The sequence below is a fragment of the Hippocampus comes genome, unplaced genomic scaffold (assembly GCF_001891065.2).
Source record: "Hippocampus comes isolate QL1 unplaced genomic scaffold, H_comes_QL1_v1.1 scaffold321, whole genome shotgun sequence".
Lineage (NCBI taxonomy): Eukaryota > Metazoa > Chordata > Actinopteri > Syngnathiformes > Syngnathidae > Hippocampus > Hippocampus comes.
In genome coordinates, this window is record NW_017804845.1 from 160,443 (window position 1) to 217,387 (window position 56,945).

The following is a 56,945-nucleotide window of genomic DNA, read 5'->3' on the forward strand; positions in this document are numbered from 1 at the left end:
GAAGACCTCTGTGTCAACTTCTCCAAGTCCCTTCCTCCTCAGCCTCATCACTCGGGATCAACCCTCAACACATCACAACCACTTTCAACTTGGAAAGTTGAACTGATTTGAAGGAAAAGGAGGAGAAGAGAACGGAGGGAAAAAAAAGTGGCCATGAACGCCACCGGCTTCAACCATACGGAGGGCAGCTTGTTCAACAGGACAGAGGGCATGCTGTGCTGCAACCTGTCGTCGGTGGTGACCGACGAAGGCTTGGCGGCCGCCTCCCCGGACGAGAGGAGCCTGTTCGTCATGCGGGTGGTTCAGATCGCCGTCATGTGCGTGCTGTCCCTCACCGTGGTCTTCGGCATCTTCTTCCTGGGCTGCAACCTGCTCATCAAGTCCGAGGGCATGATCAACTTCTTGGTGACTGACAGGAGGCCGTCCAAAGAGGCCGAGGCCGTCATTGTTGGAGCCTACTGAACCAAAAACCCTGGACCGGGACCGGGAGTTGGGACCTCTGTCCGTGCGCAATGAGATTAACCCAGGAAGAAAAACTGGACACTCCCGTGGGTCCTTTTTCTAAGAGGCCTGTTTGTTTATACAATATTCACTGTTGTAATGTCCCTATAGAAACCGTCCTTGTTATCTATCATTTGATATGTTGATGGCAAAGGAGCATCATGTAAATACGTACTGTATGTGTTTTTTTACATACAGTTAGCACAAGTATGTGTGCGTGTGTGAATGTGCAATGCATCTGCTTCTTTGGAATAAATTCACTCTGCAATTAAAGACTCCCCTCCCGGTTGTATAAGCTCTGTTTTTGTACATTAGATAACTGCTCATTCATTTTTTAAAAATATAATAGGGCTATGTCTCCTGAAAAGCCGTTTTCATTTGGATCGCTCTCAGTATATGAAGAGGCACAATGTACAGGAGCTCATTTCACCTTTGAGCCAAACGGTCGTTCATGTTTGGAATATCTGAAGACTCCAAAATAGGTGAAGTTATTCACATCACTGTTCAGTGAAAAAAAAGACATTAGATAACTGCTCATTCATTTTTTAAAAATATAATAGGGCTATGTCTCCTGAAAAGCCGTTTTCATTTGGATCGCTCTCAGTATATGAAGAGGCACAATGTACAGGAGCTCATTTCACCTTTGAGCCAAACGGTCGTTCATGTTTGGAATATCTGAAGACTCCAAAATAGGTGAAGTTATTCACATCACTGTTCAGTGAAAAAAAAGCATGTATCTCTATCTCTATAGCCGTTTTTTAAGAAAAAAAATAATCATGTGGAAAACACAACATAGGCTTTGATATACGTTAAATCAGCGGTCCCCAATCCCCAGGCCGATACCGGTCCGCGGGTCATTTGGTGGCGGGCCACACAGAAAGAATAAATGACTTACATTCCTTCCGTTTTATTCATTTCAGAATCTGAAAGATGTTTTATTTTGAAAAAATACTGTTATATCCGTCTACGCCCCTTGAGACGGATAAAAACGGATGGATTTTTCTGCTTTATTCATATTCCAAAAACGCAGTATTAATCAGGCTACATAGTTTCCAGTCGTGGGTGAGCATTGAACGCTTGATTGTGAAGAAAATGTTTTACTTGACCTGGCCTGTAAAGGTTTTGAAAACCACAGCTATGGATGCTAACTGCCGGCTCATCAAAGGTGTTTTCTAATCTGTGTCGTCATTACAATAAAGGGCCATTTTTAAGGCAACGTTGTTTGCTAATTTTCACGACATAATGTGCTCTTTTGATGCTGAAATGGACCAAGAGCTGACGTTAGCTAGCAGCCTAGACATTATGTTTTGCTTAAGTACTCAAGGACAACTCAAACAAGCATTTTATACCTACCTGTGAGGAAAAGCGGTTGCCATGGCAAACACAGTGACGCTATTGCCCTCCTCATAAGCAACATGATGTCTACATATTGCCGCCATAATAACACTTTGGGCTTGACTAAGATTAGACTCAAGTGAGGACCAAGCCTTGCCATCATCTTAAGTGGGTAAAATGCAAAGAACTGTGTTTGTGTGTTTGTGTGTTCCGTTTGGCTGGAATTGTTGGTGATGCACGTCGTCTCTGCTGTGGTTCAGCTCCCCTGGGCGAAAGCAGCAGATTCCAAGATGGATTTGACGGCACGGCCTGTCAGCTGCAGGGCAATATGTTGCAGTGTGATGGCGCCCATATTTCGTGTGTCACACTAACACTGAATCAACTTTGTTCACATTGTCGCCTCAGATTTTTCCTTTCTGCCTCTTTTTTTTTTCCTCCCTGCGTCTCCTCTCTTGATGGCAATTGAATAGATTAAGGATGGGTGAGTGACGGCCTCATTTCAACATATCGGGTACTTAGGATGGATGCCGATACCAGCCAGCAATACTTAAAGCAAAAAAAATGACATTGAATATGCCTTCGTGGCTAGTAGTGCTACATTGTGGCAGTTGGACAAATCGGTAAATCATCATGTGAGTTAGAAAGACAGAAAGGTTCAAAATAATCCGTCACTGTATGAATCAAAATTTTATGTATCATGCTATTGGAATCGGTATTTGGTATTGGTGAGTATGTATCTCTATCTCTATAGCCGTTTTTTAAGAAAAAAATAATCATGTGGAAAACACAACATAGGCTTTGATATACGTTAAATCAGCGGTCCCCAATCCCCAGGCCGATACCGGTCCGCGGGTCATTTGGTGGCGGGCCACACAGAAAGAATAAATGACTTACATTCCTTCCGTTTTATTCATTTCAGAATCTGAAAGATGTTTTATTTTGAAAAAATACTGTTATATCCGTCTACGCCCCTTGAGACGGATAAAAACGGATGGATTTTTCTGCTTTATTCATATTCCAAAAACGCAGTATTAATCAGGCTACATAGTTTCCAGTCGTGGGTGAGCATTGAACGCTTGATTGTGAAGAAAATGTTTTACTTGACCTGGCCTGTAAAGGTTTTGAAAACCACAGCTATGGATGCTAACTGCCGGCTCATCAAAGGTGTTTTCTAATCCGTGTCGTCATTACAATAAAGGGCCATTTTTAAGGCAACGTTGTTTGCTAATTTTCACGACATAATGTGCTCTTTTGATGCTGAAATGGACCAAGAGCTGACGTTAGCTAGCAGCCTAGACATTATGTTTTGCTTAAGTACTCAAGGACAACTCAAACAAGCATTTTATACCTACCTGTGAGGAAAAGCGGTTGCCATGGCAAACACAGTGACGCTATTGCCCTCCTCATAAGCAACATGATGTCTACATATTGCCGCCATAATAACACTTTGGGCTTGACTAAGATTAGACTCAAGTGAGGACCAAGCCTTGCCATCATCTTAAGTGGGTAAAATGCAAAGAACTGTGTTTGTGTGTTTGTGTGTTCCGTTTGGCTGGAATTGTTGGTGATGCACGTCGTCTCTGCTGTGGTTCAGCTCCCCTGGGCGAAAGCAGCAGATTCCAAGATGGATTTGACGGCACGGCCTGTCAGCTGCAGGGCAATATGTTGCAGTGTGATGGCGCCCATATTTCGTGTGTCACACTAACACTGAATCAACTTTGTTCACATTGTCGCCTCAGATTTTTCCTTTCTGCCTCTTTTTTTTTTCCTCCCTGCGTCTCCTCTCTTGATGGCAATTGAATAGATTAAGGATGGGTGAGTGACGGCCTCATTTCAACATATCGGGTACTTAGGATGGATGCCGATACCAGCCAGCAATACTTAAAGCAAAAAAAATGACATTGAATATGCCTTCGTGGCTAGTAGTGCTACATTGTGGCAGTTGGACAAATCGGTAAATCATCATGTGAGTTAGAAAGACAGAAAGGTTCAAAATAATCCGTCACTGTATGAATCAAAATTTTATGTATCATGCTATTGGAATCGGTATTTGGTATTGGTGAGTACTCCAGAGTGAATACTTGTACTGTTATTTGTCTGGAAAAAAGTGCCATCGAACATCCCTCGCACAGATCAGTGATTCTCAAAGTGTGGTATGCGTACCACCATTGGTACACGGACTCCCTCTGGTGGTACATGAAAGAATCACAAAAGTAAATGTTAAAACTGTGTTTTAATCTCCACGTCGTCCTTTTTCATACGATTACAATAGAAATTAATGCTTGTATTTATTGCAACTTTTTATTCTCGTCAACATTGAAACTTTTCAACTTTGTCTTCCAAAAACAGCAATTTGAGTCTCATCATTCATACGTTTTTGGGGGGCTAACATGACTATTATGTCATTTTTAAAAAAATAATTTGTGTTAACAACTTTTCCTTGTAATTTTAGGACTTTTACCCCAACAACCCCCCCCCCAAATACCTGTATATTTGTATCTCTCTCTCTCTCTCTCTCTCTCTCTCTCTCTCTCTCTCTCTCATTAAAGTACAGTCATACCTCGGTTTTCGAACGTCTTGGTTCTCGACCAATTTGGTTCTCGACCAAACAGTTCGAGTTTTTTATACCTCGGGTAACGAACAAATGTCGGTTCTTGAACAAACTGAGCGCACTTGAATGCACCATTTGACTCCTCTCGCCTTCCTTACACGAGGAAGTGACGCTTCCTCTGGTAGACGAGGAAGTGATTGCTTCCTCATGTTGCTTTCCATTGTGAGCAGATGTGTTCAGTAAACATTTTTATTTCAAAAAGAGCATAGTTTCGGTTTTCGAACAATTTCGGTTTTTCGAACAGCCTTCTGGAACGGATTATGGACGAAAACCGAGGTTTGACTGTATTCCAATTTGCAGCTGACTGTTAACACTGTTATTCTTTCCCGAGGTGCCGTGTACCTTTTTTTCTTCCCACTGTAGTCTCTGAGGAGGACGGAATGCGGAGATTAGAGTGTGTTTTGTGGACATTTTCCTCATGTCCCAGCGGTCCGTTGCTACCACCAAGCTCACCCAGGACACACACTAAATAGTAAGAGAGATCTCGCAGATAGTGCCAGCGTTCATTCAGTCAGCACACAACAAAGCGATCGCTCCGCAGGACATGTGAGTGATCCCTCCCCAGTTGTTCCGGAATATGTTCCAACGCACAAAACATGTCCGGATGCACAGTTCATGTGTTGTGTGTTTTGCGGCAGTGTGATGTCGCTCGGTGTATTCTCCGCGGGTCGAAAAGCCATGCGGTCAGAGCTGCTCTTCACATCCGCGCTCAGCCACCGCGGGGCGTTGATTGCGGGCTAAAAAGAGGCTTTGGGGTCCTGACTTGGGAGCGCGTGATTGGTTGGTTGACAGAAGAGGCCAGTCGATGGAGCGGATAGCGAAAGCTCCGAATGGCACTCAAACGCCTCCTTTTTTTTTTTCTTCTCACTTTTTCTTCTGCCTTCTTGTTACTTGACACCTGCGGGCATGTGACGAGATGCTTCTGTCGACCAAATTTACTGCACGATTGGTTGTTTGTATTGTTTTCTTGTCTACTGATCCATTCCGTTCCTTTTCTATAGTGCTCGTTCTCATGAATAGGGCTGAAGAATTTTGAAAAATAATCTAACGCCCCCCCCCACCGCAATATTGTGATATAATACACAATTATATTTTTCAAGGTCCTCTTCCATGTATTTTTTTTCACAAATCAGATTATAAAATCAATCCTAACAAATCAGCAGTCATTCCATTCATTTCAGTAGGGAAAGGCTTGGAAAATGATCACTTTTACAGTATATCAAAGTACTTCTATATCAAGCTCTGGAAGAGCTGAATTGATGCCATTGTTAAACAACCTGCCTTGAACAATAGCTAGACAAGAAGAAGAGCAAAGAGGAGGAATTAAGAAATCAATTATGGCTTCATTATAAATTATGGTTCCATGCTGCATGATCATATTTGCATAAGTACAGGCCATGACAATCACATCTGTACCATGAGTGCACGTTGAGTGGTATAATTTATTCGGATAACATACGTGTATCTACATGCATCATGTATATAGTTTGCATGTATGTATTATGGTTGATATTCATAATAAGATAAGATAAGATAAGAAAACCTTTATTAGTCTCGCAATGGAGAAATTCCCAATTCACAGCAGCAAAGTTATGAAAGGAAGAAGTAGAACAACAAAATATAGGAGCTGCTAATACATTTTATATCAAGCCTTTACCTCATATGGTGGAGAGTTGTTAAAAAAAAAACACACACACAGGGCACGCACAGGGACAAACAACCATTTACACTTACATCCGCATGGTCACTGAGCGGGACATTTGCGCTATGATTGTAAGTTCAGGGGGTTGTTGTTTTGTTTTATTTCATGAGATGTTCTTGGAAAATGTTCTTTTAGGGGTGGAACGCAAAAGTGTACAAAGGCACCTCAGCTGCTTGTCAACAAATTTTATGAGTTCAAACAGGTCAAGATCATTCTGGACCGGCGGTCTGGGCATGACCTGCTCATTAGTCATGACCGCCATGCAAATTGGAGGTTGTAAAAGTAATAGCTACGAGGATGCGTTTATCGATCCTCCGAAATCCATTTGCGTGAGCATATGTCCGGCGTTATTGACCCTCTCATCAGGCAGCTCTTTGGCGGTGGAAGAGACAACAACCTCTGGAAAAAGGAAAGTACAGCTCCGCCCTTTGTGGAAGGCTTCGTCATCCGCCATTAGCGGCCAAGGATACGGTCTCTTCAAGAAACTACAATAAACTTTGGTCAAGGGCTATTTAACTCCCCCGCAGAAGACGGGGCGACAACTTATCGCCGGTATGAATCACGTTAGACAAGGTCTGCACACTTTGTCCCAATAGAGTCAGCACACTGGCTGGCTATTCATTTTATCAGTAAAAATCATAAGTGCCTGAAATATTCCTCAACCTGCATGTACATGTATTACACAGCTTGGGTGGGGGGGCCACGCTAGCCGCCGTGTATTGAGCGCTCCCTAAAGCCTTCAGCTTAAAGATGCCATTAGCCATCATTTTATAAATCCAGTCAAATGCACACCAACCATACAGCAGGATGTGAAATGAAACATGCTTTGTCACGTGCGCGTGCTTTTCATACTTTATTTCCCCTTGAGGTCAGCTCAGAGAGATGAATTCATCTAATCCTCCTGATGTGTTGCGAAGGTCCGATTTTTCCACATTTCTGTTCACCAGTGGTCCCCAACCCCCGGGCCGCGACCCGGTACCGGTCCCGGGGTCATTTGGTACCGAGCCGCACAGAAAGAAGAAAGAACTTAAATTACTTCCGTTTCATTTATTTTGGAATCTGAAAGATGTTTTATTTTGAAATATGACCGGATCCTCTGTTACATCCGTCTACAATATGTCACTCTTGACGCAGGTGAAGTTACGCTAAAATGAAACCCAGGAGCTAGCTAAAAGAGTTAAACACAAACGTCTTTCGGAAGGGGAAAAGGCCCAGTCAGGAGACAGAAGAGGAGCCTACAAGGCTTTCAAGAAAAAAGAAGGCTACATTTAATAGAGAGTATCAGGATTTCCTACTTCAAATACGGACTTGTCTCAACGGGAGATTCGCGCACAAAGCCCACTCTTCATAATATGCGGCGATGGTGAGTCGTATTTTTCACGCACTTTGTATTTGCGGTGTATCTTATTTTGAAGGCACGTTTAAACGTTACCTGAACGGCCTGAGAGTGTGACGGCCAGACAAGACGTTTGTCGTGGCATGATTCGTGTCTCGTATTATGCTTCGAAAATAAATGCTGTACACTATTCTCAAACACTCTTTTATTCAATCCACGCGCGTTTGATGTTTCAGAAAATACCACGTACTGTATTGTAATTGTTGAGTTGTTTGGTTCTTCTGCCGTGTGATTGTGATCCATGATGTTTATGCTCGTCTTGAGTCAGCCATATCATCGCTTGACAGCGCGGCTCTTATACCTGCTCAAAATAAATCATATTTTAGACAGAAGACCTGACTGGTGAAACTGTGGTGCATTTTCATCACCCCCCACCTCCACAAAAAAAGCAACCACAGCCGTCCGAATGATTCCATTTCCGATAGCGTCGAAAGCCTTCCGGAGCACTCTTGGCTGAGCAAAGATACGCTGATGAGAAGCGTCCTTCTCAGACGTGACGCTCGCAATCGGCGCTGACACTTTGGACCTGCCTGCCAAGTAGCAGTTCCTGGCCTGCCGATGTGGCGCGCACTTGCCTTGCCCCAGCTGTCACATACTCTCACTTACCGAGCCCGTAATGAATCATACTTTATTTCCCCTTGAGGTCAGCTCAGAGAGATGAATTCATCTAATCCTCCTGATGTGTTGCGAAGGTCCGATTTTTCCACATTTCTGTTCACCAGTGGTCCCCAACCCCCGGGCCGCGACCCGGTACCGGTCCCTGGGTCATTTGGTACCGAGCCGCACAGAAAGAAGAAAGAACTTAAATTACTTCCGTTTCATTTATTTTGGAATCTGAAAGATGTTTTATTTTGAAATATGACCGGATCCTCTGTTACATCCGTCTACAATATGTCACTCTTGACGCAGGTGAAGTTACGCTAAAATGAAACCCAGGAGCTAGCTAAAAGAGTTAAACACAAACGTCTTTCGGAAGGGGAAAAGGCCCAGTCAGGAGACAGAAGAGGAGCCTACAAGGCTTTCAAGAAAAAAGAAGGCTACATTTAATAGAGAGTATCAGGATTTCCTACTTCAAATACGGACTTGTCTCAACGGGAGATTCGCGCACAAAGCCCACTCTTCATAATATGCGGCGATGGTGAGTCGTATTTTTCACGCACTTTGTATTTGCGGTGTATCTTATTTTGAAGGCACGTTTAAACGTTACCTGAACGGCCTGAGAGTGTGACGGCCAGACAAGACGTTTGTCGTGGCATGATTCGTGTCTCGTATTATGCTTCGAAAATAAATGCTGTACACTATTCTCAAACACTCTTTTATTCAATCCACGCGCGTTTGATGTTTCAGAAAATACCACGTACTGTATTGTAATTGTTGAGTTGTTTGGTTCTTCTGCCGTGTGATTGTGATCCATGATGTTTATGCTCGTCTTGAGTCAGCCATATCATCGCTTGACAGCGCGGCTCTTATACCTGCTCAAAATAAATCATATTTTAGACAGAAGACCTGACTGGTGAAACTGTGGTGCATTTTCATCACCCCCCACCTCCACAAAAAAAGCAACCACAGCCGTCCGAATGATTCCATTTCCGATAGCGTCGAAAGCCTTCCGGAGCACTCTTGGCTGAGCAAAGATACGCTGATGAGAAGCGTCCTTCTCAGACGTGACGCTCGCAATCGGCGCTGACACTTTGGACCTGCCTGCCAAGTAGCAGTTCCTGGCCTGCCGATGTGGCGCGCACTTGCCTTGCCCCAGCTGTCACATACTCTCACTTACCGAGCCAGTAATGAAGCACCTTTGGCCGAGGCAGCCTTTACCGCCACGCTGTCGTCAAAGTCACAGCGGTTGCATGTTATTATTCCCCATTAAGTAGGAATCCAAATACTTTGACTGCCAAGTTTAATTTGGTTTAAATCGTCTGGTCGATTAATCGGTCAACCCCTCGTGTGCCTTAGTTTTCCAACGCGTTTGGTTTGTGCAGTTAGCAAACTAGCTCCACCTACTCCCCGAAAATTCTTCTTAACTTTAGATAAAGTAGTCCAGTGGTGATGTCACTTTCGAGCGTCTCGTTGCTGGCTATTAAAATACGACTTGACAGCCAGCAAGTGGACAGGGAGGGCTTGGCACTGGCAAGGCCACTTCAGAGCGCCTCATTATTGCAACTTGGAAAGTGATCCGGTGGTATGCAGTCCGGCCACTGGAAGCATTAAGCGGATTTATTTTCCATGGCATAAGATACATGTCGTAGTGGCATTTGATTGATTTTTCCAGATTTTGAAAACTAATTTTCTATGCTTGGCAATTTGGCAGGGTTGTTAAGAACCACTTCCCTGTGGTGTGGCACAAAAAAATAAAAATAAAAGAACCGAGTGAGGGGAAAATGGTTCGACTGTATTTGAATGGTGTTTGCTCCGACAAGCTGTTAGGAGACGGCGTGAATCGGGACTCCTTGGGGAGCGCGCCATCGCACTCAGCACCTCACCCGCATTAGCGCCAATCTGATTTGCTCGCTGAGCAAAGTGTCCTGAATTTCTTGTCTGACGCCGCACCTTGAGAATTCATGCCTAATGGTGCACCTCCTGCTTCTGTCACAGCTCATGAGCGTAATCCTGGGCCGCCACGTGGTTAAAAACCTCTTCAGGGTCATGACTTATTGAGCTACCTCAAAATGCTTCTCGCGGTGCTGCCAGCTCCTTCTCAACCTCACGTCCGGTTCCGTGATCACCTGCCTTTTGTCTGCAGGTGCGACACGCTCCTGAGACCGGTCTTCCTCTCGTGTGGTGACCCACGGCTGCCGTGCATGCTGCTGATGGAGAGTCACATGAGGAGTCAGTTCCCTCTGTCAATCAATGGAAGTCACAAGCATTAAGTCTTCTAATCCGGTGTCAGCTAATCATTTATTGTACGGTAAGTTTAAGTGGTTCTGTAACCACTAGGGTCCAAGGAACGATTATTTTAATAGTTGATTGATCTGTCGATGATTTTGTCAATTTTCAAAATGTTGAAGTTCCATCCCATTCGAAACCAGGACATTATTTCAAATGAAGACAGCAGATCAACAAATGAGTTCTTGGTTTGGTCTGTGACGTAGGCGAGAAAATGGGCTGAAGTGTTGATTTGTTGTTTTCCAAAGTAAAAGTAGAAGTGTTGACATCGGAAGTCTACGGAGTGGTACTGGAGGAAATGGAGGGATTGGTGGCAGGGTTAAAAATGTGAAAACCTAAAATGTATCACCTTAGTGTTGTGGGACATCGAACTACGGAAGCAATATCTCGCACTGCACTTATTTTTACTTCAAAGTCTGTGGACTGTTCTGCAGTCCATGGATTAGATTTGTGGATGGTTGTTTTTTAAATGATTGAAAATAATATTAAAATTTATAAATAAACAACACCAACATAGTACTTATGTCATGTTTTGAGATACATGAAATCCACAAACAATTTCCAAAACTAAAAGTAATACCAAAACAGTGTTTGTTGGGGTTTTTTTTCCAAAAAATAAGACCGAAAAAAACTCCTCTTTAAAACAAAAAAAAACCCAAATTCAAAATAAAAATTGCCAACAATGAAAATTCCCCAAACTATTATTATCCTTTTTTTTTGTCAAAAGAAATAGCAAGCAATGACTTTGATGTTTGACCCTGCAAAGAAATCATATTTCAGCACAGACGCGGCGGAAGAGTCGATGGGCAAAGATAAGCAGTTTGCACTGACAGGAGGGATCGATCATAAAAACAGATGGCGATAATAGGAGAGGGGAGGGGGGAGAAAATAAAGATTACCGGATGAGGGGCGGGAGGGAGGAGCACTCGAGAAAAATGTCGCCGATGACATTCACGTCACTTACTCTGCGTTTGAATCATTCACGTCGCAAGCTGTGCGACTTAACTTTCCCCGAGCAAGGATGACCTTGTCAAATGTCAATCACAGGCGACACACGCATACGTTCGTACCTGACATCTGCTCACATTTCGAACAACTCGGTGAATCAAGGATGAGAATTTTCTTCGTCTTTGTTGGGTTCACCCTACAGAGTTAGCTAGCGCGGCTTGGCGCGGCGACTCGAGGTTCGCGGGGCTTCGCGAGGCTACATTCAAATGTAGCTTGCGTTTTTAACACTAAAAACTCCCCCTTTGAAGTACAGTCACACAGTAAGAATACTTTGTTACTTCCCACTACTGTGCGTGTGACAACCCACCGAGCAGACCCACACCCGACACAGCAACCGCTGTCTCCCTGGATCCGCATCAGGCCCGACACCGCAGGAGGCAAAGCCACCGCCGCCGTTCGGTTGGTCCCTGCTGCTTTTTTATTTTTATTTAGAGCTGAGTCACTCGTCGGCTTTGCTCTTTTGATTCCTTGTTTCCGCGTCAGTCTGCATTAGCGGGCCCACAACGTTGATTACTTGGAGCTCGATGTTTGTCGTGACGGCGTAAATGTTGAGCGACGGGCGTTCATGCTAACGCGCTTGTGCGCGAAAAGTATGACATTGCGCTGGATGCTGAGATAGACGCGTTAACACAAACATTAATTGTTTATTACCCCACAGAAATCATCCAAGATAGAGAACATTATGCGGCTCTTTCATGACGGCTCGGCTCTTACATTTCTGCCCACTTATCACACATATTGGGCTCTTTCCTTTTCGGAAAGGGCATCAAAGGTAGGATGGCGGCGAGGCGGGCAGTGGCGCATTGGAGAAACTTGAGAATACACAACTTGAGAACATCACGTCGCTTTTGAGCCACAGGCACATGTGAAATTCAAAGTACTAAAATATTATTTGGACTCCTATGACAGTGAAAAATGTCTTGACACCCTAAAAATGACCCTTTGCAGCTTTACACGCGCGCACACAAAATGAATCATAAGGACGCCCCGTCAAGTGTGACATTTACATTTGTCAGCACAGAAAATAGGTAGACTTGTGACTTGCGAACAAGTGAAAACGGTGGAAGTCGACTGGATTCCGCTTGAGGCCAGAGCGTCAGATCCCAGTCACGCTTTGTCGGCTTGGATGTAAAGTGACGAGGAGACAGGTGCACGCAACAATGTCATTCGGCTGTCATTCATGAGTCCGTCCGTCGTATCGGTCGCAGCTGGTGCGACGCTCGGACGGCTGACCTCCTCGTACATCCCTCGACGATGCCTCGGGGCGGTCACCGGACCCGCGCTACCTTTCCATAATCGTCTCATCTGCGAGCTTACCCGCTTCGCCGCCTGACACCGAGCATCTGTTTTCATGTCTGTGTCCTTTTCAAACCTCGAAACAAGTAGCTTTGTCCCTTCACTGGAACACATCAACGTCTTTGGTAGAGCACCGACGGACGAGTCATCGGCAGGTGTTAAGGGCCCCAAAAATAACTTATTTCATCCATTATGTCTATCTTAAATTTGTATCCGATGTCCGATTAATCGGTGATCGCATTTTTGTTTTCTTGCCAGATAGCAACATCGGCTTCAAAAACTCCATATCGGCCGGGGCCAAGTTATTCGCGATTCTTTTAATTCATCCTGAATACAAGATGGCATTTTTTGCTTGCGCGCCAAAGCCCCGCTGCCCTCCCTCATTCTTGCCGATACGAGACCCAATTCCAATCAATGTTATGAATCTATGAGATTTTCCACTGCTGTGATTTCTGGCCCACACAGCAGGTCATGTGTTTCGTAACACATACACAGCACAGCTTCACCGGTGTCTCTCCGATGCGTCACACTGATCACGGCACACGATGGAATACAACTCGGTAGAGCACAAATCTCTGCTAATTAAAAAAAAAAACAAAAAAAAAAACGACAATAGCTGTTGTCTCTGCAGCCGTGTTGTGCCGAGTGACAGTTTCTGCAATCGGCATTGAGCACTCTGATAGGAATGAGGCAGTAGAATTGAAAGAATTGTTTCGGGCCCAGATTAAGGCTAATGAAAGTAATTCAAACAAAAACAGGGAAAAGGAGGGAAGAAAAACAATTCCTCAAATCGATGAAATAATTGTATAGTTTTCAGATGTTCTAGAAGGCTGTCCCTACTTTTTTTTTTCTTTTGGTTACAACTTGGAACTGCTCATCATTCCTTCCACGTTGTTCTAGCTAAACAAACACTTCCAGCCTATATATTTTTTCAATCATCTCCAAACGAGATTTTTAGGGTACAGTTCTAAGATTAGTTTGAAATTGTATTATATCTTGAGTAGTGGGGAATCTGTATACAGTACATAGACTCTATTGGTACTGTATACGAAAGATGATCGGAGAGGCAAACTGGGCTTATTTCGCTATTAATAGTTCAGTGACAATGGCGCCACGTCGGGTTATTTTTACAGGATGGATGCCAGGTGGCCTCGGTTGGGTGTAAGTGAGATGCAAAAGGGTGAGAATACGCTTCACAACACCTCCTTTCATCTCGGCCAGGCTGACATCAGAACACAACGGCACCTGGGGAGGAGGACCACCGCGCTCACACGTCGTCTCAAAGGTGCCAAAAGTAAATACGCTCTGTACAGACACCTGTGGAAAAGACAAAGAAAGATGGAACGTCACTTATATAGCGCTAATTTGTGTGTGTGTGTGTGTGTGTGTGTGTGTATATATATATATGTACATATATACACACAGTACAGTATGGATATGTGCACCAACACACACACACTCACACTCGTGTGTGCCTCTGTAATTGTACCATCTAGTCTCCTGTATGTATGCCTTTTTTTTTCCCCCCATTAATGCCATGTGACAGCAGTCACCCATGAAGCACCCGTGCAGTTGGCATTAGGAAGGCTTCATGGGGTTATTGAACTCCCAAGTATTCCCATAGCAAGGAACGTACACAAGTGCTCGCCCCCCTTTATCACGCACACACACACACACACACACACACACACACACACACACACACACACACACACACACAGCTGTCGAAATAGGTGACGGCGAGGACAAAGACTCGGCGAGAGTGTGACAAGCCGTCCGCCCGCCACTGTGCCGGTCACCTGCAGATGCAGCGATGACATTTGACGACATAATGAAAAACTACTAGGCCATGTCTAATGGGAGCTGGTTCTGACAGACAAATGGTTTAAAACGTCAAAGAAACAGCAGTCGAAAAGCTGTTTTTCCCCGGCAAAGTACGGTGAGGTCGAGGAATGTCCGATACTACTTTTTTTTCCCAGACCGATACCACCAAACTGAGTACCAATACTGTACCACTCGTACTTGTGATACATCCTGTAAAATGAACCCGTGGCAGTTTATTGTGAACAGAGATGTTACTTTCTGTCTTACGGTTATGGTGACACCAGCGGTTAGGTTACTCAGTCAGCACTCTAAGTATGAACATAAACCTAATCAAGATATTTCAACTTTTTGACAATGTGTCTTAACCGGCATGTGAGAGGATGGCAAAGGACACAACTCACACGGAAAAACATGTGAGCCATACATCTCAGTATCGGTTGCTGGGGTCGGCTGGCTTCAAAAGTACCCGATACATTGATATCAGGTCGTACGGATACCTGGTATCAATACTCAGCTGTCTCCAGTGAAATTTGAGGCCTCCACCTTCTACTGCAGTCCTCATTTTTGCAGTGCCGTTCCCTGCTTTTTCGCATTTTTTTCCCCCATCCAAGGCACTCCTCTTAATGTTCTGTAAAACGCAAATGGAAAATGTCCAGACTTCAGACTCAGCCTTCCGTTGGCCCCAAGGCACATTATTAACACCAACGGTGCAAAATCCATTCGTGTCTGTCATCTGGGCTTGACAGATAGAAAGAAGCTGAAGGCAGCGTAAATTGGATCGTAATAATAAGGATAGATGTGTGTGTGTGTGTGTGTTTAGTGAAGAGTGATGATGACTGCAGATTGACGTTGCGGATGGAAGTGACAAACCACACTTGCCCCGTGCTTCAACAAGCAACCTTTTCTTTGAGTGAGCTCGCTTTCTGTTGTGAAACACTCAAGTTCTTGCCCACGAAGCATGTTTGTTGGATTGATTTACTCCTCCTCGTCCTTACATTTTTTTTTCATGGTGTAACAAAATATATGAACACAAACGGCGCAGCAGCACATGTAGACAGACAATATATCAATACTCAGTAATATATTCTGTATCCTCTACAAAAAAAAAATTTGCTTCCTGAGCACTTGTGACCATCTTTATGCTTACATGTATGAATCCCTGTTTGCTTGCCTGTGTCTACGTATCCAAGAAAAGGTGCATCCAGCAGAAGGAACCACTTGTCTTTCCAATCCATTAATTATACGACTACTTTGTTTCTATAAAGTACAACACAGTAGTGTGCTATTTTTCCTCTTAAAAAGACATTACTTTTTTTTTTTCATGATTGTTTTTTTTTTTTTTTTTTAGTGGCTGGACCAGATTAATGGAATTTCCATTCATTTCAGTGACAAAAGTTGATTTAGATACCATTGTTTTGAGTGACAAGCTTGGTCATGAATGAATTAAATTTGTAAATCAAGGCACCACTGTGGGAGACATCCCTGGTTGAGATTCGGGATTTTGTGGCTTCTAGTTTCAGTGGAACTCCAAAATACGCCTTTGTGGCAGTGCTGTGATGGAAGGAGAGAGAAAGAGAGAGAGACGAAATCTCTCACCAGAACTAACAATTGATTGGCATTTGTTTCCCTATTAAAAACAGATAGCAGGATTGTAGACTCCCAAGTAAGTGACTTGGACAAGCACAGTAAATCCCGCGCAATGACACTGCGATTGTCAAAATGAATATTTGTTTCCCTCTTTCTGGTGGATGATCACGTGTCAAATGGGCGTTCACCGTGTCGATGCTGCAGGCAAGACTCCCATTGTCTTTTCATGTCAAATGTCTTTTCATAAGGTTCACTAAATATGAATCTTTACAAAAAAGGTGCAAATGCTAGCTAAATGCTAACATATAACAGGAAACGCTAATAACGGGCTGACGAATGGCATCGGTGTCACGTTATTAGAATCATTTAAGTATATTTGAACCCAAATATTCAAGGAATATGTGTAGATCAGTGGACTAACTTAAGATATAAACTCTAAATTCAGCGAGTCCAAATGTTACAAGCTAGCTCTCAGTATTGTTGTAAAGCTACAACTGACTCAAAGACGGATGACTGCTCGATCTCTCTCGTCTGACCAAAGTTTATGCGACGGCAAGGGACACATTTCCTTTTTTCATTTTCTATAAAACAGAGATGCTATAAAAAGCAGTGAGCACAGAATGAGGTTTCCTAGAAGGGTGTGTGGGCTGACATGCCGCGTGGTTTGACATCTGTCACATCGCATTAGCCTTTGGAGGCGGCTCGGCTCTAATGGTAGGTGTGGCTGATTGAAGTGAAGGTGAACGCCTCGAAGATGCGGGCCCTACTCTACGCTGGAGTTTCTCAGTAAACGACATGGTATTATGATTTTCTTTTTGTAGGCTGCATGGTATTTTCGTGTGTTCACATCTACACTAAACGAACATGTCGGACTCTCTTTTCATGACCAGCGCAGCGTATTCCTGTGCCGAAGCGGGTTATAACCGATATTGGTAACTCCATAGAGGAGCACAGGCCGGCAGAGATCTTTGAGAGGGAGGGCTGCGCCGCTGTGGGCGCGGTCACAGCTAATGATTCCTTGGACCACGGTGAGCAATTTCAGATGTGCACATGGCGGCCAAAACAGTATCACACCTGTCCAAAATGTAAGATCGTAATAAATTAGTTGACGTACAAACAAAAAAACAAAAAAATCAAACAGCCTATACAGTATATAAAAATAGAACATCATTGAAAATTTTAAGAAAAATTAATGAAGTCTCAATACAAACCCTAGAACTATGGTCACACATTGTTGCAATACTGACTTACGTACCAACCAATAAATAAATACTAATATACTGCCACCACTATACATACAGGATATCAATCAATCAAAATTTATTTAGATAGCACCTGCCATTAAAAAAAAAAAATGCAACTCAAATTGCTCCCAAATGACTATGCAAATATTGTTTTAAATTTTTCTTAAATATTTTGGGGACACATTTATCCGCATCTGCATACCCGGCGACCCCTGGTTGTTAATAACATATCACGTGGAGCCGCCACTCGGTGTTTGCTTGACTTTCTTCACTCGCATCATCCCGAGTGTGGCATCTGCAGCAGGCAGATGCCAGTTTGCCAGTCAACTCTGATTTTGGGGCTGCCCTGCGTCTGTGTCATTCCTCAGACGACCCGATAACGCAAGTCTGCCCTGTCACCAAGCAGACAGACATTCCATTAAAAGAGCACGGGCGACTTGTTTCCTCGCGACATTCATCCCCTTTCGGCCACACTTCATTGCGCCCAGACGAGAGAACTTTGGCTTTTTAATCTGCCGTTCATAGGAATTGATAAACATCTCTAGGAGCGGCCGTGCCTTCGGGGTGTCGGCGATTTGGAGATCGGGTGCAGAGAAACTGTTCAATGTAAAATACTTGATTTTGTCCCTCACTCAAATGGGCTGTCCGGGGATGGGTGGGGGCTGGGGGGGGGTTACTTTCTTAGATAAAGCGGCGCTTATCCTCGTGTAATGACGTCTTGCAATCTCCGAGCGCGCACAAAACTTCAGTCACCGCTTTGTTGTGACGGCTGCTGTGAAATGAAGGTGAAAATAATCCCTGAAGATTCCAACGATTGAGGATCAAAGGATTAATTCGAGCGTACATTTCGGTTTTACTTTTTTGTTCCCCAAATAGAAAAAAATAAAAAAATCAGCATCATGGAAGCAGAACCCGGAGTGTGCAAGACAATAAAAACGTTTTAACTCATTGAAGCAGCAGTTCCGACACTCCGCTTGCGTGTGTGCGGCACGTGGACACATCACAAAGCGTTTAGAATCAAACGGTTCGTGCATCACGATCACTCAATATCATTGTGCTGATTTTCCTGGTGTACGTGCCTTGGCCACCAGGAGGCAGTACACTGAATATGACGCAAAGATTTGATGGTGAAACAGAAGAAGAATGTCATCTGTTTTTATGTTTATTTTATTAGATTTTTATTCATTGTTTTTTTTTTGGGGGGGGGGTTTGTTTGGGTTTTTTATTGACCGTGCCTTGGCCACCAGGAGGCAGTACACTGAATATGACGCAAAGATTTGATGATGAAACAGAAGAAGAATGTCATCTCTTTTTATTTTTATTTTATTATATTTTTATTCATTGTTTTTTTTTGTTTGGTTTTGTTTGGGTTTTTTGCAAGGGGGGGTGTAAATCTGAAGAATATACTTCTCAGAGTATTTTTTTTTTTGTCTCTCGACATGCGTGGCAATTGTTTGTGTGGCTCACACGGCACTGTCTCTGTCCCCGCTGTGCACAGCAGTTTGTCTCTTTCTTCGCCGGAGGTTCGTCGCCAAAAACTTCAACTTTTTAATAGCGCAATCACTTCCACTTTTCACTTTCTTGGGAACCATACGGAGGGCTAAATTGCAGCAAACCAACAAAGATACCCGAATGACCTGACACGTAGAGCGAGCGCCATTGACGTTGTGAAAGAGAAAGCGCAAATGAGCACTCCGTACAGAAGTCGGTTTGTGACCGCAAAGAATTATTTTTAGTTTTAAGTCCAGCCCAAACATTTTTTTTTTTGAGCGGCTGTAACAAATTCATAACATGTCCGTTCATTTTAATGTTGAAAGATGATCAGTCAAGGGTCTCTGTGTGAAGAAAACCTTTTCACTCTCCATCTTTGATTGCGCCTCCTCGAATGTGTGCCGTAATAGAAGAAACCGGGAAGCCGCAATATCGTTCTCTGTGACATTTTGTCACTAATTTCGGAGCAACAAGATTCCATCTGCAGCACTGATGCGATTGCACCGTATGAGTTCCCAAAGACCATTTCCTTCACGCGGCACTTTAAATGAGTCGCGCTCTCGTGCGCCGCAGATTCGAAGCACGCAAACGCGTGCATTATGCAGCCCCACGTGAGAGAAGCGCATTCATTAAAACATGAGATCCTCACAGCCATGTGACATAATAGTCATCACATTCAAAACCATATGTGCCGAACACATCAGCTCCATGAATCTTTTTTTTTTTTTTTCCGCAGCTTATCTCCTGCGAATACTGTAAGTATGCGAGCCGCGGTGTAATCTGCAGCTTTTAAAGCAAAAGATTACTTTGAAACCCACTTTGCTCCGGGGGCCCATTTAAAGCCATCTGATTTGAGTTCTCATCTTCAAGGAAGGGGAAAATACACACACAATGGACTCCCGTATTGCTACTCTCTCTCTCTGGTATTATGCCGAAGCAGGAGTCAGTCGACGATGACAACGCTTATTTGTGCGCAGGTAATAACTAGCCTGTCAGTCAGACTATGGTAAGGAGTTTGCGCATTTATTCCGCATCCTTGATATCCAAGGCCCATGTTCTAGTCTGCTCTTTGTTCTCATTAGTAAGATAACTTTAGCATGCTAGTAGATAGTATTGAACAATTCATCGACTTCAAAACGACCTCACAAAGCGTGTGTGTGTGTGTGTGTGTGTGTGTGTGTGTGTATATATGTGTGTATATACATGGCCTATTTTAAAACTGTTTCCATATATATGGCGCACCGCATTATAAGGCACATTGAATAGAAGTTACAATAGTAGCTAGGGTTGCATCGTGCATCCACTAGATGGCACTACGCTAAAGGGCATACAATACAATACAGCTTCATTTATATCGAGCTGTAGCAAAGCACTTTCCAGAGCATTTAAAATGCTACGTCCGAGAAATCAGAATATTAATCCATATATCAGGCGCATCATATTATAAGGCGCACTGGAATGCTTTTAGGTGCGCCTTATGTCTTTTTTATGCAGTTCAGTTTCGCCGCCCTTATTTTTAGCTGTGTGTGTTTTCAATGCACTGCATGTTTGCACTGTGGTTGAATTTCATCTGTGCTGTATGTTGTACATAGAGCATATTTGACAATAAAGCAGACTTGATTTGACTTGATAGTGCGGAAAAAAAAAATCAGCAGTGGTTGCAATCTAAAGGTCAATGGACTTATACGCGCTTCATCTTCACGAGTAGGACAGATTTGGCGTACTCGTAAACACAACATTAAAACAAATATTTTGATCGCAAGCGTTTCACTGAGTCAAGGTGTTGTTTTGGAATGGATGAACATCAGGTGTGGAATAGGACTGACTCCCACCGGAGATCAGAGTGGCCGCTCTGCTGTGGAATAAGGAAACTTGCCGAATCCCCAAACGCCGCGCTCCAAATAAACACACGCCGTTTGACACGGGTTAAGCGAAACGACATGAAAAACGCCTGGCCCATCTGGCAACTGCAATTAGACATGGAAGACTGGCTGCTGCGCTGGCCACTGGAGAGCACAACTGCTTTTTTTTCCCTTTTTTTTTTTTTTTTGCTTTTTAACTTTTGTTACATGAAGTCGAATGGATTATTGGATCCCCGAGTGGATTTATAAGTATTTGGACAGCGGGGGGTTTGGCTGTGTTTGGTGTCGGGCCTCACAAATAGAAAAAAAAGTATATCCTGTGTGTTATGGATGTAACAAAAACTGGTTTGAAATTTGAAAACCATTTCGAATTTTTCAGACGCAAGGGAATCAAATCAAACCAAATGGAATTGGTTCCACTTGAAAATGATCTATGATTTTCAAGATTACAAAATTACGATGATACCTTTGTAGAGTAACATGTCCAAGGCTCTTCGGCAGTTGGCAAGTCTGTAGATGGTGTCGAATGGTTCAAACGAGGAGGGATGCACTTGCTAGCGCATTCAGCTCTTCAGTCTCTCGCGCTGCGGCCACATCGAATTCCTCATCGTCTAAGTTTATTCCTTGCTCAACTCGGACATCTCGACCGTGAGGCAGACGCCGCTCGCCGCGAGGCCACCGTGCTGCCACCCGTGTCGGAAACTCATTTCGGGTCAACCCCATGAGGCGAGTGAATATTTGAGTGACTATTCAAAGCAATTCATTTGATGCCATTTGGACATTTCTGATTGTATTTCCATTTCCAATTTGAAAGCTTCCGCCGCCAGGCTCCCAGCACGTCGGCCAGCCTCATTGTCCTCCCCAGATGTGCTTATTTAGGATTGCCGCTTCTCCGGATGCACCTGCTCCCCAATCTGTAATGAGCATGAGGTGTGCGCACGCATGACCCAAATGGTAAATAAGGAAAAAAAAAAAACCCTCCTTGATAAAGCAAGCTTGAGCCGATAGTCGCACAATTGCAACACCAAGACATTTATAACTTTGACTGTCATTTTGGGCATTTTTAATTAAAGCGCAGCCCCCGCGGCGGCACCTGCAATGTGATGAAGAAGTCTCAAATTGAGTCAAAGCTATTGTTGGGATAAATCTTCCAAAGCCGCAAGGCAAATGCGGGCCCGTTTGTTTCGGTTTAAATGGCGTGCGCTGCATAGTGAATGAAAGCACTTCAATTTTTAATATGAATTGGAACGACATATATGCATATTGAACCTGTACACGCTCACACACCACCGAAATGCTCTCACACAAAAGAAAATTGTGAACAAAAACTTTTCTTTTTGACCCACGTGATAATTCACCGACGTGTCCAACTGACGCAGTGTACAACACACACAAATGTCATTGTTTTCATTCTTTTTTTTTTTTTTTTTTTTTTTTTTTTTTAAACATTAGTGGGTTTTTAGTAGTCACTCTCCTGTTGAATTTATGGACATGACACACTCACACACACACACACACACACACACACACACACACACACACACACACACACTAAAAGAACCACTCTCAAACACAAATTATTTATTTTTTTGCTGTACTCGCACTCACTAATGAAATGCTCTCACTCTCAAAACTGAAATGCTATGAAACATTTAAATTCCTCACACACACACACACACACACACACACACACACACACACACACACACACACACACACACTGCTGAAACACTCACACGAACTGTTGGGGTTTTTTTTCACTCACACACACAACTGAAACATTCTCACATACTACAGAAATGGTGTACTCACAGGGACTACTGATTTTTTTTTTGTGTTTGTTTTCCCACTCACACACTCTTCTGAAGCGCTAACAGAGACACCACTGAATCATTCTCACAATACAGATTTTTTATTTATTTTTTTGTTACCCTTTTATTCACCACTGAAAACCTCACACACAACCGAAAGCCTTTCACACTTCAGCGTTTTTGGCGGTGTGCATGAAAGGAAAATCAGTTAAGTTTGTGTTAAACAGAACACATCCTCCCTCTTGGGCCGATGGCGACAGCGCGTCAACCAGAAGACCGACCACATCGTTTTCTGACAACGTGTCGGGAGACGCTCCCACCAGCGAAACTTATTCAGCTGGCGACATGCGGGACAATCGCGCAAGACAGATCCCACCGACCGTGGCTTATCTCCCGACACGACCATTCTCCAATTCCGCCTGTGTCTGGATATAATGTCTGACATTTATTTTTGACATTCAGCAAGTATCTCTCTCTCTCTCTCTATCTCTCTCTCTCTCTTTATTTATTCAAAATCAAAACTGTACATACATTATAATGAACCAAAAAGGTTCAATTAATGCAACAAGTATAAATTACCCGTGCCATCAACATGTTGCCCAAAGGCCCCGATTCCTACTTTTGCTCCACTACCGTGCTAAATACTCACATAAATATTTATCGGTCCAAATGAGCAGCTCGCAAGATTGACATTTTCTTGCACAACCGCAGTCATGGTCTCATCAGACCAAAGTGTTCCTCATTTCCTTGGCACGGGTCATGAAAGGAATGTGATTGTGTGTTGTTGATGGTTACGGTGAGCACGCTTGACAGGAAGCCGATCGTTAGATGAGAGAAGAGTGCCCCCGAGGCAGGTCAGCCACGCCGGACTCCAAGCGAGGGGGTTGTGCAGGGATGGGGGGCGGGGGGGGATTGAAAGGACTGCGGGCGGGCCAACATTGACAGGCTCATACACTGGCGATCAATCCCGCACACTGCAATCAAGCGCCGCGTGGACAAAAGTGTGCTAGGATAGGAAGCAGAAATAGAACACCAAGTCATCAATGTGCAGACGTCCACGCAAAAGAGCTTCAATAGTGTCGCTTGCGCTTATTTTCTCGCGTCGATTTCCCTTTATGATTCGCATCGGTTGAAATCCATACAATTGGGAAAATGCACTTCAATTCAACCCACTGTAGCCGGAGTTAACATCGTGTCAATACATTGCCACAGTCCAAATGCTGATCGATTGATTGCTGTAGTCGTGTGATTGTTTGTGTGTATAATGTGATCGTACAGAATAATGAACTTTTTTTTTTTTTAATGTAGCACACAGTACATGTCATTTTTTTTTCATGTGATAATCACAAATGAACACAAACATTAGCTACACATGGAGACAGAGCATACAACAATACTCACAGGCATATATTATTTATCCTCTGGACAAAAAAAAAACAGCTACTATTCTTGCAGCTTCGTTGTTGTGATCTCCTGTTTCATCAAATCTATATTACTGCATGCTTTTATAAAGTACAATACGACTGAGTGTTATTTTCTATTCCTTTCAGAATTTTTTTTGTTGGGGTTTTTTTGGGAAGATGGAAAGGATTAATGTTATTTCCACTTAGGCTGGCTGGATTAAAGAACGTAGTGCTCGTACTTTTCTTATCGCTGGTCTATTGAATCCGAAGCCATAATGCCGAGTTTATGAGCAGAATTGCCTTTACCTGAGCTCAGAAAGTAATGGAGCTCGTTCTTCTTGTGGTATGAAAGTGGTGAAACTGCCCAATATCTAATTTCCTTCCATCATTGGAAATCACTCCAACAACATACGGCCAGGAGAGCTGCTTCACAGCCTTCAGTAATTGGGAAATTGCTGCCAGTCCGCCAAATGATCCCCAATACACCAAAGTCATTTTGCTGTGTCTGAACACCGTGCACTCACCGCACTCCCCCTCGTCCCCCGCCTCTGAAATCAGTACCTGTGGATACACCACAAATAACACTGACACTTTTCACCAAGATTGTGCAGTGTTTTAATGGTGATGACTCAAGGTTCTAGATGATCCATGAACTCATCCTTACGCTGACATACATTTGTCCATAGCAATAATCAAAACATACGCTAATGTTCATTTCAAAATAAACATGATTTGAAAATGAAATGATATCTACAAACTGTGTCCACAGGGTGGGACAAAAGTAGCTATACGGTTAAAGAGGAAGGAAGGAAGGAAGGAAGGAGTAATGCAAGTGGTAAACAGAGATGGTATAAAAGCAAGTGTGAAGGAGGGAAAGTGTCAAGGAAGGAAAAGAAAGGAAGAATGGTGGGTTGCAAGCATGCTATGGAAGGAAGGAAACAAGGATGGTAATTAAGGAAAGATGGCAGGAAGAAAAGAAGGAAATAAGGCTGTACGAAAGGAAGAAAGGATGGAGGAAAGGTAGCAAGGAAAGTATTAAAAGGAAGGAAAGAAAAGGTACAAAAAGGTACAAAACAAGGATAGTCTAAAAGTATTTAAAGGGGTAAAGAACCCAAGGGATAAAAGGAATGAATAAAAAATAAATTCTGTCTTGAAATCTTTAAGCATCCATGAAGCCTGAACACCTTGATATCCAATTGTGTACCCCTAACCATCACTTGTGACTACTATTACGAAATAAAACACCTAAGATTTGATTGAGGAATGCCGCATCGTTTTCAAGAATTTAAAAACGTGTTTCCTAAATGCAGTTGTGATAAATGAATGTGAACATAACATGAAAAACGTTTCAAGGGTATACGTGTTTTTGGGACGCTCAAAAAAAAAAAAAAAGAATGTAATTAAATATCAATGAAAACATCATCAGAGTAGGGGGTGGAAGGGATATAATCCACCCAAATTAGATGATTACGTTTTCTCAAATGTGAGGAGCTTTCCTTCATAATTTATCAATTGACTGCGCATGTTTGCGCAATAATGGCGCACGATGACGGTTCCAAATGTCAACCTTTGACCTTGCAGCAGTCAGTGACAGTTGAGCCAATCGCGTGGCTCGTTGTTGCGACGTGCTCCTCCAGTGTCTCGGAGCTCCCCTCTGGTCAACATGGTGAGTTTTGGACCATTCAAAACAACTTGCCGCTTTTGGCACGATAAGAAAAAGTTAGGATCGATTTTTTGCTCGCTGGTGCCTATTGTTAAGCCGGGGTGTGTTTCTATGTTGCCATTTTGCCAAAATGAATGCTCTGTATGCCTCGAAAATGCGGTTTAGCATCTCGCCTGAGCATAATGCTAACGTTGCCGCACACACTGGCCCGGAAGGCTTGGCTAATTCCTGGATATTTTTTTCTTTTTCATAATACGTCCACTCACTGGTCAGAAATAAACATGCAAATCACATGAACTTCAATTTAACCCACTGCAGCCGGAGTTAGCATCGTGTCAATACATTGCCACAGTCCAAATGTTGATCGATTGATTGCTGTAGTCGTGTGATTGTTTGTGTGTATAATGTGATCGTACAGAATAATGAACTTTTTTTTTTTTTTTAATGTAGCATACAGCACATGTCATTTTAATCACAAATGAACACAAACATTAGCTACACATGTAGACAGAGCATACAACAATACTCACAGGCATATATTATTTATCCTCCGGACAAAAAAACTGCTACTATAATTGCAGCTTCGTTGTTGTGATCTCCTGTTTCATCAAATCTATATTACTGCATGCTTTTATAAAGTACAATACTTTTGAGTGTTATATTCCTTTCAGAATTTTTTTTGTTGGGGTTTTTTTTTTGGGAAGATGGAAAGGATTAATGTTATTTCCACTTAGGCAGGCTGGATTAAAGAACAGAGTGGTCGTACTTTTCTTATCGCTGATCTATTGAATCCGAAGCCATAATGCCGAGTTTATGAGCAGAATTGCCTTTACCTGAGCTCAGAAAGTAATGGAGCTCGTTCTTCTTGTGGTATGAAAGTGGTGAAACTGCCCAATATCTAATTTCCTTCCATCATTGGAAATCACTCCAACAACATACGGCCAGGAGAGCTGCTTCACAGCCTTCAGTAATTGGGAAATTGCTGCCAGTCCGCCAAATGATCCCCAATACACCAAAGTCATTTTGCTGTGTCTGAACACCGTGCACTCACCGCACTCCCCCTCGTCCCCCGCCTCTGAAATCAGTACCTGTGGATACACCACAAATAACACTGACACTTTTCACCAAGATTGTGCAGTGTTTTAATGGTGATGACTCAAGGTTCTAGATGATCCATGAACTCATCCTTACGCTGACATACATTTGTCCATAGCAATAATCAAAACATACGCTAATGTTCATTTCAAAATAAACATGATTTGAAAATGAAATGATATCTACAAACTGTGTCCACAGGGTGGGACAAAAGTAGCTATACGGTTAAAGAGGAAGGAAGGAAGGAAGGAAGGAGTAATGCAAGTGGTAAACAGAGATGGTATAAAAGCAAGTGTGAAGGAGGGAAAGTGTCAAGGAAGGAAAAGAAAGGAAGAATGGTGGGTTGCAAGCATGCTATGGAAGGAAGGAAACAAGGATGGTAATTAAGGAAAGATGGCAGGAAGAAAAGAAGGAAATAAGGCTGTACGAAAGGAAGAAAGGATGGAGGAAAGGTAGCAAGGAAAGTATTAAAAGGAAGGAAAGAAAAGGTACAAAAAGGTACAAAACAAGGATAGTCTAAAAGTATTTAAAGGGGTAAAGAACCCAAGGGATAAAAGGAATGAATAAAAAATAAATTCTGTCTTGAAATCTTTAAGCATCCATGAAGCCTGAACACCTTGATATCCAATTGTGTACCCCTAACCATCACTTGTGACTACTATTACGAAATAAAACACCTAAGATTTGATTGAGGAATGCCGCATCGTTTTCAAGAATTTAAAAACGTGTTTCCTAAATGCAGTTGTGATAAATGAATGTGAACATAACATGAAAAACGTTTCAAGGGTATACGTGTTTTTGGGACGCTCAAAAAAAAAAAAAAGAATGTAATTAAATATCAATGAAAACATCATCAGAGTAGGGGGTGGAAGGGATATAATCCACCCAAATTAGATGATTACGTTTTCTCAAATGTGAGGAGCTTTCCTTCATAATTTATCAATTGACTGCGCATGTTTGCGCAATAATGGCGCACGATGACGGTTCCAAATGTCAACCTTTGACCTTGCAGCAGTCAGTGACAGTTGAGCCAATCGCGTGGCTCGTTGTTGCGACGTGCTCCTCCAGTGTCTCGGAGCTCCCCTCTGGTCAACATGGTGAGTTTTGGACCATTCAAAACAACTTGCCGCTTTTGGCACGATAAGAAAAAGTTAGGATCGATTTTTTGCTCGCTGGTGCCTATTGTTAAGCCGGGGTGTGTTTCTATGTTGCCATTTTGCCAAAATGAATGCTCTGTATGCCTCGAAAATGCGGTTTAGCATCTCGCCTGAGCATAATGCTAACGTTGCCGCACACACTGGCCCGGAAGGCTTGGCTAATTCCTGGATATTTTTTTCTTTTTCATAATACGTCCACTCACTGGTCAGAAATAAACATGCAAATCACTACGGGTCAATTAAATCTTTACATAATAATGGAGGCATGATAAGTGGCGTGGATTCTTCCCGAAGGCTACACGTTCCATGGTTTATCCCACACGGTTGCCAGAGTTTAGACACCTTCCGAATCATTCATTACTTGCCGAGTTACATAGCGCCACATTTACGTCTCTATCATGTCGCATGTTTGCTAACTTTTACAATCGTACACAGTACGCATGTACTGTACTTAAGTAACGATTTAAGCAAGTGGGTTCATTTGATTGATTTAGCACATTTTACGCACAACTTACAAAGTGCTTTACATCATTAAGACAAACATTCGTATAAAAGACCCTTTTTCCCCAATTAATACTTAAAATAGAACAGGATAAATAATTTAAAAACTTTCTGCACGGTTAAAGTGACCTAAATCAGAATCCACCAATGATTCAAGCTCATGTTAAATAGGAATGAACACACACTTGCCACCATTTCAAGTGTCTCCGATTAACCCCAAATAAAGTTGACCTGTTTTTAGACGAATACGTTGCTGTTTTCTTGGCATGTTGCGCTAAGTAACAATGTTGGAGTAAGTTGTGGAGCTTTATGTAGGTAACGGTAGTGCTTTGACATCACCTCTTGGAAGCTGCGTGCCAAGGAACTCCAGTGGCGCCCTGACACACAGCTCCAAATTCCATTCATTTTGTAACTACGCTTATCTCAAATCATCTTTCCCCATTGAAATGAATGGAAACGCCATTCCAGCACCCCAAGAACACCAACCAAAGTTTTTGTAATATTTCATTTCATTTTAGTTCGTTTTTCCTTTGTTTTATTTATTTTTTTCCTACATATCTTATGGAGTAGTTGTCAAATTCAAAATTTAAAAGTCCCGATAATTATTTTGTTCAAAACGACTGTTGGTGCGAGTTGAGAGCTTCATTTGGACAAATCTAGTGATTTGGTGCAGCCATGTCACATGGACAATTATACACCGTTTTTGGATGTGGACTGTAAATCGGAGAGGGTCTGATCAAGTTCTGATCTTCATTTTAATTGAACCACCTCTGACTCTTTGGAGTTCACTAATGTGTGGTGTTTCCCCGTTCACGGCAGTCTTCCTCGGAGGCTAATAATGGCCCGAGCCAAGCCGCACCTTATCCGGGTGTACCACCCTCAGGGATGCCACCCCCCTTTGTAAGTCCAATGCCGGTCATGTAAAAAAAAAAAAGCTCTTCCACCTTAGTTTTGAGTGAAGGGCTGAAGTAAGACTGGTTAGAACACAAGCCAATCTTTGCGAGATTTACTCATTCTCACTCTGGTTCTTTCTAGATGGGACCACCAGGAATACCACCTCATTTCCCTCCCATGGGTATGCCCCCGTTGGGGCAGCGACCGCCCAGCATGACTCCGATGCCGCCTGGCATTATGCCGCCCGGGATGCTGCCATCGATGTCAGCTCCTCCGATGGGACAGGTCAGTCTTAATAACTTGTGCATCCTGTTGGCAGAAGAAGGTTTTGCGTTTAGTGGAAGAGGCAAATGAACATGTTATAAAGTTTTTTATTAATTTTTTAAACATCCACTACATAGTGTGTTTGTCACAGCGCTTCAGTTTTCTTTGCAATTGGGGATTGTGCTGGTTCCGGTGTCGCGTTTGTCACCTCGTGCAAACATATGTGATCCAGACGTGTGTCATGAAAAGTTTGGAGAAAGTTTGTTCTGTTTGCGCGGCGACGCTTTCACAGATTTGAGGCAGTGTCATCACACCACGGACTCGGCAGCGCACACTCGCACTCCCTCTCACCCCCCCCGCCTTGGCGTCAGCCCTTCTTGGCTTCAAGGCCCGGATGCCAGCACCCTGTCTCAAGACTATGAAAATGCCAGATGAATATTTCATGGTGTTTCTTTTAATAGATACAAGGTATGATGCCGCCCATGATGGGGATGATGCTGCCTCCTCGCCTGCCAGCTGCGACCCTGCAGCCCACTGGGCCGGTAACTCTTCTCCATCCTCCTCCTTTCATCAGCAATATGCTGCCTTGCACACCCATTTTTTATTTATTTTTAAAATACACCGCGAGCTGCGACACGGCGTTGGAACATGGAAGCAACACAAGCTGTTCTTGATAGGAATGAAAATTAACATTTTGTATTTATTTATTTATTTTTTGCCACTTTTGTTCAGCCATGAATCACTTTTAATTGAATCAGTGGTGGTGTTTAATATTCCGATGTTACTGTGAATAAGCATCGTTAGTCAAGCCGTGTGAGAGAGCCAACGTGGAATCCACTTCATCATCTCGAATTGTGTCGGGACGCTTTGCGCTAATGAGCAGTGCTTTGTAAACCGTTGTGTTTATCAAACGATGATTCCCTCGGACGGTCTCATCATTCATCCTTTAGAGACGGCCGTGGGTGTCGCCGTTGTTTTGAAAAAAATAAAAAATTATTATCCCTTCTTTTTCTCCTCAACAGCCTGGTGTTGACACCCCAGGTAAGTGCCTTAACTTCACAAGAGGCCTGAAGTTTATTTTTTATTTCTCTAGATGTCATTCTAACTTTTTGTTGTTATTTTTAACAGCTGCGCCAGGAACCACCGTAAGTTGCTTGGTTGTCGTCCACATATTTCACCTGCTGTCATCCCGATAGCCGCTGAATTTGTGGGCTTTTTTTTTTTTTTTTTTTTTTTTTGCAGAGTACAACAAATGGATCTGCACAGGAAGAACAGCCCAAGAAGGTTTGTGCAGAAAGCACCTTGTGGAACCGGAGTTTTCATCAACTTGCAGTTAGCTACATTTAGCAAAATGCTTGAAAAAAAACATTAACAATGGCTCATGGCCAGTACGCTGCTGTATCAGGCCACTCCCGCCCGTCAGATGCTGTCATGACCGTCTGGGCCAGTCCAAATTTTTGGGCCACGCCTGCCAAAAATTGCCCCCAAGTGTTTTTATTTTTTTGGTTTCAAAATGAGACGTTTATCACCTAAACAACCGGGCAGATACAGATGCTTATAATGATGCCTGAAAAAAAAAAATCCAACTGACACACACTTAGCTGTGTCAACAAAAATGAATTGGGGTTCGAAAATCAAAGAAAAAAAAAACCTCAAGGTACAGCGTCCTTAAAATGTGACTCTTTTGCTTCTTGAGATAAATGCTTGAAAGATGACGACCGTCTGAAACGACAGATACGCTTGACATTTCCTGTGGAGGAATTTAGCGTTGAAACTCAAACAACTTTGAAGTCAACTCGTGTAACGGCGCAGATTGTGTTTGGCTTTGGCATTTCGACTATTCCCGTATTTACTCACTTGCAAGGCGTCGTCCAGCACCGCCACAGGAAAGATTGTAGAAGTCGTCCCAATACTTTTTGTTCATCTAATCAGATGTAAAATAAGAAAACATCAACCGCGTTGCTATGTATTTATACTCATTATTTACCCCTCTTTTCTGCTACTTTTCAAGACTTTGAACCAACAGTATTCTGTTTTCGTAATGATTTTTTTTTTGTTTGTTTTTGGTCTTAGAAATCCGTGTGGACTGAACACAAATCACTGGATGGAAAAACCTATTACTACAACACGGAAACCAAGCAGTCCACCTGGGAGAAACCAGAGGATCTCAAGTCTCCCGCAGAAGTCCGTAATTGCTTTATTGATTCACCCCCACGGTTTGCGTTGCTGAATATCTCTTCCATTTATTTAGACACAAACACAAAACTGTTGGGTATTGATGACAAAACACGTTTTTCTTTTGAACATTTTGCTTCTTCTGTGCAACGTGTAAAACAAACAAACAAACCACTTTGTGCTTGTGCCCCTCAGCAAATGTTGTCGAAATGTCCTTGGAAAGAGTACAAGTCGGACACAGGCAAGCCGTATTACTACAACTCCCAGACAAAGGAGTCCAGATGGACCAAGCCCAAAGAGCTGGAGGACCTGGAAGGTAAAAGGGCCGCCGCCTCACACACGAGCCTTCAATAATTCAATGATGGCATTAAATCGGCATGCCATAAAAGGGGCTCGGCCTTTATTTATGCACACGTGAAAGATGGCGTCTCCCAAGGTGCATTCACCCCATGCCTCGCGCTTATCTCAGAGGTGCTAAGAAATGAAAAAAAAAATAGACTAACAGCCTTCTTTCCCCTTTTGTCTTATTTCAGCCATGATCAAAGCTGAGGAGAATGGGTAAGTGCTTCCTGTTTACCTTCAGTGAGCACACAAACTGTTGTCTCGCATCGTCAACAGGATTGCATGGAACCCGTGTGGTTTGTTTGTTTTTTCTTCCTCGTAATTAATCTTGCGATGTAATTGTAGGCCACCGGAAGTAGCAGCTCTTAACATCACCGCCGAGCCCGTGCTGCAAGCTGAAAGCGCGCAAGCGTCGGCGGCCCCCGCCGCGGAGGCGGAGCCGGTGGAAGCGGTCCCCGAGGATCAAACGTCACTGGCGGCCGCGCATCAAACACCCGAGGTCAAGACCACCGACGTGCCCGCGGCGGCGGAGAGCAGCGTCCCCGCGGAGGCTCCGGCCAGGTAGACCGCACCGATCAACTTGATTGGAGAAGACCATCTTTTGTGTTCTGAAAGCCGATTTGACGAGCTTGTCCTTCCCTCGCCTTCAGCGCCGAAGTCAAGAAGGAAGAACCACGGCCGGAAATTCAGAAGAAGGTTTTGAAATGGAACACCAAGGAGGAAGCCAAGCAGGCCTTCAAGGAGCTGCTGAAGGAGAAGGTAAATGTGCACTGAAGAGGAGGCCCCAAGTCCTCTTCCAAATTCAACCGCGCTCAGTGTGCAGCTCATTTCTTTCAAACAGAAAGCTGCACCTTGTATTCTAAATCACGCCAGTCCGTGGGCCGCGCGGACTAAGGCCGCCTTCCCAACAGAAAACCAGATTACTGCAGTTCTGAACTCAATTCCCGCAGTCCCGAAACGTCTTGCTGGCACGAGCGACGTTTTATTTATTTATTTATTTTTTACTGACCAATTTCCATGTCATCAACTTTCTGCATGAGCTTTGTGCTTCATTTCAATCGGACACAGCGGCTTCAGCGCTAAGTGCCTTAATTTCAGCCCTAACTAAAAAGTCGTTAAAGGGACTAGGGGGGGAAAAGGCGGAAAGATGGCCATTCGATTGAATGACCTTAATAGGGGACAGTAACGGACAATTAACTATTATTTTTAATGGGATACACATTAAGGGGGGGAGACTCTGAATGTTGTGGACTTCAGTCTCCACGCCATGATGCTAACCAGAGATGGTGTGCTATGTGCGTACGTGTGGTCTGAACAGCCAGTGAGGTTGGCTGATGTGTTAATTGGCACATCCAGTGCGTTTTTTTTTTTTTTTTTTTGGTGCATTGAGTCCTCCGAGAACCCACCACTCTCACCCCAAGCTGGAGGTTGCAGTTGATTTTCACCTCCTGTTGCTGGGGAAAAGTGACTGAACACCTTGCCATGCCCACCACGGTCGCTGCTATAATGGCTCTTTTTAACTCTCCCGCTCCCCTTTGGGGGGGATTTCTTTTTCTCGCCATTTCCCGTAAGATCTTAATGGCTCTGTCTTCATGATTAGTTTTTATTCGGACCAAGCGAACGCACACACACAGCCTTGCCGGGATTAAAGCGTCAAGAGTTAGCGGCGCGCTTCAGTGAGTTGGAATAACTGTGACAACTGTGGAGATAGCGGCACGTGGATAATGGATGCCGCAACTTGTCCCCGAGAGAGGCGGGCGGCCGAAAAGGCCCTCGTATAAATCCTCCGTGACGCCTCCCTGAATGACGGCCCCGCCACACCTGTTCACCCCGCATCCATTAGTCATCGGGAAAATGTCTGCACGTCTCCTGGGGGGAGTCCTGCCGCAATCTGGGTCACAACTGGGAACGAAAAACAATTAACTTCATTAACCACGAGGAGAAGAAACAACCCGTTCCAATTGGCTTTTTTTTTTTCTCCTCGGTTGACTTTCCTCCTCGTTCTCGCTGTAGGTTTTGGGTGAACCAATGTCAAAAGATATTGACGTTTTCTCCTCGTTTTTCAGGGCGTGTCCTCCAACTCTTCATGGGAACAGGCGATGAAATTGATTATCAACGACGCCCGCTACAGGTGAGCCATTCTCCTCCGAAGGCCTCATCGGCCGCGCACCCTTCTGACCTTCCGATTTCTCATTTTCACCTGTCAAGCGCTCTCCCCAAGCTGAGCGAGAAGAAGCAAGCATTTAATGCCTACAAGGTCCAAACGGAGAAAGAAGAGAAAGAGGAGGCCAGAATTAAGTACAAGGAGTCAAAAGAAACCTTCCAGAGGTTCCTTGAGAACCACGAGAAGATGACTTCCACCACCAGATACAAGTACGTTTGGCATGTCAAATCTTTGTTGCTGTTGTTGTTGTTTCCTGTCTGGCTGTATTGACTTGGGATCCCCCGAATAGTCAATGTGATGATGCGGACAGTGTCAGTGTGAGGTCATGGCTTGTGCACGCCATTGTTGGGTCCTGGCACGCTTCCTTTTCAACGGACTTCAGTGATGCCGTTTTCTGTGTGTGTCTCTCTTTAAATACATTTCCTACTTCCCGCAAGTCCTCACATATTAGCTGCAAGTGTTTACTGACTCATCTGGAGTGTATCGGGTGTTTTCTCTAGGAGGCCACTGTTTGAGCCTCAAAAAAAAAAAGCAACATGCATTCAATTTCGCTGATGGATCGCTGTTCCCCAAAACACTCCCACATGACCGCGTACGCGCGTTTGCAGGAAAGCAGAGCAGATGTTCAACGACCAGGAGGTGTGGAGCTGCGTCCCCGAGAGAGACAGGCAGGAGATCTACGAAGACGTCCTGTTCTACCTGGCCAAGAAGGAGAAGGTGAGGCGTCGCCGCGATGCGGCATCGCGTCAAGCGGCAACACCCGCTGACGTCCGACCACCTTGTCCGACGCCTTCAGGAGCAAGCCAAGCAGCTGAGGAAGAGGAACTGGGAAGCCTTGAAGAACATTCTGGACAACATGGCCAACGTCACCTACCGCACCACCTGGTCAGAAGCCCAGCAGTACCTGCTGGACAATCCCACCTTTGCCGAGGACGAAGAGCTCCAAAGTATGCATGCATCTTTGTTTCTTACCCCCAACTGCTTGCGGTTCGTTAGTCCTGAATTCACAGATGTTGAACCCGCGGATAGTCACTGTTCCGCATGAATGAGACGTGATGATCATAAAGATATTGCTGTGGCGCCATCTTCTGGCTCTGGTGGTTCAATGGCACTGTGAAGTTGACAAGCTGGTCAAGTCATTTTGCCCCATTTGGGGCGTTTCAGTGCCAAGGAACTGTCTTGAAGTGACTTCAGGAGTTTCATTCAGACCAGTGAAGCCAAAGTCGCTTTTGTCATGGGCTGCATTGTAGTTAGTTCGCCTCAGAAGGATCTTATGAATGTGAAATCACCTCATCAGATTACAAATGCACAACAAATTGATGAACTGCTTTTGGGATCAGAAGCCACTTAAAATACTTTAACCGATGAATGTTTCTAATTTAATGGGGAGGGTTTAGTCACCCCCCCCCCCCCAAAAAAAAAACCCAAAAACAAAACATTCCAATATCTCATCAAAAACGTGAAGTCACTTTGCAATTGTGGTGACTGTGGCAAAAATAATCCTATGTTGCCATCTTTTGGCATCTAGGTGCCAGGGAACAACGTTGAAGTGAGTTGAGGGGTTTCATTTCGACAAAACTGGTCTGTTGTCGCCATCTTGGTGACAAGGAACGATGTTGAAATGAGTTAAGGCGCTTCATAGAAACAGGAGGTAGTGCCTTGATGCCGTCTTGTGCTCTTTGTGCCAAGGAGCTGTCGAAGTGAGTTGAGGAGCTTCGTTTAGGCCACGCGCTCTGCCTGTTTATTTTCAAATCACATCAGCAGCAAGCAATTTATTTTGAAAGGTCACGTTGCAAGGCCGTCGTTTAGTGTTAAACTTAATATGGAGGAAATGATCAACCCTCTTTGGCGAGGTGTCGTCTCATCGGTCGATTTTTGATGATGATGATTTTACCCTACCAGACATGGACAAAGAGGACGCGCTCATTTGCTTCGAGGAGCACATCCGCGCGCTGGAGAAGGAGGAAGAGGAGGACAAGCAGAAGACTCTCCTGAGGGAGAGGAGGCGCCAGCGCAAGAACCGAGAGTCCTTTCAGGTGAGCTGCCGCTCAACAGGTCCTACGTGGACTTGCTTGCCCCCCCCCTTGCCGAAAGTTTGATTGGCTTTGAAATGTGAGATGGGATAACACCGCACTCTTAAGTCGGAATGTCACACTCGGGTTATGATGTCAATTACTGCAGGGAATAATCGAGTCGGCCGATGGGGTTTGCACAGCAGGCCCAACCGGTATCAAGGTTGCGCCATGAGAGGGTGCTAATAGACTGCCAAATGCTAATGAGGCTATTAATGTCCGCGTGATGCCGGGGCAAAAAAAATAAAAAATTGCATCAACCTGTTTTTACCCCCTTTGGCCACAAATGTCAAGTTGTGCATGTCTTATTTTGGCACAGAAATTTCTGGATGAGCTCCACGACCACGGCCAGCTTCATTCGATGTCCGCCTGGATGGAGATGTACCCCACCCTGAGCTCCGACATCCGCTTTGCCAACATGCTGGGCCAGCCAGGTAAGACAAACCTCATCAGACCACCCATTTCCCAAATGAGACGGAACCCAAACATTTGCGCTTTCTCGCTTTTTTTTTCCAGCGAGTAGTGTCCTCCTGATGATCAAACTGTCATAGAATTAAGTTGCCGCAGGACTGAAGGAAAATACAAAGAAAGCCAATTTCATGTTTCTTTGCGGTTGTCTGCAGGCTCCACCCCTCTGGACCTTTTCAAATTCTACGTGGAAGACCTCAAGGCACGCTACCACGACGAGAAGAGGATCATCAAAGACATCCTGAAGGTGACCTGCAAGTCTGGCGGCGCGCTCTCACAAATGGACGATTTTCTTTGACCCCTGTTTTTGCACATACTTGCTCAGGACAAGAGCTTCCTGGTGGAAGTCAACACCGGCTTTGATGACTTTGGCTCGGTCATCAGCTCAGACAAGCGAGCCACCACACTCGACGCCGGAAACATCAAGTTGGCCTTCAACAGCGTAAGCGCTTCTCGCTTCTTTCGCCTTCTCGATATTTATTCTTAACCATAAATCCGAAAGAGTCAAAATGTCCAAAGTTTGGGATGAGTTCGCACGTCAGAAGATCGAGTGCGACCCATTGACAATCGCCGACACAGAAGATCGCGTGTTAACGTTTGCCTAACTTAACACATTATCGTGTCAAAAGGGTAAAAAAAAACAGACGCGAAAGCGGCTTCCGTCCGTAGCCGCAACTCTTGCCGTCGGTTGACAAACTCCACGTCCACCTCTACGCGCTCATTCGCTGACACCCACGTCACTCACGAGCCTGGGCCACTCCTTTTAAAGCGATACACCCTCAAAGTCAACAGATACTACAGAAAATAAAACAAAAAAAAAAATAAAACCTGCACTACGATAATGCAGACTCTGAATGATTTCACAAATCCGTAGAATACTTGATTCGCAATATATTCGATAGCTGCAGCCCAATGCAATATTTTTCTCGATATGTCCCTATGAATAAACGATTACAACCTGGTGTGTTAAATGTACTGTATATGAGACGGGATATTTTAAGGCAACCTGTCACAGGCAGGACGTGAAGGTGTGGCGTTTATTTCTTCAAATGGATTCATCGGGCTATGGTATCTAGTCAAGTGCAAATAAAATCCGCTCGCTTTGCGCATCTTTGCTCAGTTGCTGGAGAAGGCGGAAGCCAGAGAGCGGGAGCGGGAGAAGGAGGAGGCCAGGAAGATGAAGAGGAAAGAGGCGGCTTTTAAGACCATGTTGAAGCAGGCCACGCCCGCCCTGGAGCCGGATGACGCGTGGGAAGCCGTAAGTGCCGCCGCCTGTCGCACGCGAGAGCCAGCGGGAGCGGGCTCGCTCCATTTTGAAGCCCGTCCGGTGCTCAAATGAATCGAGGGAAGGCACATTGTTGCACTTTTCCTCATTTATCAGAACAGCTCCAGTTTTCAAGGGTCAGACATTTCTAAGAAGCCTCAGAAAGTAAGTCGTGCTTTGGTGGAAGATGGAAATTAAATGGGGTCTGGGGGGGGGGGGAGAACCCAAGCATGCAGAAGAAGTCATTATTGCCTCATAAATCCATAAAATAGAAATTCCGCCGGTTTCATTGCGGCAATAAAACTGGACATTAAAATGGCACTTGCTGGCAAAGAAAAAATCCGCCCTCAGTCACATAACAAAAAAAATCTGTGGATTGAAGGCCTTTTTATTTTTCTTGCACTGAAGGAATTTCTTATTTTCAGCTTTTTAATGCAAAAAAAAAAACAAGCCGTGCAGGAAATACAAAAGAGGTCTGCCATTTTGTTTTGAAGGCTCATTTTGAACGTCTTTGAAGATTCCGCCCCCAAAGACGGTTTGCAACAAGTACTCTGGTGCGCCACTCTTAATCTATCTTAAATAGACCCACAAAAACGTCTCCAGAAGCCAGGCCTGTAAAGACGCAGCAAGTCTGCTATTTGGATCTTGCACTCCAATAGTTAAATACGACTGAACTGGATTCGACAAATGTACTTGACTGGATGAAATCGAACTGGAACATTCAGCTCAGGTGCAACTTTTAATTCAGTGATACATTCGCCTACCACTAGAGGGAACCATTTCCCTTAGAGCGTCTTGCTCTTTCCAGGTGAGGGAGCGGTTCCTGAAGGAAGCAGCCTTCGAAGATGTCACGCTGGAGTCGGAGAGGAAGAGGATCTTCAAGGACTTCATGCACGTTTTGGAGGTGAGCGCCGGTGGGCTGCGGGTCTCCGTCATGACTTGAATGAGCTCTTGCGTTGTATTTTTATTCATTTATTTATTTCCTTTTTGACAGCATGAATGCCAGCATCACCACTCCAAGACTAAGAAGCACTCCAAGAAGTCCAAGAAGCACCACAGGAAGCGATCCCGCTCTCGATCGGTCAGTCGGGGGGGGGGCAAAAAAAAAAAGTTAGCTCATGAATGTCATCGGTGTGATTATTATCCTCATTATGACGATTCCATATTTCCTCAGGGCTCCGAGTCTGAAGAGGAAGAATATCACAAGAAGAAGAAGCGGTCGGCGTCCAAAACCCCGTCAGAGCGCTCCTCGAGTGGTGAGTCAGGTGAGTCGCCGCGAAAAGAAGCCGTGCCCTCCACCGATACGTGCTCACCTTTCCCTGTTCCCCTTTGACCCCAGAGAGAAGTTACAAGAAGTCCAAGAAGCACAAGAAGAAGGCCAAGAAGAGACGACACAAGTCTGTAAGTCCACACGCACTCACGCGAGGCGCCTTGAGATTTGTTCCGTCACCAAGCTCTCATCTCGGTGAACTTGGATACGGACTTCATGCACGTTTTGGAGGTGAGCGCCGGTGGGCTGCGGGTCTCCATCATGACTTGAATGAGCTCTTGCGTTGTATTTTTATTCATTTATTTATTTCCTTTTTGACAGCATGAATGCCAGCATCACCACTCCAAGACTAAGAAGCACTCCAAGAAGTCCAAGAAGCACCACAGGAAGCGATCCCGCTCTCGATCGGTCAGTCGGGGGGGGCAAAAAAAAAAAGTTAGCTCATGAATGTCATCGGTGTGATTATTATCCTCATTATGACGATTCCATATTTCCTCAGGGCTCCGAGTCTGAAGAGGAAGAATATCACAAGAAGAAGAAGCGGTCGGCGTCCAAAACCCCGTCAGAGCGCTCCTCGAGTGGTGAGTCAGGTGAGTCGCCGCGAAAAGAAGCCGTGCCCTCCACCGATACGTGCTCACCTTTCCCTGTTCCCCTTTGACCCCAGAGAGAAGTTACAAGAAGTCCAAGAAGCACAAGAAGAAGGCCAAGAAGAGACGACACAAGTCTGTAAGTCCACACGCACTCACGCGAGGCGCCTTGAGATTTGTTCCGTCACCAAGCTCTCATCTCGGTGAACTTGGATACCAAGTTAATTTTCCACATTGAAATGAGTGCGAATGTAAAAAAACAAAAACAAACACCGACAGTAATATAGAAAGTCTTGCAATCACACCACTTTTATTTTTTTAAACTTACATATTCATTTTTTGTAATCGTAACATAATTTGAACATAAGTTGAATAGAAACATTCCCACCTGCATCTTCCCCCAAAATCTTTTTGCCGAAATCATCTGCTGAAATTGGCCTGCACTTCGGTCAGTTGTGCACTAGGAGTACGTCATTACTTCAATATATTCACTCTTCGGTTTCGTTTCTCCAAATTTGTGATTATATTACATACATTGACTGCCAGAAAAGAAAATTAGATGAACACAAAAAAAAAAGTATTAGGAAGGGGCGGGGTGTGGGGGGGTGTATTGTGAATGAGATGTGACGCTGACGCCATACCTCCTCGTCCATCAGGGCTCCCCCGAATCGGACGTGGTCGACAAGAAAGGACGAGACGCCAAAAGGGACAAAGACAACGATAAAGAGAAAGACGGCGACAAGGCCCGAGGGAAGTCGCACTCGGACGGCAAACACAAGTCGCCCAAACGCAAAGCCGCCAAGGAGGAGGTTGCCATTTTTACATTTCTACTCCATTTGCCTGCAATTTGTTCAGAGAGAGGAAAAAAATGTTTTTGTACTCAAGAGCCGGAATGTTTTTTGTTTGAGGCAGCCGCTATTGTCACTTTCACGAACTGCGATGTGTGTAATAGCACAAGTGCAACAATTCAGTGAACTTTTTTTCCTTTTCAGGGCGGCTGGGACACGTCAGGAAGCGAACTGAGCGAAGGCGAACTGGAGAAACGACGACGAACTTTACTGGAGCAGCTGGACGCGCCTTGATGAAACGTCGTCGCCTCACCGCACACTTGCATTCTTTTCAAAGGGCACATCGCCCCCTCTAGGTCTCCGCTGGGATCGCGGACACTGAACTCATTTATTCCCAGGATCTTAATTCTGTCTAATCGCGTTCCTGATTTGTATTTTTTATTTTTAGGCTTTGTTTAGTGATTGCTGATGTTCTCTATCAGCAACATTTAGTTTTGAGCAGCAACTTGGAAACGCCGAGAGCGAAAGTTGTAGGGTAGCCGCTCATTGGATGTGAGTGCAGTACGCCACCTTTTAATTCAAGCATTCAAACTAACTTCTATGTAATAAAAAATGAGTGTTCCATGTTTGTTTGTTTTTTTTCAACACTTCACAAAATTTGCATTGAGTATGATAAGAGGTGTGTCGAAAAAAATGTGATCGTCACGGAAAATGTCACGAATCACATTTCACTAATTCATTTGAAAAAGGTACTTGTATTGACAATTATTAAATAAGGTGCAGGGCTCCATGATTTTTTAAAAATACGGGTCTCAACCTAGGTTTTAAAGTTTTAAACTAGGGTTGAAAGGAGTCTTACGGTTTTAAACTCAGGTTAAAGTTTCAGCATAGGGTTTCAAACTTGGTCTTTAAATAGGGTTAGGGTTTCCAACTAGGGTTAAGAGTTTTAAAGTAAGGTTTCAATTTAGGGCTAGGGTATCCAAGTAGGGCTTTAAACTAGGGTCTGGGTTTCAATGTAGGGTTAGGGTATCAAAGTAGGGTTTCAGAGTCATTTTTTTTTGGCTAAAAACGTCTATACATGGTCGTTTTTATCGGGTTAAAACGCCTTACTATACATGGTCGATTCTTTCGGCTAAAAACGCCTTACTATACTATGTCGTTTTTTTCGTGCCAAAAACGCCTTACTATACTATGTCGTTTTTTTCGTGCCAAAAACGCCTTACTATACTATGTCGTTTTTTTCGTGCCAAAAACGCCTTACTATACTATGTCGTTTTTTTCGTGCCAAAAACGCCTTACTATACTATGTCGTTTTTTTCGTGCCAAAAACGCCTTACTATACTATGTCGTTTTTTTCGTGCCAAAAACGCCTTACTATACTATGTCGTTTTTTTCGTGCCAAAAACGCCTTACTATACTATGTCGTTTTTTTCGTGCCAAAAACGCCTTACTATACTATGTCGTTTTTTTCGTGCCAAAAACGCCTTACTATACTATGTCGTTTTTTTCGTGCCAAAAACGCCTTACTATACTATGTCGTTTTTTTCGTGCCAAAAACGCCTTACTATACTATGTCGTTTTTTTCGTGCCAAAAACGCCTTACTATACTATGTCGTTTTTTTCGTGCCAAAAACGCCTTACTATACTATGTCGTTTTTTTCGTGCCAAAAACGCCTTACTATACTATGTCGTTTTTTTCGTGCCAAAAACGCCTTACTATACTATGTCGTTTTTTTCGTGCCAAAAACGCCTTACTATACTATGTCGTTTTTTTCGTGCCAAAAACGCCTTACTATACTATGTCGTTTTTTTCGTGCCAAAAACGCCTTACTATACTATGTCGTTTTTTTCGTGCCAAAAACGCCTTACTATACTATGTCGTTTTTTTCGTGCCAAAAACGCCTTACTATACTATGTCGTTTTTTTCGTGCCAAAAACGCCTTACTATACTATGTCGTTTTTTTCGTGCCAAAAACGCCTTACTATACTATGTCGTTTTTTTCGTGCCAAAAACGCCTTACTATACTATGTCGTTTTTTTCGTGCCAAAAACGCCTTACTATACTATGTCGTTTTTTTCGTGCCAAAAACGCCTTACTATACTATGTCGTTTTTTTCGTGCCAAAAACGCCTTACTATACTATGTCGTTTTTTTCGTGCCAAAAACGCCTTACTATACTATGTCGTTTTTTTCGTGCCAAAAACGCCTTACTATACTATGTCGTTTTTTTCGTGCCAAAAACGCCTTACTATACTATGTCGTTTTTTTCGTGCCAAAAACGCCTTACTATACTATGTCGTTTTTTTCGTGCCAAAAACGCCTTACTATACTATGTCGTTTTTTTCGTGCCAAAAACGCCTTACTATACTATGTCGTTTTTTTCGTGCCAAAAACGCCTTACTATACTATGTCGTTTTTTTCGTGCCAAAAACGCCTTACTATACTATGTCGTTTTTTTCGTGCCAAAAACGCCTTACTATACTATGTCGTTTTTTTCGTGCCAAAAACGCCTTACTATACTATGTCGTTTTTTTCGTGCCAAAAACGCCTTACTATACTATGTCGTTTTTTTCGTGCCAAAAACGCCTTACTATACTATGTCGTTTTTTTCGTGCCAAAAACGCCTTACTATACTATGTCGTTTTTTTCGTGCCAAAAACGCCTTACTATACTATGTCGTTTTTTTCGTGCCAAAAACGCCTTACTATACTATGTCGTTTTTTTCGTGCCAAAAACGCCTTACTATACTATGTCGTTTTTTTCGTGCCAAAAACGCCTTACTATACTATGTCGTTTTTTTCGTGCCAAAAACGCCTTACTATACTATGTCGTTTTTTTCGTGCCAAAAACGCCTTACTATACTATGTCGTTTTTTTCGTGCCAAAAACGCCTTACTATACTATGTCGTTTTTTTCGTGCCAAAAACGCCTTACTATACTATGTCGTTTTTTTCGTGCCAAAAACGCCTTACTATACTATGTCGTTTTTTTCGTGCCAAAAACGCCTTACTATACTATGTCGTTTTTTTCGTGCCAAAAACGCCTTACTATACTATGTCGTTTTTTTCGTGCCAAAAACGCCTTACTATACTATGTCGTTTTTTTCGTGCCAAAAACGCCTTACTATACTATGTCGTTTTTTTCGTGCCAAAAACGCCTTACTATACTATGTCGTTTTTTTCGTGCCAAAAACGCCTTACTATACTATGTCGTTTTTTTCGTGCCAAAAACGCCTTACTATACTATGTCGTTTTTTTCGTGCCAAAAACGCCTTACTATACTATGTCGTTTTTTTCGTGCCAAAAACGCCTTACTATACTATGTCGTTTTTTTCGTGCCAAAAACGCCTTACTATACTATGTCGTTTTTTTCGTGCCAAAAACGCCTTACTATACTATGTCGTTTTTTTCGTGCCAAAAACGCCTTACTATACTATGTCGTTTTTTTCGTGCCAAAAACGCCTTACTATACTATGTCGTTTTTTTCGTGCCAAAAACGCCTTACTATACTATGTCGTTTTTTTCGTGCCAAAAACGCCTTACTATACTATGTCGTTTTTTTCGTGCCAAAAACGCCTTACTATACTATGTCGTTTTTTTCGTGCCAAAAACGCCTTACTATACTATGTCGTTTTTTTCGTGCCAAAAACGCCTTACTATACTATGTCGTTTTTTTCGTGCCAAAAACGCCTTACTATACTATGTCGTTTTTTTCGTGCCAAAAACGCCTTACTATACTATGTCGTTTTTTTCGTGCCAAAAACGCCTTACTATACTATGTCGTTTTTTTCGTGCCAAAAACGCCTTACTATACTATGTCGTTTTTTTCGTGCCAAAAACGCCTTACTATACTATGTCGTTTTTTTCGTGCCAAAAACGCCTTACTATACTATGTCGTTTTTTTCGTGCCAAAAACGCCTTACTATACTATGTCGTTTTTTTCGTGCCAAAAACGCCTTACTATACTATGTCGTTTTTTTCGTGCCAAAAACGCCTTACTATACTATGTCGTTTTTTTCGTGCCAAAAACGCCTTACTATACTATGTCGTTTTTTTCGTGCCAAAAACGCCTTACTATACTATGTCGTTTTTTTCGTGCCAAAAACGCCTTACTATACTATGTCGTTTTTTTCGTGCCAAAAACGCCTTACTATACTATGTCGTTTTTTTCGTGCCAAAAACGCCTTACTATACTATGTCGTTTTTTTCGTGCCAAAAACGCCTTACTATACTATGTCGTTTTTTTCGTGCCAAAAACGCCTTACTATACTATGTCGTTTTTTTCGTGCCAAAAACGCCTTACTATACTATGTCGTTTTTTTCGTGCCAAAAACGCCTTACTATACTATGTCGTTTTTTTCGTGCCAAAAACGCCTTACTATACTATGTCGTTTTTTTCGTGCCAAAAACGCCTTACTATACTATGTCGTTTTTTTCGTGCCAAAAACGCCTTACTATACTATGTCGTTTTTTTCGTGCCAAAAACGCCTTACTATACTATGTCGTTTTTTTCGTGCCAAAAACGCCTTACTATACTATGTCGTTTTTTTCGTGCCAAAAACGCCTTACTATACTATGTCGTTTTTTTCGTGCCAAAAACGCCTTACTATACTATGTCGTTTTTTTCGTGCCAAAAACGCCTTACTATACTATGTCGTTTTTTTCGTGCCAAAAACGCCTTACTATACTATGTCGTTTTTTTCGTGCCAAAAACGCCTTACTATACTATGTCGTTTTTTTCGTGCCAAAAACGCCTTACTATACTATGTCGTTTTTTTCGTGCCAAAAACGCCTTACTATACTATGTCGTTTTTTTCGTGCCAAAAACGGCATACTATACTATGTCGTTTTTTTCGGCTAAAAACGCCTTACTATACATGGTCGTTTTTTTTGCGTTAAAAAGCCTTATACAGGGTCGTTTTTTTCGCGTTAAAACGCCTTACTATACTTTGTCGTTTTTTTTCGCGCTAAAATTGACTTACTATACATGGTCGGGGTTTTTTTTCGACTAAAAACGCCTGACTATCCATGGTCGTTTTTTTCGGTTAAAAACGTTTTACTATACATGGTCGTTGTTTTCGGCTAAAAACGCCGTACTATACATGGTCGTTGTTTTCGGCTAAAAACGCCGTACTATACATGGTCGTTGTTTTCGGCTAAAAACGCCGTACTATACATGGTCGTTGTTTTCGGCTAAAAACGCCGTACTATACATGGTCGTTGTTTTCGGCTAAAAACGCCGTACTATACATGGTCGTTGTTTTCGGCTAAAAACGCCGTACTATACATGGTCGTTGTTTTCGGCTAAAAACGCCGTACTATACATGGTCGTTGTTTTCGGCTAAAAACGCCGTACTATACATGGTCGTTGTTTTCGGCTAAAAACGCCGTACTATACATGGTCGTTGTTTTCGGCTAAAAACGCCGTACTATACATGGTCGTTGTTTTCGGCTAAAAACGCCGTACTATACATGGTCGTTGTTTTCGGCTAAAAACGCCGTACTATACATGGTCGTTGTTTTCGGCTAAAAACGCCGTACTATACATGGTCGTTGTTTTCGGCTAAAAACGCCGTACTATACATGGTCGTTGTTTTCGGCTAAAAACGCCGTACTATACATGGTCGTTGTTTTCGGCTAAAAACGCCGTACTATACATGGTCGTTGTTTTCGGCTAAAAACGCCGTACTATACATGGTCGTTGTTTTCGGCTAAAAACGCCGTACTATACATGGTCGTTGTTTTCGGCTAAAAACGCCGTACTATACATGGTCGTTGTTTTCGGCTAAAAACGCCGTACTATACATGGTCGTTGTTTTCGGCTAAAAACGCCGTACTATACATGGTCGTTGTTTTCGGCTAAAAACGCCGTACTATACATGGTCGTTGTTTTCGGCTAAAAACGCCGTACTATACATGGTCGTTGTTTTCGGCTAAAAACGCCGTACTATACATGGTCGTTGTTTTCGGCTAAAAACGCCGTACTATACATGGTCGTTGTTTTCGGCTAAAAACGCCGTACTATACATGGTCGTTGTTTTCGGCTAAAAACGCCGTACTATACATGGTCGTTGTTTTCGGCTAAAAACGCCGTACTATACATGGTCGTTGTTTTCGGCTAAAAACGCCGTACTATACATGGTCGTTGTTTTCGGCTAAAAACGCCGTACTATACATGGTCGTTGTTTTCGGCTAAAAACGCCGTACTATACATGGTCGTTGTTTTCGGCTAAAAACGCCGTACTATACATGGTCGTTGTTTTCGGCTAAAAACGCCGTACTATACATGGTCGTTGTTTTCGGCTAAAAACGCCGTACTATACATGGTCGTTGTTTTCGGCTAAAAACGCCGTACTATACATGGTCGTTGTTTTCGGCTAAAAACGCCGTACTATACATGGTCGTTGTTTTCGGCTAAAAACGCCGTACTATACATGGTCGTTGTTTTCGGCTAAAAACGCCGTACTATACATGGTCGTTGTTTTCGGCTAAAAACGCCGTACTATACATGGTCGTTGTTTTCGGCTAAAAACGCCGTACTATACATGGTCGTTGTTTTCGGCTAAAAACGCCGTACTATACATGGTCGTTGTTTTCGGCTAAAAACGCCGTACTATACATGGTCGTTGTTTTCGGCTAAAAACGCCGTACTATACATGGTCGTTGTTTTCGGCTAAAAACGCCGTACTATACATGGTCGTTGTTTTCGGCTAAAAACGCCGTACTATACATGGTCGTTGTTTTCGGCTAAAAACGCCGTACTATACATGGTCGTTGTTTTCGGCTAAAAACGCCGTACTATACATGGTCGTTGTTTTCGGCTAAAAACGCCGTACTATACATGGTCGTTGTTTTCGGCTAAAAACGCCGTACTATACATGGTCGTTGTTTTCGGCTAAAAACGCCGTACTATACATGGTCGTTGTTTTCGGCTAAAAACGCCGTACTATACATGGTCGTTGTTTTCGGCTAAAAACGCCGTACTATACATGGTCGTTGTTTTCGGCTAAAAACGCCGTACTATACATGGTCGTTGTTTTCGGCTAAAAACGCCGTACTATACATGGTCGTTGTTTTCGGCTAAAAACGCCGTACTATACATGGTCGTTGTTTTCGGCTAAAAACGCCGTACTATACATGGTCGTTGTTTTCGGCTAAAAACGCCGTACTATACATGGTCGTTGTTTTCGGCTAAAAACGCCGTACTATACATGGTCGTTGTTTTCGGCTAAAAACGCCGTACTATACATGGTCGTTGTTTTCGGCTAAAAACGCCGTACTATACATGGTCGTTGTTTTCGGCTAAAAACGCCGTACTATACATGGTCGTTGTTTTCGGCTAAAAACGCCGTACTATACATGGTCGTTGTTTTCGGCTAAAAACGCCGTACTATACATGGTCGTTGTTTTCGGCTAAAAACGCCGTACTATACATGGTCGTTGTTTTCGGCTAAAAACGCCGTACTATACATGGTCGTTGTTTTCGGCTAAAAACGCCGTACTATACATGGTCGTTGTTTTCGGCTAAAAACGCCGTACTATACATGGTCGTTGTTTTCGGCTAAAAACGCCGTACTATACATGGTCGTTGTTTTCGGCTAAAAACGCCGTACTATACATGGTCGTTGTTTTCGGCTAAAAACGCCGTACTATACATGGTCGTTGTTTTCGGCTAAAAACGCCGTACTATACATGGTCGTTGTTTTCGGCTAAAAACGCCGTACTATACATGGTCGTTGTTTTCGGCTAAAAACGCCGTACTATACATGGTCGTTGTTTTCGGCTAAAAACGCCGTACTATACATGGTCGTTGTTTTCGGCTAAAAACGCCGTACTATACATGGTCGTTGTTTTCGGCTAAAAACGCCGTACTATACATGGTCGTTGTTTTCGGCTAAAAACGCCGTACTATACATGGTCGTTGTTTTCGGCTAAAAACGCCGTACTATACATGGTCGTTGTTTTCGGCTAAAAACGCCGTACTATACATGGTCGTTGTTTTCGGCTAAAAACGCCGTACTATACATGGTCGTTGTTTTCGGCTAAAAACGCCGTACTATACATGGTCGTTGTTTTCGGCTAAAAACGCCGTACTATACATGGTCGTTGTTTTCGGCTAAAAACGCCGTACTATACATGGTCGTTGTTTTCGGCTAAAAACGCCGTACTATACATGGTCGTTGTTTTCGGCTAAAAACGCCGTACTATACATGGTCGTTGTTTTCGGCTAAAAACGCCGTACTATACATGGTCGTTGTTTTCGGCTAAAAACGCCGTACTATACATGGTCGTTGTTTTCGGCTAAAAACGCCGTACTATACATGGTCGTTGTTTTCGGCTAAAAACGCCGTACTATACATGGTCGTTGTTTTCGGCTAAAAACGCCGTACTATACATGGTCGTTGTTTTCGGCTAAAAACGCCGTACTATACATGGTCGTTGTTTTCGGCTAAAAACGCCGTACTATACATGGTCGTTGTTTTCGGCTAAAAACGCCGTACTATACATGGTCGTTGTTTTCGGCTAAAAACGCCGTACTATACATGGTCGTTGTTTTCGGCTAAAAACGCCGTACTATACATGGTCGTTGTTTTCGGCTAAAAACGCCGTACTATACATGGTCGTTGTTTTCGGCTAAAAACGCCGTACTATACATGGTCGTTGTTTTCGGCTAAAAACGCCGTACTATACATGGTCGTTGTTTTCGGCTAAAAACGCCGTACTATACATGGTCGTTGTTTTCGGCTAAAAACGCCGTACTATACATGGTCGTTGTTTTCGGCTAAAAACGCCGTACTATACATGGTCGTTGTTTTCGGCTAAAAACGCCGTACTATACATGGTCGTTGTTTTCGGCTAAAAACGCCGTACTATACATGGTCGTTGTTTTCGGCTAAAAACGCCGTACTATACATGGTCGTTGTTTTCGGCTAAAAACGCCGTACTATACATGGTCGTTGTTTTCGGCTAAAAACGCCGTACTATACATGGTCGTTGTTTTCGGCTAAAAACGCCGTACTATACATGGTCGTTGTTTTCGGCTAAAAACGCCGTACTATACATGGTCGTTGTTTTCGGCTAAAAACGCCGTACTATACATGGTCGTTGTTTTCGGCTAAAAACGCCGTACTATACATGGTCGTTTTTTGGGGGTCTAAAAACGCCTTACTATACATGGTCGGGGTTTTTTTTCGATTAAAAACACCTTACTGTACATGTTTTTTTTTGGGGGGGGGGCTTAGGATTGTCTCAAATTGTGGTTTTCAACGAGAGTTAGGGTTTCAAACTTGGGATTATGGCTTTAAGGGAGGGTTTCAATGTAGGTTTTGAGGTTCAAAGAAGTGTCGGTGTCTCAAAATTAGCATTTCAAAGTCGCATTTTGGTTAACTCCAACCTTCGAAAGTTGACTTTGAAAATAGCATATGAATGACAACTCAAAAAAAAAATCAGCACCTGAAGGAAGTCAAATTTTGCAAAATGTAATCATTCAATGACTAGAATGCTAACATGCCCGCTAGCTAGGGTGCTACGAGCAGGGCAAAATCACTTGAACTGCTGGAATTGCTCCAGATTTCCACAATATATTTTGAGATGCGCCCATTATGTACAGTACACAAAAATCCGTCTTTGGATAAGTACATTTGACAGCTAAATAGAAGCACAATTCCATGAAATTACAATGTAAATTGTTTATTTCATCATATTTACCGGAAATGTACCATCTCCAAATTTCCATAACCAACAAAAAAAACCAAAAAAAAAATGTTAATTTGCAGTGCACGCAAAAATACCTAAAATACATTTCTGGTAAGAGTAACCGAACATTGACCAACATGGCAGTCTTGATTCCAGTTTGTTGTGATGAAGGAAGGAAGGAAGGAAGGAAGGAAGGAAGGAAGGAAGGAAGGAAGGAAGGAAGAAAGGAAGGAGAGGATACTTGTCACCACAAATTTGCCATCAGAAATGGGAGTCATGTCACCGTCCTTATTCAACGTCAAAATACTCCGTCGGTCCTGGCTGCATTTGGCTTCTTTAAATATTCACATAAAAATCAAACTATAAGTTACAAAAGAACATTCAAGTTGTAGAAGCACAAGGCAATGCTTTGAACATTATGTACAATATTCATAATTAGTCGTGTGACTTCAGTACAAAACAAAACCGGTTGTAGCAAAATCAACTGTACAGTTAGGAAACGGTTTTCTTGTATTTCTTTTTAATACATGAGATGAAAACGAAGGTAACTTCAGTGGTTATGGAATACACATTTGATAGATGCAGTAGTAGGAATGATGTGTACGTGTTTACAAAATGAAAATCATATCCAGTTATGACATCATCGATCAGGCCCTGCACTGGGCAGGAAAGTTCGATTGGACTGTGCAGCATCATGCCGAGAGAACTGAGTGGGAAATTCTACGAAGAAAGCACACGCGCCTTAAAACTGATTCGGTGAGGGAAGTGGCCGGGGTGGCGATTGTTAGCACCACCGTTAAACCCCCCCAAGTGGTCACAAAAATAACTTAAAATTTCGAACAAAAATGACCCGATAAATTGGTTGCTTTTGAATTGTGGTGCAGCAAAAAAATTTAAAAACAAACTCATGGCAGAGGCCTGCGCTAAACTGATGGTGCCCTTAAAAAAATTGGTTGCCCAACTTTTTGAGGCAATCCCTGGAGTCAGCTTTCAGAGACTTTTTTTGCATCCCTACGCGGCTAACAAATGCCATTTTCCAGAAGCACCCCCCCTCATTTTTTTGGCGGGGGGGGGGGGGGGGGGCTGTCACTCAAAGCAATAGAGGTCCAAGTCCAAACATTCGCCCAACATCAACTATTGGATGAAAGATGCTACTGAACATCGCCCGACACATTCCGATGTACTGGCAGGCAACTGAAAGAAAGCGCGAGATGCTTTCTGAAAATGGCCTGCCCCCTAGAAGGCAAACCTGGAACTACACCTTGATTTAGCCCAATATTCATCCTTCTTTATTCATTTCTGCGCTTTGCCGAAAAATGCAGCTGAGCTCCTCTTGTTCTGAGTAACTCAACTATCCAAACAAAATATCTTCCGGATATTCAACTTTTTCCCTTTTCCATTTTTGCATTCCACACTTTCTTTTTCTTTCCCTGTCCGTGGCCGCTTTTTGTTTGGAGCCAAACAAAATCGCTTCAACGCAAACCAACACGTTAAATATTAAAACTTGAGGCACTTTTTGTTTCAATGGACAGTCAGTCCAGGTCCTTCACACATCTTTCATATTCTATACACATATCTATATATATATATGCATATATATGTATGTATATGTACATACAGTATATCTCATCTGTGTGTGTGTGTGTGTGTGTGTGTGTATAGATCACACACACACACACAACCACACACACACACACACACGAAAAAAAACCCCCCCCCACGCGACCTTCTCCAGCCGCCAAGCCAAGAAATTCTCCAAGGGCCCGTGAAAGCGTTGGAGCATTTCTTGGCCATCGTTGCTGTGGCGCCGAATTAGGAATGCAAATTACGAACGCTGGCTTTCTTGTCGATCCCTCGTCTTCTTGTACACGTGCCGCTTCCCTCTTCCCGTCCGTCACACGACCACCTCGCCGTTGTTGAGCGGTCGCAGGTTCTGATCGTCGAAGCGCCTCCGGACGCTGCGGCGCACGGCGTCCGCTCGCCTGTACGGCTGATTGCGAAGATCTGCGAGAGGGCGCCGAAGAGAACAGAAGAGACGAGTGTCAGTCAGCCGGCCGGCCGGCGGGGTTAGCGTTTGGATCAGAGAGTTAAGCGAGACGGCAGCGCTGGCAGCCTGTCTGTCTGTGTGTGTCTGTCCTTCTACCTACCTGTCTCTGTCTCTCTCTCTCTGTCTGTCAAATCGATTTGTCTGTCCTTCTGTCTGTTCATCTACGTGTCTGTCTATACACCAACCATAACAATTTATTTGTCTGTCCACCTGTCAAATCTGTCCATCTATCCATCCGGCTACCTTCAACCTGCGTCTCCCTGTCTCTCTGCCTACCTGTCTACCGACTTACACATCTACCTGTTCACCCGTCAGATCTGTCCATCTGTCCATTTATCGGTCTCTCCATTCGGTTGCTCTCTAATTTCGCCTCCTGTCTCCCTTTCTCTCGCTCCATCCGTCTCTTTCTGTCCGTCCTCATGTCCGTCCGTCCAATCAAAGCAGCACTAGGCAGCCTGCGGTGTTATCGTGTCTCTCTACTTGTTACGTTAAGAGACTACAGTGCAGCTAACAAATGACGATAAAAAGATGCATCCTCCGCTTTTACAGTCATTTAAAATCCTCAACGGGACCTCCTTGCTTTGAATCGAGGACCCCGAGTGGAGGTGGCAAGCGTTGAATGTGAAGGGAGCAAAAGGGCGTCGACAGCGCGTGACTTGGTGGCCAGCAAGCGGTGCGCATGAATAAGAGCTTGGAGGTAAACAAAGAGATTGCTTGCCAGGTATGGGACACATCCACCACTAGCGGGGTGCTACCCGACGACTTCCTGAGCCTCGAGTAGACATTGGGAAATTTAGTAATGTTACTCCTCTTTAGGGCTGGACAAAGAGAAGACAAAAAAAAAAAAAAAAGGCGGTTATCAAAATGCATCTCGGCATGGCGGCTGAAGCTAAGGCTGGCAACAAAATAAAAATAGAAACCAAAAAGCAGGAGGATGCTGACTGCGCATTTAAAGATGGTGGAGAAGGTCTAAGCGCCTTTGTTTTGCTGCTTTTTTTTTTTTTAAATACGTCTGCAGAGAGGCTGCCAGCAGTGTGAAGAGCGCAAAAAATAAGACAGGAATAAATCTTTTCAAAATTCAACAAAACCATGCGTGAAGCAGAGAAAACATTGCTGGGAAAACTTTCAATTGCATGCATCATTTCGATGGAAGGAGCTCAAGAACACCCAATGTGAGATGGGGAAACAACATTGCACATGCAAGGGGCAAAATGTGGAGTGAAAAAATTCTCAAGTCAGTAGCCAGTAGTGAAGTGCATATAAAAAATGTTTCGTTAACTTTATGGTACTGAACAAAATATTACTTAAAATAGAACCAAATGAGTTCTAGATGAGCGCTTGGATTTTGTGATGATCATTATTTTTTTTCTCGTGAAATTGTATTTAATGGGATGACTAGTTTCGATGACACTGTAGATTTCATTTTGACTCGCTTTCATATTCATGACGTTTTTAAATTCTCACTCATAATAAATGTCATCATCTTTAATAAAATATACAACTACGTTGATCATTATGATTCAGTATAAATCGTAATCAAGTATTTTAAGGCAGGATTTTTAGTTTCTAGCTCCAACATGATCAAAATGTGGTTTGGTAACACTAGCAGTGCTCCCTCTAGTGGTATAATAAAGAATCATTGAATTATTGGACATCTATGTTCGGGTGGCTTACGTTTTTTTTTTCTTCGAACATTTTTGAACAGTTTAGTTGACTCTAAGGGCATTTTAATGTAATCAAGAAGTACAGTTTCCGTGTTAATGTTCAAACCCTGCATTATTAACAGTGGAGAACAGACGCCAGAATAGACGCCTCATTTGTTTCTGTTTTATTAAGTTGGTATTTGGTGTAAAAAGCTTTGGAAGGAGGTGTATTCAATATATATATAATCATAATTATTAAAATGAGCAAATCTTTTTTGAAAAAAAAAATCACTGAAAATTATATCGTCACAACGTATTGTCAAGCGGTTCACTAGAGCGCATTTCCATCCACGGCCACTAAGGGGCAGCATGGAGCTATAAGTCAACTCTTGAGTGGGGCGAATGATGGAATGATGGAATGATAAATATTAAGAGGATGATTCATGCTCCATCTTGAACATGATCAAAATGTGGTTTGGTAACACTAGCAGTGCTCCCTCTAGTGGTATAATAAAGAATCATTGAATTATGTTCGGGTGGCTGACGTTTTTTTTTCTTCGAACATTTTTGAACAGTTTAGTTGACTCTATGGGAATTTTAATGTAAACAATAAGTATAGTTTCCGTGTTAATGTTCAAACCCTGCATTATTCACAGTGGAGAATAGACGCCTAATTTGTTTCTGTTTTAATAAATTGGTATTTGGTGTAAAACGCTTTGGAAGGAGGTGTATTCAATATATATATAATCATAATTATTAAAATGAGCAAATCTTTTTTGAAAAAAAAAATCACTGAAAATTATATCGTCACAACTATTGTGAAGCGGTTCACTAGAGCGTATTTCCATCCACGGCCACTAAGGGGCAGCATGGAGCTATAAGTCAACTCTTGAGTGGGGCGAATGATGGAATGATGAAATGATAAATATTAGAGGATGATTCATGACATCATGCAGGTGGACCTTCACCAACACCTTGTGATCAGGAGGGAGGAAAACACCATTAAAAAACACAAACCCGCACTCACGCTGGCGTCACCACGGCAAGGTCGTGTGAAAGTTAGTAGGCGTGCAAGGCTGTTTGAGGACAACGTGTGTGGGGGGAGGAGGGATGGCGGGGGAAGAACGGAGAGTTCCGGCAACCTTGTTGTTTTTGTGCCAGAGACTTTCTACAAGCTTAGTAATGGTACTCCTCATTGAGGGCGGGCTCGCAGAAGAACCGAGAGCCACGCTTGGCGGTGCGGGCGGTAAAGGGCACCGTCTTCAGCACTGCGTCGACAACAACAACAACAAACACACAGGACAGGACAGCCGTGACGAGACATGGCAAGACACACACACACACAAGATAAGAGAAGCAGATTTCGACAGCCGTTTGCCACTGTTAGCACGAAGCATCGAGACACAGGCGAGAATCATGCTTTCATCCGTTGCCGAGTTTGTTTACGTACAAACAAATGAACTGGCTCCTCTCGTTTGGGCCGCTCAGGGATTATTCCAACAGACGCAATGACTATTTGGAGGGCTGTTTTCAAACTCAAACTTCACTGTTACTTATTAACCTCCACACTTGCACCGGGACATCTTCCAAAATGATGTAAGCCCCTCCCCCCCGGGCATCACATGCTTCAAATGAACGCGTTTCAATTCATCGGTTAACTGAGGCTCCACTCACAAATAATCGAAAAAAACATGACATAAACACGACAATAATTTCCAATATTTTATATTTTTTTCCCCCCTCACAAATTATAGATGCCACAGGATGGGAGCAAAGCACGTCGGTAAACCGAGGTTCCTTTTTTAACATGTTTACAAAGTTAAAAGCGATGTGATAAATGTGGTCCCACTCTGGCTCCACTCACAAATAATCGAAAAAAACATGACATAAACGCGACAATTTCCAATATTTTATAATTTTTTTTCCCCCTAACAAATTATAGATGCCACAGGATGGGAGCAAAGCACTACTTTTAGCCAAATGAAGCTCCTCAAATTGCTGGCAAAGCACTGCTTTTGTCGAAATGAAGCTCCTCAAATCACTTGGACCATTATTCCGTTACCTTAAGATGACATGCGATGGCGACAAAACAATATTTTTGATGGCCTTTGCACAACTAAAACGTATTTGGCGTTCATTCTAACCTCTAATAATATTTTGTTTAATTGCAAGGATAAGAGAGACCGACCTTGTCCCTCTCTCTCTCGTTCTGGTATTGCATTCTCACTGAACTTTCAAATACTTCTTTCACTAAATAAAATGCACGTTTTTTTTTCGCCCCCACATTTTGGGTAATCTTCTGTCGACCCGTAAACGTCACAGAAATGTCTTTGCACATGAGCAAACTTCAGCAAAGGATGAGATAATTCCCGGACTTGTCCAAGAGTCAGCATTAGGCGGACAGTTGATGCTGCGAAATTGCTACTGCGTCGTCATGGTCTCCACATCAGGTTGTACAAATACAAGAAGCATTACGAGTGTATGTAGAGTCACAATATTAGATACACCTGCAAAATCATCTTGGGAAAAAAATCTGGAGCTCTAATACAAAAACGTCTTTTCAGACTTGGTCCAGAATTGGCTGGTACTGAATGAGTTGAGAATTCAGCATATTTCCGGCTTTCGGGATTGACGAACACTCCGGATGTACTCATAGTGCAGGTGTATCTATTATTATGACCTCCAAAAATATCGATCCCCTGGATAATGACTCCTTAGCTCAAGAGTTAGTCACAGCGTCGGCCACGTGTTACAAAGCATCAGCAAAAGCGACAACATCGACAACACTTGCTGGATTCGCTTAGCTCCGCACACGATGGCCTCCCGAACGTCTGTTAGCCTTTAGCCAAAGAGGACCGACATGCAGAGAGCCGCACCTCCGGTGCGTGTCGGGTGGGGCT

The 56,945-nt window shown here is 43.3% G+C and overlaps 3 protein-coding genes and 1 long non-coding RNA gene across 7 annotated transcripts in view; 3 read left to right on the forward strand and 1 right to left on the reverse strand.

Moving 5' to 3' along the window:
* LOC109519470 (protein reprimo A-like) overlaps positions 1-793 on the forward strand; it is a 3,335-nt gene extending 2,542 nt beyond the window's left edge. The window contains exon 2 of the mRNA XM_019876031.1: positions 1-793. This exon is cut by the window's left edge and continues 125 nt beyond it. Coding sequence (XP_019731590.1) covers positions 154-462 — 309 coding nt within the window. The 5' untranslated portion in view covers positions 1-153 and the 3' untranslated portion in view covers positions 463-793.
* Positions 794-7,363: 6,570 nt separating this feature from the next.
* LOC109519104 (uncharacterized) lies at positions 7,364-15,763 on the forward strand. The gene is made up of 4 exons (XR_002168882.1): positions 7,364-7,512; positions 10,289-10,453; positions 13,869-14,020; positions 15,380-15,763. It is a non-coding gene; the product is annotated as an uncharacterized LOC109519104 (long non-coding RNA).
* Positions 15,764-25,588: 9,825 nt separating this feature from the next.
* Positions 25,589-41,287, forward strand: prpf40a (PRP40 pre-mRNA processing factor 40 homolog A). 4 transcript variants are annotated; one of them, XM_019875882.1, is made up of 27 exons: positions 27,791-27,812; positions 29,193-29,273; positions 29,409-29,552; positions 29,993-30,073; positions 30,554-30,572; positions 30,660-30,676; positions 30,774-30,815; positions 31,605-31,715; positions 31,902-32,022; positions 32,240-32,264; positions 32,394-32,609; positions 32,699-32,807; positions 34,115-34,179; positions 34,257-34,421; positions 34,821-34,929; positions 35,009-35,159; positions 36,115-36,248; positions 36,604-36,718; positions 36,908-36,999; positions 37,078-37,194; positions 37,873-38,010; positions 38,825-38,920; positions 39,011-39,097; positions 39,191-39,272; positions 39,356-39,417; positions 40,530-40,682; positions 40,866-41,287. In XM_019875882.1, the coding sequence occupies exons 1-27, from the start codon at positions 27,810-27,812 to the stop codon at positions 40,953-40,955; spliced, it is 2,625 nt and encodes an 874-aa protein (XP_019731441.1). In that variant the 5' UTR covers positions 27,791-27,809; the 3' UTR covers positions 40,956-41,287. The 4 variants fall into 4 exon arrangements, with proteins under 4 accessions (XP_019731458.1, XP_019731449.1, XP_019731441.1 ...); XM_019875876.1 differs by having other exon boundaries at positions 27,793-27,812; positions 39,191-39,281; XM_019875899.1 differs by lacking the exons at positions 27,791-27,812; positions 29,193-29,273 and adding an exon at positions 25,589-25,623 and having other exon boundaries at positions 39,191-39,281.
* A 10,826-nt stretch (positions 41,288-52,113) lies between these two features.
* fmnl2a (formin-like 2a) overlaps positions 52,114-56,945 on the reverse strand; it is a 59,641-nt gene continuing 54,809 nt past the window's right edge. The window contains exon 26 of the mRNA XM_019875855.1: positions 52,114-52,359. Coding sequence (XP_019731414.1) covers positions 52,250-52,359 — 110 coding nt within the window. The 3' untranslated portion in view covers positions 52,114-52,249. The remainder of the gene's footprint in view (positions 52,360-56,945) is intronic.

What these genes read in the sequence shown, in the direction of transcription:
- prpf40a (XM_019875876.1), top strand. An exon ending in AGAGCTGGAGGACCTGGAAG is followed by an intron (nt 32,023 to 32,239) that starts GTAAAAGGGCCG and finishes GTCTTATTTCAG; the next exon opens with CCATGATCAAAGCTGAGGAG. An exon ending in CGGATGACGCGTGGGAAGCC is followed by an intron (nt 38,011 to 38,824) that starts GTAAGTGCCGCC and finishes TGCTCTTTCCAG; the next exon opens with GTGAGGGAGCGGTTCCTGAA.